This window comes from Coregonus lavaretus, assembly GCF_964263955.1.
Source record: "Coregonus lavaretus genome assembly, chromosome: 6".
In the NCBI taxonomy this organism is placed as follows: domain Eukaryota; kingdom Metazoa; phylum Chordata; class Actinopteri; order Salmoniformes; family Salmonidae; genus Coregonus; species Coregonus lavaretus.
Genome location: NC_139993.1, coordinates 7,451,578 through 7,512,525, shown reverse-complemented (window position 1 = coordinate 7,512,525; position 60,948 = coordinate 7,451,578). Strand labels below are relative to the sequence as shown.

At 42.4% G+C, this 60,948-nt stretch overlaps 2 protein-coding genes across 3 annotated transcripts; both read right to left on the bottom strand.

The window, feature by feature from the left end:
- Positions 1 to 452: 452 nt before the first annotated feature.
- LOC311130596 (voltage-dependent calcium channel gamma-4 subunit-like) lies at positions 453 to 20,521 on the bottom strand (the record flags this gene model as incomplete). The annotated part of the gene is made up of 4 exons (XM_084163378.1): positions 453 to 1,009; positions 1,208 to 1,348; positions 2,648 to 2,731; positions 20,305 to 20,521. 4 exons carry the CDS (start codon positions 20,519 to 20,521, stop codon positions 453 to 455), a joined length of 999 nt encoding a protein of 332 aa, XP_084019504.1.
- Positions 20,522 to 38,661: 18,140 nt separating this feature from the next.
- On the bottom strand, positions 38,662 to 48,711 carry LOC311130876 (voltage-dependent calcium channel gamma-5 subunit-like; the record flags this gene model as incomplete). 2 transcript variants are annotated; one of them, XM_084163682.1, is made up of 5 exons in its annotated part: positions 38,662 to 38,934; positions 39,468 to 39,613; positions 40,204 to 40,344; positions 42,700 to 42,786; positions 48,489 to 48,711. In XM_084163682.1, 5 exons carry the CDS (start codon positions 48,709 to 48,711, stop codon positions 38,662 to 38,664), a joined length of 870 nt encoding a protein of 289 aa, XP_084019808.1. The 2 variants fall into 2 exon arrangements, with proteins under 2 accessions (XP_084019808.1, XP_084019809.1); XM_084163683.1 differs by having other exon boundaries at positions 48,516 to 48,711.
- Between the last annotated feature and the right edge of the window lie 12,237 nt (positions 48,712 to 60,948).

The following is a 60,948-nucleotide window of genomic DNA, read 5'->3' as shown; positions in this document are numbered from 1 at the left end:
TGGAACCCTTTGTTCTAAGAGTGTAATCAGAATATTCAAAGTTGTTGAAAGTGTATAGCACCAGTTGCAATTGCAAAATCAAACCCCTCCAGCGAGTTTCATCACTTAACAACATCAAAACAACAAGATATGACGACCATTAATTGAGGGATATGCAAAACATTATTTTTTTGTATAACAAAAGCATTGCTACTAAAGGTCTGGGTTTCTGTAGTCTTTTTGTAAATTAACTTATAGTAGATTTACCAAAGTTTCTCCTCCACATCCAAACAAAGACAGACTGAAATGTGTTATACGAAAGAAAAGACACACTCCATCATATGAACTATGACCTTTCAACATGGGTATTGTAGTTGCCACAATGATCCTGGATCCTGTGCTGTCCAACTGTTTGCTTTACAGTTTTGTGAAGTCTCCTGTATCCTACCAAGTTTAGAGATGCATTCCAACTCTCATACGGGAGTCGTTCTCCTGTTCACAACCTCCTTCAGATCTTTCTGGAAGCAGTTGTGGACCTGCAGGAAGCTTGTGTCACGCTCTGGACTACAGTACCCAGCTATCCCACTTTTCATAGTGTCCCTACTGAGGGCGTACATGGAGATCCCACCCATGGGCATCCCAAAGCTTGCTCCACTTCCTACGCCTGCTCCCCCTCCTCCTCCCATCTTCACCCCAACGGGTGAGGTCTCTCGGGACGGGTCGGTGGAGCGGGAACTAGAACGGGAGCGTCGCCGCCGGTAACGGTAACTAGGGATACGGGAGTAGGGCGAGCTGGACGAGGTGGTCTTGATGAACTCACGCCTCGCCCGGCACCGCGTCTCCTTGTTCTTCTCGATGTAGATGTTGACAGCGAGAACGCCGACGGACTCGGCCACGATGAAGGACAGAGCTCCGAAGTAGAAAGACCAGCCGTATCCATAGCTGGCCTTATTGTCCTCGTCCTTCTTGTCGCTGGGGTCACCGGCATTACTGGAGATATAGACGATGATGCCGATGATGTTGCTTAGACCTGAGGAGATACATAGAGAAAGAGGTAGAACTGAGAGGTGGACTTGTAGGGCTTTGCCCACATAGTAGCTTAGTGTTTTCAAAAATCTATACAGTATATGTAAACATACATTTGTGGGTAAAGTCAACTCAAAGGCAATGCTAAATATGCAGGGAATCGCCATTGCAATATTGTCAATAGCTGTGTGATGCCACCTACCTGCAGCCACAAACAGGATGCCGGCGCTGAGCAGGATGTTGTTCCTATTGCTGTAGATCCTCCCAGCCCCGGCACACAGTCCTCCCAGCAACAACAAGATGTTGCTCAGGATGGGGAAGAGGCTGGAGGCCCGCACTATACCTGTATAGTACACAGCAGTTAGGATGGTTAGCATGTTTACAATGTTAGCATGACTACAACATTAGTATGTTTAGGATGATTAGCATGTTTACAGCATTAGCACGTTTAGCATCATCACTAACTCACTATCTGTGCATTTTCTGGTGTTAATCCAATATGGATGTACAGAGAAGTGTGCTAGTACCTTTAGCATAATTGTTAATGCACCATTTTGGCTGCTATTGCATTACATGCATGTAGCCAACACATGTAAAGGACTAAAACATTTTAGCATCGTCACTAACACACAGTTTTCAAGTTTATTTTTTAAAAGTTAAATAAAACTATGACACAAGCCCTTTTTTCTTAGTTCTATAAAAATGACAGCATCGTTTTATAAATGTATTTTTGTAAGGGTGTTGCCAATACACAGCAGGCAGAGTGCGAGCAGCGGTTAGCACACCCTCTATCAGTCATACTGGAGACACCCTCTGCTTACTCACACCACTCTTAAAACACAGCTTTCAGTGGTGTAAAGTACTTAAGTAAAAATGCTATAAAGTACTACTTAAGTAGTTTTTTGAGGTATCTGTACTTTACTTTATTATTTATATTTTGGACAATATTTACTTTTACTCCACTACATTCCTAAAGAAAATAATGTACTTTTTACTCCATTGATTTTCCCTGACACCCAAAAGTACTTGTTACAATTTGAATGCTTAGCAGGACAGGGAACTAGTCCAATTCACACACTTATCAAGAGAAAATCCCTGGTAACCCCTACTGCATCTGATCTGGCGGACTCCCTAACTTATGTAAATTATGTCAATGTTGGAGTGTGCCCCTGTCTATCTGTAAAAAAAATAGTTTGCTTAATATAAGGAATTTTAAATTATTTATACATTTACTTTTGATACTTAAGTATATTTAAAACCAAATACTTTTAGACTTTTACTCAAGTAGTATTTTACTGGGTGGCTTTCACTTTTTCTTGAGTCATTTTCTATTTACGTAACTTTACTTTTACTCAAGTATGAAAATTTGGTAATTTTTTCACCACTGATGTCTCTATATCAACCCAGGACTTATGCCATCACAGTCTGTCTCTACATAGCTCCAATTACTCTCATGACATCATGCTATTATGGGCCAGGGCCAAGGGAGTTATGACAGATAAAGCACTACCATTGAGTATCTATGGGCAACCATTAAGTATCTATGGGCAACCTTTGAGTATCTGTGGGCATTGTGTGCTTTACACACGATGACAAAGGATGAAAAGACATCCGGATGTGATGGCGGGAGACAAGCACTTACGTAAGATGTATTCCGAGCTGTCTGTGTCATAGTTGTTATCTTCTGGGAAGTGATTGATCCGAAGACAGCTTCCTTTGTTGATTCCTGTGGAGTCAAAAGAACCACAGAAAGTCTGTTATAAAACAGTGCACACTTCACAGAGAAGGGTCGAGAAGTGGATTCCAGCTCATGCAGGTTAGTGGACATTTGAAACATGGCTAATGATTTTTTATATATACACTACCAGTTAAAACTTTGGACACACCTACTAATTCAAGGGTTTTTCTTTATTAAAAAAAAAAATATTACATTGTAGAATAATAGTGAAGACATCAAAACTATGAAATAACACATATGGAATCATGTAGTAAAAAAAAATATATTTTATATTTGAGATTCTTCAAATAGCCACCATTTGCCTTGATGACAGCTTTGCACACTCTTGGCATTCTCTCAACCAGCTTCACCTGGAATGCTTTTCCAAAAGTCTTGAAGGAGTTCCCACATATGCTGAGCACTTGTTGGCTGCTTTTCCTTCACTCTGCGGTCCGACTTATCCCAAACCATCTCAATTGGGTTGAGGTCAGGGGAGTGTGGAGGCCAGGTCATCTGATGCAGCACTCCATCACTCTCCGTCTTGGTAAAATAGCCCTTACACAGCCTGGAGGTGTGTTGGGTCATTGTCCTGTTGAAAAACAAATGATAGTCCCACTAAGCCCAAACCAGATGGGATGGTGTAGCGCTGTAGAATGCTCTGGTAGCCATGCTGGTTAAGTGTGCCTTGAATTCTAAATAAATCACAGACAGTGTCACCAGCAAAGCACCCCCACACCATAACACCTCCTCCTCCATGCTTTACGATGGGAAAAACACATGCGGAGATCATCCGTTCACCCACACCCCGTCTCACAAAGACACGGCGGTCGGAACCAAAAATCTCCAATTTGGACTCCAGACCAAAGGAGACATTTCCACCGGTCTAATGTCCATTGCTCGTGTTTCTTGGCCCAAGCAGGTCTCTTCTTATTATTGGTGTCATTTAGTAGTGGTTTCTTTGCAGCAATTCGACCATGAAGGCCTGATTCACACAGTCCCCTCTGAACAGTTTATGTTGAGATGTGTCTGTTACTTGAACTCTGTGAAGCATTTATTTGGGCTACAATTTCTGAGGCTTGTAACTCTAATGAACTTATCCTCTGCAGCAGAGGTAACTCTGGGTCTTCAATTCCTGTGGTGGTCCTCATGAGAGCCAGTTTCATCATAGCGCTTGATGGTTTTTGCGACTGCACTTGAAGAAACTTTCAAAGTTCTTGAAGTTTTCCGTATTGACTGACCTTCATGTCTTAAAGTAATGATGTTCTTGCCATAATATGGACTTGGTCTTTTACCAAATAGAGCTATCTTCTGTATACCAACCCTACCTTGTCACAACACAACTGATTGGCTCAAACGCATTAAGAAGGAAAGAAATTCAACAAATTAACTTTTAACAAGGCACACCTGTTCATTGAAATGCATTCCAGGTGACTACCTCATGAAGCTGGTTGAGAGAATGCCAAGAGTGTGCAAAGCTGTCATCAAGGCAAAGGGTGTCTATTTGAAGAATCTCAAATATAAAATACATTTTGATTTGTTTAACAATTCATGATTCCATATGTGTTATTTCATAGTTTTGATGTCTTCACTATTATTCTACAATGTAGAAAATAGTAAAAATAAAGAAAAACCCTGGAATGAGTAGGTGTTTCCAAACTTTTGACTGGTACTGTATGTGTTAACTCCAATAGAGCATAGATTCAGATTGTTTAATAGTCACATGTACAGGGTTGCAGGTGTGATTGCACTGTACAGTGAAAATCTTAGGCTTCGAGCTCCAACATGCAGGGGAGCAGCAGGATAAATAATGTCCATAGGGGGCGTAGCAGGTAAGGTAAGTGAAAGTTGAGAGAACACTATACAGCAGGGGTGTCAAACTCATTTTGGTTCAGGGGCCACATGGAGGAAAATCTATTCCCAAGTGGGCCGGACCGGTAAAATTATGGTATATATAACTTAAAAACAACAACTTCAGATTGTTTTCTTTGTTTTAATACGATCACCATACAACATAAAGCTGGAGGACAGTGTGTCCAAAATAGTACAAGCACAACATCACTATTAATCATAAAACACGTCAAGTTTATTTGAACATTTTAAAGAAAAAGAACACAAACACACAATGCCTCAGTGATTAACAGAACTGTTTCACAGATCACAGAACTATATCAGGGGGTCATTTCTCAGGCAGAAATGTAGATAAAAAGAATGAAATCCTGTTCCCCAAACAAGTGCAAGAACCACAGAGTCAAGAATAGGTTAAATATACAAATAAAATAAAAACAATTAAAAACAATAGCACATCAACATAAAAACATATAAACATAAAGCTGGAGCCTGAGGACAGTGTGTCCAAAAGCACAACATCACTATTAATCATAAAACACCTCAAGTTATTTGAAAGTTCTGAGGACAAAGAACACACAAACACACAATGCCTCAGTGATTCACAGAAGTATATCACAGATCACAGAACTATATCAGGGTGTCTCATGTAGCACTTTAAGTGGGGTTGCATAGTTTATTTGACTCCTGATACCTGGCATCTTTTAGCTTTCACCAGCGCATCAATATCAGGCGTCACATCCTGAGTGGCAGCCAACTTCAGGATGTGATTCAAGTGCTTGTCGTGAGCCTTGAGCGCAGCTTTGTTTTATTTATGCTCATTACAGAGAAAACTTGCTCACAAAGATATGTGGTTCCAAACATGCACAACAGTTTTGCAGCGAGGGCTGTCAAGTTGGGGTAACCTGGCAAGAGATTCTGATTAAATGTTTCCAAGCCAGCTGCGGCAAATTTGCCCTTCAAATCCGAGTCACACTGCAAGTCTATTATTTCAAGTTGGATGCTGACGGGCAGATCAGAGGGATTCACGGTGAATGGCGAGCAAAAAACGTTCAAGTCTTTCTCCAGTTCACCAAAAATCTGAAAGCGTTGCTCAAACTCCCGTAACAGTCCCGTTATTTTATCTTTGAACCGCTTCATGTCTGCCACATGTTGGGTCGCGCACACATTTTTCAGACAGGGGAAGTGAGCTGCATCACCACCGGCAAGTTGCGTCTCCCACAATGACAGCTTCAACTTGAAAGAACGTATGCTGTCATAATACTGCGTGACAACTTTGTTGCGCCCTTGCAGCTGTTAGTTCAAGTTATTCAGGTGCTCTGTAACATCTACCATAAATGCAAGGTCCTGCATTCATTCTGCGGAATGGAATTCTAACACTGGTTTGCCCTTTTCTTCCATGAACTGTTCAATTTCTTCTCGTAAATCAAAGAAACGCCTCAGCACCTCGGCTTAACCATCTTACCTCAGTGTGGTATGGCAGGCCATAGATGTGGTCTTTCTCTCTGAGAAGGCTGTCAAACTGACGGTGATTCAGGCTTCTGGATCGGATGAAAATAACAGTTTGGATGACCACCTTCATGACGTTATCCATCTTTAATGACTTGCAACACAAAGCCTCCTGGTGCAAAATACAGTGAAAAGTCAAAAAATCACGTCCTCCATTTGCAGATTGCACTTTCTCTCTGAACTTTGTCACAACGCCTGCTTTTTTCCCGATCATTGAGGGCGCACCATCTGTAGCCAGGCTGACAGCGCGGGACCAGTCCACTCCGACCCTGTCCAGCGCGCCGACGAGTGCGGTAAAAATATCAGCTGCTGTCGTTGTATCTGTCATCGGCACCAACTCCACGAACTCCTCGGTGACGGTCAGTTGTGCAACATCTGTAATGTCCGTGCTTTCATCAATTGCAACCAAAAACGCAATAAATGACTTTACTTTTTGCTTCAACTGGCTGTCCAAATCCACTGAAATATCGGAAATCGTGTCTGCAACTGTGTTTCTTGTCAGGCTGATATTTACAAAAGCCTGACGCTTTTCAGGGCACACAATCTCCGCTGCCTTCATCATGCATGTTTTTACAAATTCACCCTCACTAAATGGTTTTGAAGCCACTGCGATTTCATTAGCAATGAGGTAGCTAGCTTTCACTGCAGCGTCACTGATGTCTCGGCTGTGAGTAAACACAGACTTGACCTACTTGCTCTGCCCCGGTATAAACAGTTTGCTTGCTTAACAAAATTGCTATTGCGCCATCCAGTGGACGCAATTGGAGCAGCAGTTTATTTTATTGAAAAATTGCAGCGCATTTTTATACTTTACAAAATCATCTCGCGGGCCGGATTAAACCCGTTTGCGGGCCTGATCCGGCCCGCGGGCCGGACGTTTGACACCCCTGCTATACAGCAACACTATACTAATTCAACAATGGTTATACATGAACAATGTCTGCACATTAGAAAAATATATGATGCCTCATGACATGTTACAGTGGAAGTGAAGCTAAAATGGTTCCCAATATTCAATGCACTTATGTGTTGAGCTGTAAAGGCACTCACTAAGTCTTAGAGATTGCATATTTACCGTACATTGGGGTTGCTTAATTGTCATAATTAAAAATGACAATACAAATTGATTGCCAAACAAGAGATGACTATTATAATGCTGATTATTTTGTTGTTACCCCACTGATTTTCATACAAAACAAATGATATAACCTGTGAATTATTCATTTATTTAAAAGGATTGTCAATCTGGAAGGGACATTTTCTATCACTGCTAGGAAATTAGGTATTCTAGTGGTTAGAGTGTACACAGTTAGACAGTCCATTTTCAATATACACATCCCACCACTAGGGGCAGCAGCAGCCAGGCTAGGTCCTTTTAAGTGCCAACAGGGTTAAGAAAGAGTGATTGCTCACAGGCAGGGGTTGGAACCTGCCTGTTCCAACCTGCAAAATAAAGTTCTGAACCGGTTCGACCCCCAAAAAAGTAACGGTTTATATTCTTCCTTTCTGTTCCTTTTTAAACCTCTGAAATGTTTACATTTAGTTCAACATTAAATTACTTTAGCAGTCTTATGGCTTGGGGGTAGAAGCTGTAAAATTAACATTATTAACTGGTTCCCATGCTTTTAAAATAACGGTTCTGTTCCGGCACAGTATAGATCACTTTCGTTCCCGGTTCTGATTCTGTTACTACAAATGTTTTGTTGTTTTCTGGTTTTCTGTTCTGAACCTGTTCCAACCCTTGCTTACAGGTGCAAGTGATTGACAGGCAATGGTGGAGTGAGAGGTAAATTGAGTAGCCTCCCATCCCGGAAGCATTTTCCCGTGTTTGCTTGGACACTTTTCATTTGAAATGCCCATGTGTGAATTTAAGTATGCTCCCTCTAATTCTCTCTCTCTCCCTCTCTCCTTCCCCTCCCTCTCTACCGCACCTGCTGTCTCGACCTCTGAATGCTCGGCTATGAAAAGCCAACTGACATTTACATTTACATTTTACATTTTAAATGTACATTTACTCCTGAGGTACTGACCTGTTGCACCCTCTACAACCACTGTGATTATTATTTGACCCTGCTGGTCATCTATGAACATTTAATCATCTTGAAGAACAATTTGGCCTTAAATGGCCATGTACTCCTATAATCTCCACCCGGCACAGTCAGAAGAGGACAGGCCAACCCTCAGAGCCTGGTTCCTCTCCAGGTTTCTTCCTAGGTTCCTGCCTTTCTAGGGAGGTTTTCCTAGCCACCTTGCTTCTACATCTGCATTGCTTGCTGTTTGGGGTTTTAGGCTGGGTTTCTGTATAGCATTTTGTGACATCTGCTGATGTAAAAAGGGCTTTATAAATACATTTGATTGATTGATTGTTTTTTTTTCATGAACATTGATAACCTGCTTGGGCTGACGGACCAAGCTTACCCTGGACCCTGCCGAGTACACTGTCTGCCATAAGGACAAATGCATTGCTTAACTGACTTCTCACGTGAAATGCACACATTTATATCAGATTATGGACAACTTAGGTAGACCTAGGACCCTAGACGTAGCGAGCTTAGTTTCACCACCATATTTGAAACCAACTGAGGACAGGAACGTCAGTCTGCACACCCACAAAAGAGTTCTGATGTTTTTCAGCCCTAAGGCACCTTCCATTCAAAGAGTTTGACTCTTGGTTAAGAAAATGTTCTCTGCACTTTTAAGAGAATAAAACATGGGGGTGACATGAATATTGAAACGTTTCTCACTTTCCACTGAAATTGCTGCCTCACCCAGAGGTTGGGAACTCAAGTCAAGTATGCGAATGAACAGGGACTTACTTCACGCTCTGACTTAATTCACTCTAAAACAGATATCAATCATTTATGAGAGACGCTAGTAATGTAAACATGTCTTTTAAGTGGTTTATTGGTCTGTGTGTGGTGATTCTATGTCTATGATTGGTATCTCCAAGACACTGCTGATTTTTATTCTTCCCCTCTAATCAGGAACTGATTCAGGACACCGGGTGAGTGGAATCTATGGCCAATCAGTGACTTTAATTGGCTACCCGGACTACTGCATTGACACTTTTTTGCACTGACTCTATGCACACTCACTGGACTCTACCCCCACATTCACACATGCTTACACTGACACTCCAACACACACTACATATGCTCACACAAACAAAACACACTCTCCACATACGCTACTGCTACTCTGTTTATTATCTATCCTGATTGCCTAGTCACTTTTACCCCTACCTACAGTACATGTACATACAGTGGGGGAAAAAAGTATTTAGTCAGCCACCAATTGTGCATGTTCTCCCACTTAAAAAGATGAGAGAGGCCTGTAATTTTCATCATAGGTACACGTCAACTATGACAGAAAAATTGCGGGGAAAAAATCCAGAAAATCACGTTGTAGGATTTTTTATGAATTTATTTGCAAATTATGGTGGAAAATAAGTATTTGGTCACCTACAAACAAGCAAGATTTCTGGCTCTCACAGACCTGTAACTTCTTATTTAAGAGGCTCCTCTGTCCTCCACTCGTTACCTGTATTAATGGCACCTGTTTGAACTTGTTATCAGTATAAAAGACACCTGTCCACAACCTCAAACAGTCACACTCCAAACTCCACTATGGCCAAGACCAAAGAGCTGTCAAAGGACACCAGAAACAAAATTGTAGACCTGCACCAGGCTGGGAAGACTGAATCTGCAATAGGTAAGCAGATTGGTTTGAATAAATCAACTGTGGGAGCAATTATTAGGAAATGGAAGACATACAAGACCACTGATAATCTCCCTCGATCTGGGGCTCCACGCAAGATCTCACCCCGTGGGGTCAAAATGATCACAAGAACGGTGAGCAAAAATCCCAGAACCACACGGGGGGACCTAGTGAATGACCTGCAGAGAGCTGGGACCAAAGTTACAAAGCCTACCATCAGTAACACACTACGCCGCCAGGGAACCAAATCCTGCAGTGCCAGACGTGTCCCCCTGCTTAAGCCAGTACATGTCCAGGCCCGTCTGAAGTTTGCTAGAGTGCATTTGGATGATCCAGAAGAGGATTGGGAGAATGTCATATGGTCAGATGAAACCAAAATATAACTTTTTGGTAAAACCGCAACTCGTCGTGTTTGGAGGACAAAGAATGCTGAGTTGCATCAAAAGAACACCATACCTACTGTGAAGCATGGGGGTGGAAACATCATGCTTTGGGGCTGTTTTTCTGCAAAGGGACCAGGACGACTGATCCGTGTAAAGGAAAAAATGAATGGGGCCATGTATCGTGAGATTTTGAGTGAAAACCTCCTTCCATCAGCAAGGGCATTGAAGATGAAACGTGGCTGGGTCTTTCAGCATGACAATGATCCCAAACACACCGCCCGGGCAACGAAGGAGTGGCTTCGTAAGAAGCATTTCAAGGTCCTGGAGTGGCCTAGCCAGTCTCCAGATCTCAACCCCATAGAACATCTTTGGAGGGAGTTGAAAGTCTGTGTTGCCCAGCGACAGCCCCAAAACATCACTGATCTAGAGGAGATCTGCATGGAGGAATGGGCCAAAATACCAGCAACAGTGTGTGAAAACCTTTTGTTATTGACCAAATACTTATTTTCCACCATCATTTGCAAATAAATTCATAAAAAATCCTACAATGTGACTTTCTGGAAAAATAATTCTCATTTTGTCCGTCATAGTTGACGTGTACCTATGATGAAAATTACAGGCCTCTCATCTTTTTAAGTGGGAGAACTTGCACAATTGGTGGCTGACTAAATACTTTTTTTCCCCACTGTATTACCTCAACTACCTCATAACCAAGCACAATGACTCGATACCAGGACTCCTTGTATATAGCATCATTATTGTTATTTATAGTGTTACTATTTTATATTTTTATTAGCTAATTTTCTTACTTTTTAACTATACGTTGTTGGGAAAGGGTTCGTAAGTAAGCATTTTGCGGTAAAGTCTACACCTGTTGCATTCGGCGCATGTGACAAATACAATTTTATTTTAAACAGTCAAAACTAGTACCATGGAAAAGGGAAACCAGCAGTAGTCTTGGACCTGCAGGCTCTGAGGTGAGTACCCCCAATAGCAGTCTGCAGTCATGCCATAAATGTGAACTTTTAAAGACAATTTCCCTGATGTTCATAGATGTGACATTCACAGTAAACGATGTGGATGTCAGCTCAGGTGTAAATTACATTTAAAAGTCAAGTGCAATGCGTTTGTCGACAATGTGTCTTTGCTTGAATCCCGGCCAAGGGAAAAAAGTATTTGATCCCCTGCTGATTTTGTATGTTTGCCCACTGACAAAGAAATGATCAGTCTATAATTTTAATGGTAGGTTTATTTGAACAGTGAGAGACAGAATAACAACAACAAAATCCAGAAAAATGCATGTAAATTTTTTTATAAATTGATTTGCATTTTAATGAGGGAAATAAGTATTTGACCCCTCTGCAAAGCATGACTTAGTACTTGGTGGCAAAACCCTTGTTGGCAATCACAGAGGTCAGACGTTTCTTGTAGTTGGCCACCAGGTTTGCACACATCTCAGGAGGGATTTTGTCCCACTCCTGTTTACAATGTTGACATCAGCCAACCGCTCGCCCACACGACGCCATCTGCCCAGTACAGTTTAAACCGGAATTCATCCATGAAGAGCACACTTCTCCAGCATGCTAGTGGCCATTCAAGGTGAGCATTTGACCACTAAAGTCGGTTACGACGCCGAACTACAGTCAGGTCAAGACCCTGGTGAGGACGACAAGAACGCAGATGAGCTTCCCTGAGACGGTTTCTGACAGTTTGAGCAGAAATTATTCGGTTGTGCAAACCCACAGTTTCATCAGCTGTCCGGGTGGCTGGTCTCAGACAATCCCGCAGGTGAAGAAGCCGGATGTGGAGGTCCTGGGCTTGTGTGGTTACATGTGGTCTGCGGTTGTGAGGCCGGTTGGACGTACTGCTAAATTCTCTAAAACTACATAGTAGAGAAATGGTAGAGAAATGAACATTCAATTCTCTGGCAAAAGCTCTGGTGGACATTCCTGCAGTCAGCATGCCAATTGCACACTCCCTCAAAACTTGAGACATCTGTGGTGTTGTGTGACAAAACTGCACATTTTATTGGCCTTTTATTGTCCCCAGCACAAGCTGCACATGTGTAATGATCATGCTGTTTAATCAGCTTCTTAATATGCCACACCTCTCAGGTGGATGGATTATCTTGGCAAAGGAGAAATGCTCACTAACAGGGATGTAAACAAATTTGTGCACAGAATTTGAGGGAAAGAAGCTTTTTGTACGTATGGAAAAATGTCTGGGATCTTTTTATTTCAGCTCATGAAACATGGGAACAACACTTTACATGTTGTGTTTATATTTTAGTTCAGTATAGAATAGGCTATGCCTACTGCAGAAAATAACTGATTTGCTCATATCCAAGGCCTACCTGTCATTTGGCAGGAGGAATGTAGTATGTCCAGAATATAAATGCATATTGATCTGCATATCATTGTGGCAGTAAGGGGAAAAAACACACTATATGAAATCACCTTTAGCTTACTCTTCAGATAACTTTACACCATAGGCCATATATTACACACATACTTACTCTACCTCTCTCCCTCTCTCTTTCACTTACTCCCTCTCTCACACACATCCTCTCTCTCTTACACACACAGACTCACATCACTCTCTTGACATGAATTGGAAATGAGTTGTAGCTCAATGTTCTAACAAAACCCTAAGGAGGTATCGCTCGGCCTATAGAAGTCTCTATGTGCATATCAGGTAAGCATACAGATTCATGATTTACCCAGGAGATTTAGAGGGAAATATAATTAGCATGTGTTCTGATGTACGCTGTAGCGTTGGATACAGGGCAGTACTCTGAATCTCTTATGGTCTCACTCACACACACACACACACACACACACACACACACACACACACTGCTCCCAAAGTTAGGCACCAAACTGAATTTAAGGAACACCAGAAAAATATAGATTTTTGATTAAGATATAGCTTAGAATTACAGTACCAGTCAAAAGTTTGGACACACCTACTCATTCAAGGGTTTTTCTTTATTTTTTACTATTTTCTACATTGTAGAATAATAGTGAAGACATCAACTATGAAATAACACATATGGAATCATGTAGTAAACAAAAAAGTGTTCAACAAATCAACATTTATTTTAAATTTGAGATTCTTCAAAGTAGCCACCCTTGATGACAGCTTTGCACACTCTTGGCATTCTCTCAACCAGCTTCATGAGGTAGTCACCTCATGAAGCTGGTTCAATTAACAGGTGTGCCTTGTTAAAAGTTCATTTGTGGAATTTCTTTCCTTCTTAATGCGTTTGAGCCAATCCGTTGTGTTGTGACAAGGTAGGGTTGGTATACAGAAGATAGCCCTACTTGGTAAAAGAGCAAGTCCATATTATGGTAAGAACAGCTCAAATAAGCAAAGAGAAACTACAGTCCATTACTTTCATGGTCCAATTGCTGCAAAGAAACCACTACTAAAGGACACTGATAAGAAAAATAGATTTGCTTGGGCCAAGAAACACAAGCAATGGACATTAGACTGGTGGAAATCTGTCCTTTGGTCTGATGAGTCCAAATTTGAGAGTTTTGGTTCCAACCGCTGTGTCTTTGCAAGTAGCGGTGTGGGTGAACGGATGATCTCCGCATGTGTAGTTCCCACTGTAAAGCATGGAGGAAGAGGTGTTATGATGTGGGGATGCTTTGCTGGTGACACTGTCTGTGATTTATTCAGAATTCAAGGCACACTTAACCAGCATGGCTACCACAGCATTCTGCAGCGATACGCCATCCCATCTGGTTTGTTTTTCAACAGGACAATGACCCAACACACCTCCAGACTGTGTAAGGGCTATTTTACCAAGAAGGAGAGTGATGGAGTGTTGCATCATATGACCTGGCCTCCACAATCCCCCGACCTCAACCCAATTGAGATGGTTTGGGATGAGTCGGACCGCAGAGTGAAGGAAAAGCAGCCAACATGTGCTCAGCATATGTGGGAACTCCTTCAAGACTGTTGGAAAAGCATTCCAGGTGACTACCTCATGAAGCTGGTTGAGAGAATGCCAAGAGTGTACAAAGCTGTCATCAAGGCAAAGGGTGGCTACTTTGAAAAATTTAAAATCTAAAATATATTTTTGTTTTGGTTACTACATTTATCAAAACAACAATTAGCGGCCCATGAGTAGTTTAAAACGGCCCGCGACATGGTTTATGAAATTATATAAAATGTGAGATGTGGTTTTCAGCGACATAAAGGTGCAAGCATAACTGTCACTGTGCTCCGTTTTCCCTCTATGGCACTGAGGCTGCTTGACCAGCCTGGTCTCATAGACTAGACATAACATAGTAAATATAAATCCAAGACACTCAAATTAGTATGACTGGTTGGTCGGGGTGGATGGGTGGGCGTATAATGCGAACGTCTAGCAATCCAAAGGTTGCGAGTTCGAATGTCATTACGGACAACTTAACCATTTTAGCTAATTAGGAACTTTTCAACCACTTACTACTTTTTAGCTACTTTGCAACAATTAGCATGTTAGCTAACCCTTCTCCTAACTCTTTTAGCTAACCCTTCCCCTAACCTTAACCCTTTTAGCTAACCCTTCCCCTAACCCTTAAACCTTTAACCTAATTTCTAAACTGAACCCTAACCCTAACCCCTAACCCATAGCCTAGCTAATGATAGCCACCTAGCTAGAATTCATAACATATCATAGGTTTTGCTAATTCGTAACATATTCTACGTTTTGCTAATTTGTAACATATTGTACGTTTTGCGGATTTGTAACATATCATACGAAATGGGTGATGGACATCCACAAATTAATACATACCATATGAAACGTAACATATCATGCTAAATGGAGTGTCCAGATTTACATACAGAATAATACAAAATGCTCTGAGACCAGGTTGGTGTTATAGCAAAGCCTAGTCAGACTAGCCTGTGCTCTTGGTTCTAACAATGAAAATATACAATGTGTCCACTTTGCTCGCACTGCGAGTCGCTCCAATAATTAAACAAATGTAACAACAGAAGACTCATCATTTACATTTTAAAACTGATGGAGATGTGCAGAAAGAGCTAACGGAGAGAAGCAGGTGAGTAATGGCTAGTAGGGGATGCAGCTGGCTAATCACAGCTATCACACGTGATACTGGATGAAGCACTCATTCTGATATTACATATCATCACCCCCCCCCCCCACACACACACACAACCTTATCAACTATCACCTATCTTTTCAGATCCGTGATCAATGAGATGGTGTCTAAGAATAAAATTACATTTTATTTGTCACATGCGCCGAATACAACATGTGTAGACCGTACCGTGAAATGCTTACTTACAAGCCCTTAACCAACAATGTTTAAGAAAAATAAGAGTTAAGAAAAATATTTACAAAATAAACTAAAGTCAAAAATAAAAGAGCAACAATAAAATAACAATAACGAGGCTATATACAGGGGGTACCGGTACCGAGTCAATGTGCGGGGGCACAAGTTAGTCTAGGTAATTGAGGTAATATGTACATGTAGGTAGGGGTAAAGTGACTATGCATAGATAATAAAGCGTGAATAGCAGCAGCGTAAAAAAAAGGGGGGGTGTCAATGTAAATAGTCCGGGTGGCCATTTGATTAGCTGTTCAGCAGTCTCATGGCTTGGGGGTAAAGCTGTTAAGAAGCCTTTTGGACCTAGACTTGGTGCTCCGGTACCGCTTGCCGTGCGGTAGCAGAGAGAACAGTCTATGACTACGTTTGCTAGAGACTTTGTGAATTTTTAGGGCCTTCCTCTGACGCTGCCTGGTATAGAGGTCCGGATGGCAGGAAGCTTGGCCCCAGTGATGTACTGGGGCCGTACACAATACCCTCTGTAGCGCCTTGCAGTCGGAGGCCGAGCAGTTGCCATACCAGGCGGTAATGCAACCAGTCAGGATGCTCTCGATGGTGCAGCTGTATAACTTTTTGAGGATCTGAGGACCCATGTCAAATCTTTTCAGTCTCCTGAGGGGGAATAGGCGTTGTCATGCCCCCTTCACAACTGTCTTGGTGTGTTTGCACCATGATAGTTTGTTGGTGATTTGGACACCAAGGAACTTGAAGCTCTCAACCTGCTCCACTACAGCCCCGTTGATGAGAATGGGGGCGTGCTCGGCCCTCCTTTTCCTGTAGTCCAAGATAATCTCCTTTGTCTTGATCACGTTGAGGGAGAGGTTGTTGTTCTGGCACCACACTGCCAGGTCTCTGACCTTCTCCTTATAGGCTGTCTCATCGTTGTCGGTGATCAGGCCTACCTACCACCGTTGTGTCGTCTGCAAACTTAATGATGGTGTTGGAGTCGTGCTTGGCCACACAGTCATGGGTGAACAGGAAGGGAAAGGAAGCCATCTTAGACAGTTGGACCACAGCTCATATATATATATATATAGAGAGAGAGAGAGAGATTTTTCTCCCCAGTCTGCAGGTCGACACATTTTACATTTACATTTTCGTCATTTAGCAGACGCTCTTATCCAAAGTGACTTACAAATTGGTGCATTCACCTTATGATAGCCAGTGGGACAACCACTTTACAATATATCAAATTATTATTATTATTATTATTATTTATTTTTTTATTTATTTTTTTGGGGGGCGGTAGAAGGATTACTTTTATCCTATCCCAGGTATTCCTTAAAGAGGTGGGGTTTCAAGTGTCTCCGGAAGGTGGTGAGTGACTCCGCTGTCCTGGCGTCGTGAGGGAGCTTGTTCCACCATTGGGGTGCCAGAGCAGCGAACAGTTTTGACTGGGCTGAGCGGGAACTGTGCTTCCGCAGAGGTAGGGGGGCCAGCAGGCCAGAGGTAGATGAACGCGATGCCCTCGTTTGGGTGTAGGGACTGATCAGAGCCTGAAGATACGGAGGTGCCGTTCCCCTCACAGCTCCGTAGGCAAGCACCATGGTCTTGTAGCAGATGCGGGCTTCAACTGGAAGCCAGTGGAGTGTGCAGAGGAGCGGGGTGACATGAGATAACTTGGGAAGGTTGATTGAACACCAGACGGGCTGCAGCGTTCTGGATGAGTTGTCGGGGTTTAATGGCACAGGCAGGGAGCCCAGCCAACAGCGAGTTGCAGTAATCCAGACGAGAGATGACAAGTGCCTGGATTAGGACCTGTGCCGCTTCCTGTATAAAGTAGGGTCGTACTCTGTGAATGTTGTAGAGCATGAACCTACAGGATCGGGTCACCGCTTTGATGTTAGCGGAGAACGACAGGGTGTTGTCCAGGGTCACGCCAAGGTTCTTTGCACTCTGGGAGGAGGACACAACGGAGTTGTCACCCGTGATGGCGAGATCATGGAGCGGGCAGTCCTTCCCCGGGAGGAAGAGCAGTTCCGTCTTGCCGAGGTTACCAGAGTCATACATCCTACTATTTCTACATTTTATCTTCTTAAAATGTGATCTTAAATATAACAATAACCTTAACCTCACTGCTAACCTTATGCCTAAACTTAAATTAAGACCAGAACTCAATTTTTACAATATAGCCAATTCTGACTTTGTGGCTGTGGTAGCTAGTGGAAACCCAGTCTGTTTGCCTGCGAGACAACAGTGCATCCTTTATTACTCAGCATAGCTTTGCCATGGCAACCTCCTCCTGGTGCCCAAGAAGCACAATTCATGCCTACATCTCAGAGGAGCCCTTTCACATCTTACTAATGTATTCATACAGGGACTGGTGCGCGTGCTCATGCACATGCATATACAAACACACAACACAATGTTTTTAAACCCAAAAATGTGTTTTGCTAGCTATAAACAGTCTCTCACAACCCCCCCTTTGCTTATTACAAACATCATTCAACAGTTACCTCACAGAACAAAACACCCAACAAGACCCATGCATCATCCTCATTATCATCAAGAACTCTTTCTTATTCAGTCTGGCAAGCAACAATAGCTATTCAAAATCAAAAGCCATTCAATAACACAAAGAAAGAACCCATCTGAGAGAGAGATTGACAGTCATTCAACAGGTGTCTATCCACAAAGAAGGAACTAAGACCCCTCCCACTTTGTCGCTCGCTCTCTCTATGAAGTGCGTCATCTCGTCTCCCGACGACATAGAGAGAAACACAGGAGGGAAGCGCTGGTTAAGTGGGAGTTCTTGTTTGATTTTAAGGCGATCTGGGAACAAGACTCATGTCGTTCCGTTCATGTCGTTCCGTGCGCGTCTTAAAAGCCTCCCCTGTGCTCTCCCGCAGCGAAGAACATTTTGTTTAACAAGTCACTAAATAAAGAGCTTTCCATTTGGAACACTTCGTTAAAGAGAGAGGAGAGGAGAGCAGTGTGAGGCCAATTTAGTAACTTATAGTCGGCTACATATATGTTATGTCATGTTAGGGGTTGGAGAAAAGGTATGGAAAAGTACAAAGGGTTGAGAAAGGGAAAGAGGATTTTGGGTAATGTTGCCACTTGACATTGTGTTGCCTAGCTGTGGACATGCATGGAATAGCAATGATTGAGAATTTTATTTTTTTGTCAAACTTGCCTTCTCTCTCTCTCTCTCTCTCTCTCTCTCTCTCTCTCTCTCTCTCTCTCTCTCTCTCTCTCCCTCTGTGTGTGTGTGTTAGTATTCTTCTTTGCCACTGAATAATGTAACTTATCAGTTTGTAGCTTGTAATTCATGCTGTTACTCAAAACATATTGACTGTGGAAGTTGAACTGGTCTTCTCCAGTGGCGTTAATATTCTCTCAAGGGAGTCATCGCTTTCCGCTGCGCTTTGTGAAGACACGTTTCAGCACCACGTACAATGGACGGCACCAAACCAGCAGGCTCGATTTTTAGCAACTTCATGCGCACTTGATTCGACTTTGAAGAAACGCGTTTTATTCAATGCTTCACTTGCTAGCCTACAGAAGAAATAACGCCAAGTAACATTTACCTAACAAATCGCTTTTGTATCATATAGCAAGGTTTGATAATGAAAATGTTAAGTGAAAGTGTCCATCTTTCCCCTGGCCAATTTACTTAAGTGCACTTCAGTTCGCTTGCAGTTCGCTGGAGAATAATTTATTAATCTCAACACAACAGCGGTTAGCTGCTGCATATTTATTAATGTAGTTGATTTTGACTAACGGTGACGCAAGTAATATGGAAGAGCTGGCTAGTGGCTACTTCAACTGAGAAGAGTAAATTACTGGGGTTTGGTGGGGAAAAGTCGAGACCCAACATCGATTACTTATCCATTATGTCATTTAGATGCTATATTGATCTGGATGTGACCAAATCGAAGGGTACCACTTAACAGATTGATCGTATTGATTAAGATGTATCGATAGATACAATGCTCAGCACCTGCCTCAAATGGGTAGACATTATAAATTAAGTTGACTGAATCTTTCATTGCTGTGCAACTCTCTTAGCAAAGCCCAACCCAGCTCTTATGTTGAAACGAGAAAGTAACTTATCTATTCGTTCCATCTCTTGTTGGTGAAAAACATACACGTATAAACTTATTTGCAGATAACTCTATTTCTAAATCTCACTCATGTTTCCATAGCAATTTCTTAGCTGTAGTTGCCAAGCAACAGAATCACATACACTGAACTGGATGGACAAAGAACCCCCGTTTGGAGAAGTGCATCTAAAAAGTCTGAAGTTGAACTCGTAGTTTTGCACTCCTAAAAGAAAGCCATTGATTATAAACGGGTTGAGCAGGCTATGAATTTGTTTTATTGCACACTTCCATACAGCCGTGCATTATGCATGTACAGTATATGGTAACAAGGCCACGTCATATCCGAAGCAAAAATATCAAGTAGGCCTACTACATTGCATTACGCACAGGGAAACATAATGGCATAACGCGCCCACAATCACTGAGTTTACGTGTACGAGTAGCCTACACCTCCAGCTGTGCTTCGCGTTCTATCAAACGCTCTAACAACTTTTCACTCTGTGCATGGACAGTTTATTTCAGTGTAGACAAAAAGGTTTAGTCACCTAAGTGATTCCTCAAACGCCCCCAACACACAAAGTCTTAGCATTATACACTATCCTAACTAAAAACTGGTGCCACAAACTAAACATGTACTACTTTTACGCACTTCAATTATTAATTTATCAGATACTTTCCTGTATTAACCAAATGCAAAAACCTCAAAAGAATACACCAGAAAGCTGACAAAGTACCTTCTATACAACAAATCCGCCACAGCCCGGAGTGCGTCAGGTCGCCTCTAGTTTTCTTGGGTTGCATGTCGTCCGTGGTGACATTGGTGGCGTTACATATGTACGCCCGAGAATAGAGCCAGTAGTCGGTCCCAATAGCTATTGTCATCAGACTGAAAGCAGCAAAAGCGCCCACGATGGTCAGCAGTATTTGACACCCACGGTCACACCACGCCATGACGCCTCATAATAATCCACAACGGGCTACAAACACACTAAAGAGGCGCGTGCTCTATCCATATGGCGAATTGGTGCGGCAGAATATGACTATCATAGTCGTTTTTCTCTAGAACTTTTATGTAAACTTCAACTGGTGTGCTTCTTAATGGTTAAGTTCATTAGATTTAATTCCCCAAAGTTCATATCGCAGAAGTCGTTGATTCCTCCACAGGTAGAATTTTATTAACTTGCACGTTTTCTTGATGTTACCCCCCAAGAATGGAATGGTGTTTTTCGATGAGCGAATTGCTTTGGCTACTCAATTGATTTGCCAAAGAGCGCAACATCTTCTACCAAGACCACACCTTCTATTCAGCTAACCAATGAGCGACTACAATGATGGGTCTCGAGTCGAGGCACAAGAAAGATACAGCATAACAACTAATATCTAATAAGGCAAACCCCCATATCCCATTGAGGGGGAAAAAATGAAAATATACTGAACAGAAATATAAACGCAACAATTTCTAAGATTTTACTGAGTTACAGTTGATATAAGGAAATCAGTCAATTTAAATAAATGAAATAGACCCTAATCTATGAATTTCACATGACTGGGAATATAGATATGCATCTGTTGGTCATAGATACCTTTTATAAAAGGTAGGGGTGTGGATCAGAAAACCATTTAGTATCTGGTGTGACCACCATTTGCCTCACACTTCGCATAAAGTTGATCAATGTTGTCCCACTCCTCTTCAAGGCCTGTGCGAAGTTGCTGGATATTGGCGTGAACAGGAACATGCTGTCGAACACATCAATCCAAGCATCCCAAACATGCTCAATGGGTGACATGTCTGGTGAGTACGCAGGCCATGGAAGAACTGGGACATTTTCAGCTTCCAAGAATTGTGTACAGATCCTTGCGACATGGGGCCGTCCATTATCATGCTGAAACATGAGGTGATGGAGGCGGATGAATGGCCCTACAATGGGCCACAGGATTTCATCACGGTATCTCTGTGCATTCAAATTGCCATCGATAAATATGCAATTGTGTTCGTTGTCCGTTGCTTACGCCTGCCCATACCATAACCCCACCGCCACCATGGGGCACTCTGTTCACAATGTGGACATCAGCAAACCGCTCGCCCACACAACACGTGGTCTGCGGTTGTGAGGCCAGTTGGACATACTGCCAAATTTTCTAAAACGAGAAATGAACATTCAATTCTCTGGTAACAGCTCTGGTAGACATTCCTGCAGTCAGCATGCCAATTGCACGCTCCTTCAAAACTTGAGACATCCGTGGCGTTGTGTGACAAAGCTGCACATTTTGGAGTGGCCTTTTACTGTCCCAAGCACAAGGTGCACCTGTGTAATGATCATGCTGTTTAATCAGCTTCTTGATATGTCACACCTGTCAGGTGGATGGATTATCTTGGCAAAGGAGAAATGCTCACTAACAGCGATGTAAACAAATTTGTGCACAAAATTTGAGAGAAATAAGGTTTTTGTGCGAATGGAAAATGTCTGGGCTCTTTTATTTCAGCTGATGAAACATGGGACCAATACTTTACATGTTGCGAATATATTCTTTTTCAGTGTAGAAATGGTCAGAAAATGACCATAATTTCACACCAAAAATGAGTTGGATTAATTCACAAAAAAAAGAGTGTAGATAATTCACGCCTGAATTAAAGCTTGTCGTCAAACCTCCAACTCCCATTCATTGGAATTGTGGCCTGCAGACTTTAGACCACTTTTGAGAGTTATGACCAACTTAACTGTAATTTCAGGGGGTGAATAGTCCCTTTAAGGTCCGGGCTTTAGCTGGTTCAGCTGGGGTCCATGCAGAGCGTTTCCCTTTCACAGACACACAGAGAGAGTGCCTGCTGGGCTTGGCTAGCTCACTGTCGTTTATGTCCCATCCTTTTGACAGAAAGCCCCCCCCCTCCCCCCCACACACTCTGATTCACTTCCTGTGTGTGTGTGCGAGAGAAATGGGCAACTTGAAGGCGTTGAAGCATATCCTGAACTGCTCCAGTGAATGGGAGTGGAGACATCCTCTATGGGAGACATTACAGTGGGAGACATGTTAGTGCTGTTTAGATAGAAAATGGAAGGTACACAGGGTTGGCTTGTTTTCTCTTTGTAAGTATGTTAGTGGGTTTATCTAAGTATGATTATAGTCAGAGCAGCAGAGAAAGCCTTCTGGTTTGTGTTAGTTCGTCACTTTCCTCTTTAATAGCTATATTTTTATTGGACGAGAGGGAAAGACAAAGACCAGAAAATACACAAATGTAATGTGTGAAACAAAGAAGAGGGAAATTGAGAAACTGATGTTTTTGCCTAGTGTCAATCAAGACACATATCCTTTCATATATGCTACCGTTCAAAAGTTTGGGGTCACATAGAAATGTCCTTGTTTTCGAAAGAAAAGCAATTTTTTTGTCCATTAAAATAACATCAAATTGATCAGAAATACAGTGTAGACATTGTTAATGTTGTAAATGGCTATTGTAGCTGGAAACGGCTGATTTTTTTAATGGAATATCTACATAGGTGGAAAGAGGCCCATTATCAGCAACTATCAGTCCTGTGTTCCAATGGCACGTTGTGTTTGCTAATCCAAGTTTATCATTTTAAAAGGCTAATTGATCATTAGAAAACCCTTTTGCAATTATGTTAGCACAGCTGAAAAATGTTGTGCTGATTAAAGAAGCAATAAAACTGGCCTTCTTGAGACTAGTTGAGTATCTGCAGCATCAGCAATTGTGGGTTCGATTACAGGCTCAAAATGGCCAGAAACAAATAACTTTCTTCTAAAACTCGTCAGTCTATTCTTGTTCTGAGAAATGAAGGTTATTCCATGCGAGAAATTGCCAAGAAACTGAAGATCTTGTACAACGCTGTGTACTACTCCCTTCACAGAACAGCGCAAACTGGCTCTAACCAGAATAGAAAGAGGAGTGGGAGGCCCCGGTGCACAACTGAGCAATAGGGCAAATACATTAGAGTGTCTAGTTTGAGAAACAGATGCCTCACAGGTCCTCAACTGGCAGCTTCATTAAATAGTACCCGCAAAACACTAGTCTCAACGTCAACAGTGAAGAGGCGACTCCGGGATGCTGACCCTCTAGGCAGAGTTGCAAAGAAAAAGCCATATCTTAGACTGGCCAATAAAAAGAAAAGATTAAGATGGGCAAAAGAACACAGACACTGAGGAAGATTGGAAAAAAGTGTTATGGACAGACAAATCAAAGTTTGAGGTGTTCGGATCACAAAGAAGAACATTTGTGAGACGCAGACCAAATGAAAAGATGCTGGAGGAGTGCTTGATGCCATCTGTCAAGCATGGTGGAGGCAATGTGATGGTCTGGGGGTGCTTTGGTGGTGGTAAAGTGGGAGATTTGTACAGGGTAAAAGGGATCTTGAAGAAGGAAGGCTATCACTCCATTTTGCAACGCCATGCCATACCCGGTGCTTGATTGGAGCCAATTTCCTCCTACAACAGGACCCAGAGCACAGCTCCAAACTATGCAATAACTATTTAGGGAAGAAGCAGTCAACTGGTATTCTGTCTATAATGGAGTGGCTAGCACAGTCACCGAATCTCAACCCTATTGAGCTGTTGTGGGAGCAGCTTGACCGTATGGTACGTAAGAAGTGCCCATCAAGCCAAGCCAATCCAACATGTGGGAGGTGCTTCAGGAAGCATGGGGTGAAATCTCTTCAGATTACCTCAACAAATTGACAACTAGAATGCCAAAGGTCTAAAAGGCTGTAATTGCTACAAATGGAGGATTCTTTGACGAAAGCAAAGTTTGAAGGACACAATTATTATTTGAATTAAAAATCATTATTTCCAACCTTGTCAATGACTACATTTCCTATGCATTGGGCTATATTTCCTATTCAAACTCATTTTAAGTATGTTTTCATGGAAAACAAGGACATTTCAAAGTGACCCCAAACTTTTGAATGGTAGTGTATGTGTTGCACATTGCAACAAAAGGTTATTTTTATTACTTCTAGTCTCTGGCATCTTGAACTCAAGCAGACAGCAATATCAGAGATAACCTGCGTAATCCCCCCCCAAGGGGATTATGCTTGTCGGCGATGAGCTTGAACTGAAATGGCATGGTGCCATCTGTCTCAATGGTAGGCCTCCTTGGTATTAGTATGATGTGTGGAATACAAATGTACAAAGTATTCAGACCCCTTGACTTTTTCCACATTTTGTTACATTACAGCCTTATTATAAAATGTATTACATAAAAAATGTCCCTCATGAATCTACACACATACCCCATAATGACAAAGGAAAAACAGGACTCTTTGCTATGAGACTCGAAATTGAGCTTAGGTGCATTCTGTTTCCATTGATCATCCTTGAGATGTTCCTACAACTTGTTTGGAGTCCACCTGTGGTAAATTCAATTGGACATGATTTGGAAAGGCACATACCTGTCTATATAAGGTCCCACAGTTGACAGTGCATGTCAGAGCAAAAACCAAGCCATGAGGTCGAAGGAATTGTCCGTAGAGTTCCGAGACAGGATTGTGTCAAGGCACAGATCTGGGGAAGGATACGAAAACATTTCTGCAGCATTGAAGGTCCCCAAGAACACAGTGGCCTCCATAATTCTTAAATGGAAGAAGTTTGGAACCACCAAGACTCTTCCTAGAGCTGGCCGCCTGGCCAAACTGAGCAATCAGGGGAGAAGGGCCTTAGTCAGGGAGGTGACCAAAAACCCAATGGTCACTCTGACAGAGCTCCAGAGTTCCTCTGTGGAGATGGGAGAAGCTTCCAGAAGGACAACCATCCCTGCATCACTCCACCAATCAGGCCTTTATGGTAGAGTGGCCAGACAGAAGCCACTCCTCAGTAAAAGGCACATGACAGCCTGCTAGGAGTTTGCCAAAAGGCACCTAAAGGACTCTCAGACCATGAGAAACAAGATTCTTTGGTCTGATGAAACCAAGATTGAACTCTTTGGCCTGAATGCCAAGCGTCACGTCTGGAGGAAACCAGGCACTGCTTTTCACCTGGCCAATACCATCCATACGGTGAAGCATGGTGAGGATGTTTTTCAGCGACAGGGACTGGGAGACTAGATGAATGGAGCAAAGCACAGAGAGAACCTTGATGAAAACCTGCTCTAGAGCGCTCAGGACCTCAGACTGGGGCGAAGGTTCACCTTCCAACAGGACAACGACCCTAAGTACACAGCCAAGAAAACACAGGGACAGGTCTCTGAATGTCCTTGAGTGGCCCAGCCAGAGCCCGGACTTGAACCCGATCTAACATCTCTGGAGAGACCTGAAAATAGCTATGCAGCGACACTCTTCATCCAACCTTGCAGAGCTTGAGAGGATCTGCAGAGAAGAATGGGAGAAACTCCCCAAATACAGTTGTGCCAAGCTTATAGCGTCATACCCAAGAAGACTCGAGGCTGTAATTGCTGCCAAAGGTGCTTCAACAAAGTACTGAGATTTCGCTTTTTTATTTGTAATAAATGTGGCAACATTTCTAAAAACCTGTTTTTGCTTTGTCGTTACGGGGTATTGTGTGTAGATTGATAAGGGGGGAAAAACTATTTCATCATTTTTATAATAAGGCTGTAAGTAACTAAATGTGAAAAAAGTCAAGGGGTCTGAGTACTTTCCGAATGCACTGTATCTGTGAGCGTAGCACTTCCAAGAATGCTGTGTGCATGTGGACATCTTAAAGATGGCTTCTTTCAAAGCCAATATGTCCAAAATGATGGCCAGTTATTTCAAATAATGACATTGATTTTGTTGGAGTGACTCATGAGTACCTTTGTATAATTTGTAGAACTTTCTCTGGTAAACCTCATCTAAAAATCGTATTTAGCGCTACATACACGCTTAGAAAAAAAGGTGCTCACTAGAACCTTAAAGGGTTCTTCGGCTGTCCCCATAGGAGAACCCTTTGAATAACCTTTTATGGTTGCAGGTAGAACCATTTTGGTTCCAGGTAGAACGCTTTTGGGTTCCATGTACAGTAGAACCCTTTCTACAGAGGGTTCTACATGGGACCCAAAAGGATTCTACCTGGAACCAAAAAGGGTTTTACATGGAACCAAAAAGGGTTCTCCTATGGGGACAGCCGAAGAACCTTTTTTGGAACCCTTTATTTAAAGAGTGTAGGGAATAGGATGCCATTCGGGTTCAGTATGGTCCTGGGTATGAAGAGGGGTGAGGAATAAACATTGCTTCCCCCTATGATGTCAGAGGAGATAGTGAGTGTCTAGACAGGGTTTGGAGCAGAGAACAGGAGGGGAGGAGAGATAGAAATCATATTAGGCAGAGAAAGAAAGAAAGAAAGGAACAAAGGAAGAGAGAAGGAAGAGAACAAACCAACCCCTCAGGCTGTGGTAAGCTGCTCAGAAACACAGCTCTGGACTCAAACTTCACTAATATAGCCGTGTGTGTGTGTGTGTGTGTGTGTTGTTAATTATGGACACCTCCACCATACAGGAAAAAGTGTCAAGCTGCAACATTTAGGATCTTTTGAAGGGAAACTTCACCACTCTTTAACATCATATTTGTTAAACATGGTGAAGTGTCCCTCGACCATTGACATAAAACCATGCAGGAAAGATTACCCTCGGTGGGGGATTGCCTTTGAAAAAGTCCTGCTAGAGAGAGAATCAGTGATTTGCTATTTCAGCGTTTCCCAAACTCAGTCCTGGGGACCCCAAGGGGTGCACATTTTGGTTTTTGTCCTAGCACTACACAGCGGATTCAAATAATCAACTTTTCATCAAGCTTTGATTATTTGAATCAGCTGTGTTGTTCTAGGACAAAAACCAAAATGTGCACCCCTTGGGGTCCCCAGGACCGAGTTTGGGAAACGCTGTACTATTTAGTCATAGCTTTTTGGAGGTTTGAAGTGGGAGCCTGATTTTCAAAGGACTGAGTCTCCACTCCCCCAAGTTTAATCAGTTTGAATCCTGTAGAGGTACACCAATGATTAAAAGCAAGATGCTCTTTTCAAATATTTCAGGTAGGCACCCAAGCTGTTATACCTTGATACAAATGAGCTTTTTGATAATTGCCCTGGCAACAGACAGGGAAGACGCATGGATGCATGCACACATGCACGGACACACACGAACACAAAAACCAAACATTAATTTAGAGGCCATATGCAAAGGATTATCATTTAGGACTTTAAACAAGTATTCAAGCATTTGGCAGTTTCCCCATTGACTGTTCACAACATTCTATATGCATCAACTTTTTCTCTTCATTCCCTCAGTTGTATTACACACTATAAGACGCAGGACATTAATTGTATTCCAATGTTCTTACAAAGCCCTAAGGACGCATTGCTCGGCCAATAGAAGTCTCGCTGTGCATTTCAGCTAAGCATACACAGGCTCATGATTCACCCAGGCGATTTGGAGAGAGATATAATTTGCCCGTGTTCTGATGTGCGCCATGTTGGAGACAGGGCAGTACTCTGAAACTATTATGGCCTCGGGGTCTCTCTCTCTCTCTCTCTCGTTAATGAAACAGAGGAATAGAAAAACAAAGGAAACAGATTATATTGATAGAACACTATTATATTGTAGCTATGGTTTGCACCATGTAATTCTGTGGCACAAACAGTGTGTGTCTTTGCGGCAAAGGAGTGCTATCGTTTATATAATTAGTGAGTGCTATTTGGTTGATGTTGTAAATTCCTTTGGACCGTTTTGGAATAATGAACTGAGGCAGTCAATCATTTCACAAATCTGTTAATTATTATGTACATTTAAGAATGATGGAGGCCACTGTGTTCTTGGGGACCTTCAATGCTGCAGAATTTCTTTGGTACCCTTCCCCAGATCTTTGCCTCGACACAATCCTGTCTCGGAGCTCTACAGACAATTCCTTCGACCTCATGGATTGGTTTTTGCTCTGACATCCACTGTCAACTGTGGGACCTTTAAATAGACAGCTGTGTGCCTTTCCAAATCACGTCCAATCAATTGAATTTACCACAGGTGGACTTCAATCAAATTGTAGAAACATCTCAAGGATGATCAATGGAAACAGGATGCACCTGAGCTCAATTTCAAGTCTCATAGCAAAGGGTCTGAATACTTATGTGAATAAGGTATTTATTTTATTTTATACATTTGCAAACATTTCAAAAAACCTGTTTTCACTTTGTCATTATGGGGTAATGTGTATTGATTGATGAGGATTTTTATTTATTTAATCCATTTTAGAATAAGGCTGTAATGTAACAATGTGGAAAAATTAAAGGGGTCTGAATACTTTCCGAATGCACTGTATGCTTAGTTGCAGTCAAAACAGCTCATAAAAGTCTGTCAGTGGTATGAATACTTGATTGAACTGTAAAACAGAAACCAGCTACCCTCTGAATGTACACATAGTGCTGTATTGGTATGTACAGTTGAAGTCGGAAGTTTACATACACTTAGGTTGGAGTCATTAAAACTTTTTTTCAACCAAAACTATAGTTTTGGAAAGTCGGTTAGGACATCTACTTTGTGAAGGTAATTTTTCCAACAATTGTTTACAGACAGATTATTTCACTTATAAATCACAATTCCAGTGGGTCAGAAGTTTACATACACTAAGTTGACTGTGCCTTTAAACAGCTTGGAAAATTCCAGAAAATGATGTCATGGCTTTAGAAGCTTGTGATAGGCTAATTGACATCATTTGAGTCAATTGGAGGTGTACCTGTGGATGTATTTCAAGACCTACCTTCAAACTCAGTGCCTCTTTGTGAGACATCATGGGAAGATCAAAATAAATCAGCCAAAAAATGGTAGACCTCCACAAGTCTGGTTCATCCTTGGGAGCAATTTCCAAATGCCTGAAGGTACCACGTTCATCTGTACAAACAATAGTACGCAAGTATAAACACCATGGGACCATGCAGCCGTCATACCGCTCAGGAAGGAGACGCGTTCTGTCTCATAGATATGAGCGTACTTTGGTGCGAAAAGTGCAAATAAATCCCAGAACAACAGCAAAGGACCTTGTGAAGATGCTGGAGGAAACAGGTACAAAAGTATCTATATCCACAGTAAAACGAGTCCTATATCGACATAACCTGAAAGGCCGCTCAGCAAGGAAGAAGGCACTGATCCAAAACCGCCATAAAAAAGCCAGACTACGGTTTGCAACTGCACATGGGGACAAAGATCGTACTTTTTGGAGAAATGTCCTCTGGTCTGATGAAACAAAAATAGAACTGTTTGGCCATAATGACCATCGTTATGTTTGGAGGAAAAAGGGGGGGCTTGCAAGCCGAAGAACACCATCCCAACCGTGAAGCACGGGGGTGGCAGCATTATGCTGTGGGGGTACTTTGCTGCAGGAGGGACTGGTGCACTTCACAAAATAGATGGCATCATGAGGAAGGAAAATTATGTGGATATATTGAAGCAACATCTCAAGACATCAGTCAGGAAGTTAAAGCTTGGTCGCAAATGGGTCTTCCAAATGGACAATGACCCCAAGCATACTTCCAAAGTTGTGGCAAAATGGCTTAAGGACAACAAAGTCAAGGTATTGGAGTGGCCATCAGAAAGCCCTGACCTCACCTCAATCCTATAGAAAATGTGTGGGCAGAACTGAAAAAGCATGTGCGAGCAAGGAGGCCTACAAACCTGACTCAGTTACACCAGCTCTGTCAGGAGGAATGGGCCAAAATTCACCCAATTTATTGTGGGAAGCTTGTGGAAGGCTACCCAAAACGTTTGACCCAAGTTAAACAATTTAAAGGCAATGTTACCAAATACTAATTGAGTGTATGTAAACTTCTAACCCACTGGGAATGTAACGAAAGAAATAAAAGCTGAAATAAATCATTCTCTCTACTATTATTAAGGAAATAAAGAAAATGAAGGCATATTTTTGGTCAATGTCTCTCAGGATCACTTTTTTTAAGTGAATTGAATCACTTTTTGCCAGTAAAATTAAGTATTTCAAATGTTGGTGTACTGCCCTCTTAATGGCAGTCTTTTTGACCATATAATTATGACAGATTCATTTTTACTTCAAATTGCTCACTAACAGGGATGTAAACAAATGTGTGCACCAAATTTTAGAGAAATATGTATTTTTGCGTATGGAACATTTCTGGGATCTTTTATTTTAGCTGATGAAACATGGGACTAACACTTTACATGTTGCGTTTATATTTGTATTCAGTATAGTACTAATGTAGAGTGTACTTTAGAAAAAGATTCACATTACATAAAGGAAAGATTTGTATTTTCATTTCACAGAATATGCTAATTCATTTTAATTTTGCTAAAAAATTGGTCATGCTTTGCAATGATTGTTGATTTTTCCAATAGTTTCTTCTTGGGGTCAAAATTACTCCAGTTGGTAATAGATGTACAGTGGCGAGAAAAAGTATTTAATACACTGCCGATTTTGCAGGTTTTCCTACTTACAAAGCATGTAGAGGTCTGTAATTTTTATCATAGGTACACTTCAACTGTGAGAGACGGAATCTAAAACAAAAATCCAGAAAATTACATTGTATGATTTTTAAGTAATTAATTTGCATTTTATTGCATGACATAAGTATTTGATACATCAGAAAAGCAGAACTTAATATTTGGTACAGAAACCTTTGTTTGCTATTACAGAGATCATACGTTTCCTGTAGGTCTTGACCAGGTTTGCACACAATGCAGCAGGGATTTTGGCCCACTCCTCCATACAGACCTTCTCCAGATCCTTCAGGTTTCGGGGCTGTCGCTGGGCAATACAGACTTTCAGCTCCCTCCAAAGATTTTCTATTGGGTTCAGGTCTGGAGACTGGCTAGGCCACTCCAGGACCTTGAGATGCTTCTTACGGAGCCACTCCTTAGTTGCCCTGGCTGTGTGTTTCGGGTCGTTGTCATGCTGGAAGACCCAGCCACGACCCATCTTCAATGCTCTTACTGAGGGAAGGAGGTTGTTGGCCAAGATCTCGCGATACATGGCCCCATCCATCCTCCCCTCAATACGGTGCAGTCGTCCTGTCCCCTTTGCAGAAAAGCATCCCCAAAGAATGATGTTTCCACCTCCATGTTTCACGGTTGGGATGGTGTTCTTGGGGTTGTACTCATCCTTCTTCTTCCTCCAAACACGGCGAGTGGAGTTTAGACCACATGACCTTCTCCCATTCCTCCTCTGGATCATCCAGATGGTAATTGGCAAACTTCAGACGGGCCTGGACATGCGCTGGCTTGAGCAGGGGGACCTTGCGTGCGCTGCAGGATTTTAATCCATGACGGCGTATTGTGTTACTAATGGTTTTCTTTGAGACTGTGGTCCCTGCTCTCTTCAGGTCATTGACCAGGTCCTGCCGTGTAGTTCTGGGCTGATCCCTCACCTTCCTCATGATCATTGATGCCCCACGAGATGAGATCTTGCATGGAGCCCCAGACCAAGGGTGATTGACCGTCATCTTGAACTTCTTCAATTTTCTAATAATTGCGCCAACAGTTGTTGCCTTCTCACTAAGCTGCTTGCCTATTGTCCTGTAGCCCATCCCAGCCTTGTGCAGGTCTACAATTTTATCCCTGATGTCCTTACACAGCTCTCTGGTCTTGGCCATTGTGGAGAGGTTGGAGTCTGTTTGATTGAGTGTGTGGACAGGTGTCTTTTATACAGGTAATGAGTTCAAACAGGTGCAGTTAATACAGGTAATGAGTGGAGAACAGGAGGGCTTCTTAAAGAAAAACTAACAGGTCTGTGAGAGCCGAAATTCTTACTGGTTGGTAGGTGATCAAATCCTTATGTCATGCAATAAAATGCAAATTAATTACTTAAAAATCATACAATGTGATTTTCTGGATTTTTGTTTTAGATTCCGTCTCTCACAGTTGAAGTGTACCTATGATAACAATTACAGACCTCTACATGCTTTGTAAGTAGGAAAACCTGCAAAATCGGCAGTGTATCAAATACTTGTTCTCCCCACTGTATGTAAAATATGTTGGTTCTTGATGGTTAATCAACCTTACCCTCTTTCATATTGGGCCCACCTAGAAATATTATCCCGTTGCTGGAAGTTCTTACATTCAAGTCTGTAGCTTTAGTTAGCCTGTAACATATTGTCTCAGGGCCTTCACCTACAGTGATATACAGTGGGGTTATGTAAGGCTATTGAGGAAGAGGGCATCCAGGGCCATAGTAATCATAATAGTCCTAGTCTGAGGTCTATCTCAGCATTCCTGATCAACAGCTGGCTTGAGTAGAGTCGAATAATGCATCCCCCCTCTCCTTTCGCCATCCCTTTCTCTCCCTATCTTCCCTGATCCCCCTCACCTTCTCACCCCCTCGCCTTCTCATTCCCTTGGCAGACTGTTCTGAGACCTGTTAGCTCCCTTGGCAGACTGTTCTGAGACCTGTTAGCTCACCTTGGCAGACTGTTCTGAGACCTGTTAGCTCACCTGTGCCTTCTGGTGATGTTGAGGAAGTAAACAGAAAGCTGATCACCATCTATTCCAGATTGGTGGCCACAGTTGCGCTGACAGAGGGCCACGATGTCCCCACGATGAAGCTGACGGGTGTGTATAGGGTCCTGACGTCGCCCTCACATTGATGATTACTGTGTTTTAATAAATGTATGCGTGTACATGCACGTCAGGTACATGCTAAACATGTTTCAACAGAGTTCGAGTTTAGTGTGAGTATCCTCTGACCTTCTGTTAAGTTCTCCTGTCATCCAGAGGCGAGGACTGAGGCGTCACAGATGAAGACTGGGACCCAGCTGAGAGATATATAACTTTTCTGTGTAAAAATATCTCATTGTAATAATGATCACTCAGTCGAATGGTTGATATTTCACCCAAGATAGTTTTTTCCTCCAGTTGATATGTTTTGGACAAATATTTGAATGTCTTTGTTGAGACCGTTTTTTTTGTTTAACATGGTAAGTATAGAATGATCACAAAGTAGATGAAATAATGTTTTTTCAGTGAGACTGAATGGTGCTACTATAGATGCAGCTCTAACTTGTATCTTTCTATAACTAACACTAGATGGCAGTGTAGTACAGAGGCACAGTGCCACAGCTCCCCATCTTCTGCATGTCTGTACTGAAGTCATCATTTGGATCTTGAAAAGGTGGATGATGTTCGCTCTGTTTATCCACACAGGCTTGAATCCCAAAAGGCACTTTATTCCCTATATAGTGCACTACTTTTGACCAGCCCTGGTCAAAAGTAGTGCACTATGTAGGGAATAGGGTGCCATTTGGGACATACACTGAGTTGATGACAGAGGGGTGGTAACACTGCAATCATCTTTAAAAAGGGTGCATCTCAATACTCTCAATGAGGGGTGCATCTCAATATTCATAATAAGGGATGCATCTCAATACTCCTAATAAACCTGGCATCTCAAAAAAATATATAGCATTTCAATAGGATAAATGCTAGTGCAATCCATCCTGTGAAGAAGTGAGCCCTTCGTTACAAGGACAGTGTTTTAGGGCTCCATCCAATCCATTGCGCTGAAGATCCGCTTTATAGCGCGATTGACAATTAATGACAATGTTACCGCGGTCACGGACACTGCATTCACGGTATTCAGGTAAACGCTGCATATGTCGGCTCATTCGGAATTCACAGTTACATTTTAAAGCGGATCTTCCGCAATACTTTGTCGATTTGGAATGAATCCAGACCTTAATTAATGTGTTATTGTTTATTTATTCATTCATTTCTTTCTTTCTTGGATAAAACAAGATGTAGGCATAATCCCTTTTCATTTGAACCATTCATCATTCCATGCAATACTACAACTGAAATAATTGAATGGTGAAACTTGTCAGCCAACCAGAAAAGTAAGTAGAAGCAATTCAGGCATTCTTGAAAGTCAGGATAATCCTTGTACTGCAATTGTTTTTTTATTATAATTGAAAGATATATATTTTGCAAGCAGTAGGCATTAAGAATTAAATATGGAGTGGAGCTTTATAGTTAAATGACATTAGCGCCACGTGTACCTTCAAAATTATTTGTCAATCATCATTTATTTGAAAAACACAAATTCCATCATCATAATTCCCCCCACTAGCGTTAGAAGTTCAGAATGAGAAAGTTAAGGCTATATAGAAATAATTGCAATCAAATTTAAAAATAATTGAACTAAATAATGAGGATTTCTATCATCCTAATTGAGGTGTAAAATACATCTCACATTCCTGTGTTCTAACTTGTAAACAAGTGCATGGGATTTCTCAGCCTGGTCTCAATGACTAGACGTAACATAGTAAATCCGGGACACTCAAATTAGTGTGATATGTTACGTTTGGTATGGTTACATAAGAAAGAAGGTTACTAAGGCAAAAACGAAAGTAGGGTGGTTGGTCAGGGTGGATTGGTGGGCGTATAATTCAAACGTCTAGCAACCGTGTTTGAATCTCATCATGGACAACTTTAGCATTTCAGCTTATTATTAACTTTGCAACTACTTACTACTTTTTAGCTACTTTGCAACTACTTAGCATATTAGCTAACCCTTCCCCTAACCTTAACCCTTTAACCTATTTCCTAACCCTAACCTTAACTCCTAACCTAGCTAACATTTGCGTTAGCCACCTAGCTAACGCTATTCTAACAAATTCCAGCAAATTGGAATTCGTAACATATCACAAATGAATACATACTATACGAAACGTAACATATCATACTAATTGGAGTGTCTCGGATTTACATTGACTATGTTACATCTATCTAAATTAACACTAAGTGGTGTAAAATAACTCCCAGTGTTGGTGTTAATAACCAGAGTTATTGTTTTACACTGTGGCGAGTAAAACAGTCCCATCAAAACCACACCCGTTATTATCATATTTCCCAGCATGCCCGACTGCAGGTTTATTTATTTTTTGGGGATTGTTTTAAACATCTGTGTTTTTGCATGTACATTGATCGATTAATCTTATGCTACACAAAGATAAGTTCCTTTGAACACTTTAAGGGTAAAATGGGGACCACTGCAACAGAGTTACATTTTTAACTCTCCAAAAGTGTTTTTTTAACACCAGTACAGTGGGACTCATATGTTCACTGAAAATAGTGTACATTTTACACTCTCAGAGTTGAATGTACACCATTGATTTAGTTCATGCCTAAGTTCAAGGTCAGAATACGCATAGAGAGAAATGTGCATGAAAAGGAAATTAAGTTCCATTAAAGTATGCATCACTTGGGTCTGAATCAGCTCCATATGTGTTAAAAGGGGTGCATCTCAATACTCTTTAAAAAGGGTACATCTCAAAACTCGTAACGAGGGGTGTATCTCAACCCTCTTAATGAGGGCTGCATCTTAATATTCTTAAAAATGGTGCATCTCAATACTCTTAATCGGGATATATCTCAATAGTCTGAAGGGAATTCTTCATCAATTACTATACTAGTAAAGAACATTGGCCATGCAGTGTACAAAATATACTGTATTACTAGACCAGTGGTTCCCTACCTTTTTTGGTTACTGTAGCACCAACTGAAGTTTGCTCTGCCCGGAGTACCCCTGAAGTACTCCCTCGTGCATTTTACCAGTAGGCCTATGGTCTCACAAATCTTTTCAAGTGCCCCCCCAGGGGTCCTAGTACCCCTGGTTGGGAACCACTATACTAGCGGGAGCCGATGTGTAGCACATCACACAAAATCAACAGATAATCATTACACATATCATTACTTTTTGTGTATTTATTCCTCTATTATTTCTATTTGTTTCTCTCTGCATTGTTGGGAAGGGCCCGTAAGTAAGCATTTCACTGTTAGTCTACAGCTGTTGTTTACCAAGCATGTGACAAATAAAATTTGATTTGAGATAATCAGTCTTGTAGTGTAGTGTAGTGTAGTATGAAGTGGATACATTCATATATTTTAAGAGACAAGAAGTTCAGCCTTGAGGTACTTCATCAAATACAGCAGTTTTTATTTATTTTCAACAGAGATATAATACAGTAGATTGCACATCGAACATCATGAAAATTACTCTTTGTAAAAAAAATATTTCGACATCTCCATTGACTTCTCTGACTTGAATCTTTTCTAAAACATGATGTGTATTACAACAAATTCAAAAGCTCACATTCTCAATATGCGATGCACGAGGCAAAGCAGCTATAATCACATGCATAATAGATATACTGTGTAGATGAATGGTTCTATGGCTTACATTTACATTTTACGTCATTTAGCAGACGCCCTTATCCAGAGCGACTTACATACTTTTTTCATACTAGTCCCCCATGGGAATCGAACCCACAACCCTGGCATTGCAAGCGCCATGCTCTACCAACTGAGCTACACGGGACTACCATGGCTACTAATGAGTAGAACATCCAGATGATTATAACTTACACATATAGTAGTCTATATAAAAGTTATTTCAGTCTATGTACATGTTTATGATTAAATACAGTGTTAACACAAATAGAATGTACAAAATATTTCATATTTGTTTGGCAGTTTTAACGTTTAGATTTTTTCTCAAAATATATAACTTATCCTTCAAACTGAACAAAGCAATGAAGTGGAAACATGTATTTCATGGAGATCCAATGTAGAAATGTTGCCTGTTGAACAACCATAACACTATCAGATGTTTTTAGTTTTTGCCACACTCTTCTCCACTTGCAATCTTAGCTATAGCTAATCTTATATTTATCATGTTGCGCACTGTGGATAGAAACTTCTAGGCTGTCAATGAGACTACCGAACAAGAAAAAATGTTAATAACAATTACTAACATCAGTCGCAACATTGAACATCGACAATAATTGCGTTCTATAAATTGATAATTTACTTTAAATGTACAGAGATGGAACTATTAATGAGGTGTAACTATGGCATAAATGCTGTAGCTTAAATATATAATGTATATGAGACAATGTATTTTCAAGTTACTACATTTTACAGCGTAATATTTTTTTATATTCCTCCATACAGGGTATTTCCTTTATCAATATCAAATTCCCAATGGCAACCTATTCCCTATATAGCAAACTACTTTTGGCCAGGGCCCTGGCCAAAAGTAGTTTGCTATATAGGGAATAGGGTACCATTTGGGATACACACAAGACACCAAGGCCAAACAGCTTGCATCTGACTATGTCACTGTATACTTTGTATGCATATGCAATCTGATAGAAAACTTGTTTTAAATATACATGTTACGTTTCCAGTGATTTACCCCATTGCCAAAGAGCAGTATTCTTGTACAGGTATATGTTCCTGGTGCACTATTAACAGCAAAATCATGATTCGCTTATATCGACTTTGCATTCTTCATCAGCAACATTACATTCAAACTGGCTCTCCATATCTGATGGTCTCAATGACTATCAAACCATGTTTTGAGGCTATACACTATCCGTTCTTTTCTTTCTCCTTTAGCTTCATCATCCCTTTATTCCCTCCTTTTCACTGCATTATGTACATACTGTCATTCTGCAGGGACTCAATTTGGACTCCATGGGTGTAGTAGTAGCTTCCTGGTTTCTTTCCATTCAAATATATACCAACTTTATCTCTGTGTCTTCATTAACAGTACAACAGTGCTGAGCGTGAAAAAATAATCAAATTGATAAAATACTTGTAATAAACATTCTGCTCTCTGGCAGTATGATTGAACCACATAGTCATAATAAATAGAATCAAGATAAAATAATAAAGAGAGAACATTTCACTTTCAATCTCCCCACTTATAGTATCATATTATCTTACAAGTTATACAGTTGACAGAAGTCCTATGAGGGTTACCTGGGAGATATCGGTTTCTCTATTGACCAAGATGGAGAACGTACTGCATGGCGAAGGTGAACTAGGTCTGATTGAGAATCACTACTTCTAATGTACATTGAGTAAAACCAGAGAAGGAAGGTCGGTTTATGGGGGTCGCCATCTCCCAAATGTGTCAAAACTGCACTACAAGAGGACTTCAAAAGAGGCCGTCACACACGTGGAAAAAGATACGCCACCCCTCTCTCACAAAACGCAACCTAGGCGCCTCCCCATCAGCCGCCCAATCGCCCTCCTCCAGACCGACCAACCTAGTCTACCAACTCAGCAACCCAGCCAGACTCTCCCTTCCTGGGGATGTGTGTGCAACCCGCTGCCCAGGCTCCAGGGCTTCACGTTGGCCTCAGCATGGGGAGGAGGACATGTGGTTGTTCTCGGGACACTTGAGGGGCGCTGGGTAGTTGGAATGGAGGGAGTGGTTCATCTGGAGCGAGGCTTCGCTGGAGATGCTGGAGGGGCTGCGACCGCGCTGGGCCCAGGTGTCCGGGTGCAGGAACTGACCAGAGTGGTCAGAGCAGTTGCTGTGGCGCGGCTCGTATAAGCCCGGGTGGGGTCTGTACATCTCCTCGGCCGTGTAGCGCTTCATGAACAGGTAGACGGACATGACACCGGCGGTCTGGAGATACATGACAGATGTAAGGGAGCAGGATAACATACAGTATCCTCTTCAACAAATTATATCACAACTGCAAGGTTGTGCCCTGTGCCTTTCTATGAATGCCTAATGAGGAGCAGTTAATTGCCCAATCAACCTAGATTTCCACTGATCTGTATCAACAGACTTAAGAATGTGGGTATCATTGCGTAAAAGATTTGATCTACATCAACCCCTATTCCTTATGTCAGAGTTTCCCAAACTCTGTCCTCGGGACCCCACGTTTTTTATTTTCTTTCCTAGCTCTATACAGGTGATTCAAATAATCAACTAATCATCAAGCTTTGATGATTTGAATCAGCTGTGTAGTACTAGTGCAAAAACCAAAACGTGCACCCCTTGGGGTCCCCAGGACCGAGTTTGGGAAACGCTGCCCTATGTACTCTACATTGACAGGTGTAAGCAAAATGCATAGGCTCTAGGGGTAGGTTAGGCTATGCGGGTGGATTTGGGATTGGGCCTCCAATGTAATGAAGAAGCAAGGAGGAAGTTACCTCAGTGAGCAGGAAGGAGATGGCAGCGAAGGCGAAGGACCAGCCGTACTGGTAGATGAAGTAGGCCTCATTTGTCTTGGTCCTGTTCAACATCTCATCATTAATACTGGAGATGTACAACACCAGGCCCACCACCAGAGACAGACCTAGCAGAGAGAGAGGAGGGATGGAGAGAGAGAGAGAGAGAGCGAGAGAACGAGAGTGTGTTTAAGAGAAAGAGAGACAGACTGATAGGAAGAATACAGATTCTTCTGTATTTCTGATGGATAAGCAGGATGTTCTAATTCTATGGCGATACATGTACATACTTGTCCAGTATGTTTATGATATGCAACATTACATTAGAAATATAAATAAATAGTATAGCTGTCATGGTGTGCCAGCAGTCATGATCACTGATACAGGACCCCAATTTCCTGTTGCTACGCAACACAAGCTGCATTCTATGTTATTGCCAATAATAATTGTGCATGCGATTCCCTACTAGATGATACAACAAAGAATGTGTCCTGGGGATTTAAAATTAAACCATATTGAACCAGTTTCCTTGACACAGATTAAACCTAGTCCTGGACTAACACACATTGTCCATGGAGATTCTCCATTGAAATAGTTTATTAGTCCAGGACTAGGTTTAATCTGTGTCCAGGAAACTGGCACTTAGACTCAGTAAATAATGTGAAGGATTTCTTGTTTCAACTAAATGCATTCACTGAAGTGATATGAGGTAATTTACCTGAGAGGATGAAGAAGATTCCGGAAATGAAGGCCAGGATGGTGTGATGGGGCCGGATGTGTCCGATGTTACTCAGGACAAAACCGATGAGCAAGAAGAAGAGACTAACCAGGGGAAAGGGAGTGGCTGAACGGATCATCTCTGGAAGAGATACAGAAAGGAAGAGATACAGAAAGGATGATACACTTAGTTTATTCGTTTGTTCGTTAGTTCGTTCATTCATTTATTCAGTCATTCGTGTCAATTCATCTATTGTGATGAGTCTTTGTGTTCTATGAAGAGTTTGAATATACGAGTCAATTAAATTTGTCTTCTAACCACTAAGATAAAGCACAACATTATTTGATTGACTCAGTAAAATAACCATAAAGCAGTGAGGGGCATACAGCAAACACTAGATATGTTTCCTGGTTAAATTGGTTTTGTAAATTTTTCCAACTTCCCACAGTTGATTACTTTTCTCTCTTGATGTCTCTGAAAAACAAGGAGCAATATAGCTACCCCAGTGCCTGGTCTCATTCCATTTGCACACACCAGGGGGTGGTTCCACTGCCTGGGATGTCTCCACAGGCATCTATACTTAAGGAGCTGAAGCTGGGACCCCTACTGTGAGAATGGTTTCTCCCTAGATTCTCCATTAACCATAGCAACATAACTATGCTATGAAGCAGGAGCAGACCATAGGTCAAATTGCATTGTCTGGCCAAAGAGGTAGGTCTATGCTACAGCCTGAGTGTCCTATATGCTTTCCAGCGATTAAATGGATTCAATTACTGGATAGTGCAGGAGCTCCCATTGGATCAATCAAATCTTTAAATATGGGGAAAACGTGATCGTCTAACGTGGGACATTACATCTACAGATACAATTGAATGAGAATAGGGCCAATCAGCAAAATATTTCTGAAGTGAGTCTGGTAGTATATTGATCTGGTCTATGGGTTTTGCAAATAATTGAAATTGTGAGAGAGACTCCTCCACAGGTCTTGTTACTGCTTTCAGAGTTTTGTAAATCTTCACTCTCCCATCTTCTTCACTTTAGGCCTTATAGGAATCGCTCTCTCTCTCTCGCTGTATTTTAGATATACTCCAACTGCATTTTAGACAGCTGGCCCACAGTGTGTATCCATCTGCATTTGGCCTGAGGGGCATCTCTCGCAAAATAAATTGCGCCCTTGCATTTTTTATAACTCCCCCCGTATCCCTTGTTAGAGTAGAATGAGCCATGCCTCAGGGGCAAGTCAGGAATAGCCCAAACATACATCTATATGGGGGGAGATGTGTGGATTCTGTGGATGTGTGTCAGTTGGGACCACTGTAACACTACTCTACCTTTCGTCCATTCAGTCCATCCCAAGCCTGTGCCGTATGGATTTAAAGGATATTTTCTCTTACACATTGATAATACGGCAGGGGTTGGCAACAGGCGGCCCACTGGCCAACATCGGCCCTCGTTTCATTTATTTTGCCCCCCCAAAGTTTTTAGTAACAGAAACGTTTTGGTTTTTGGTCAAAAGAGACTAGAAATCATCAGGAATTCAGCTAAAAATGAGTTTAATTTACTAAATCTGTTCCCAAGTATTCCCACAAAAAAAAGAAGACAGAAATGTGTGATCGTGTCTCAATGTAATGAAGGTATGACATTGTTATTTTCAAATACAATCTCTTTTTGGGCTTAGTTGTGGTCAATTTGCATTTTATAATATTATAATTAACCATCCGCTCCGACAAAAATCGTCCCGCGGCTGAATCTAGTTGCCTAGCTACCCCTGGCAAACGCCATGCTTCAAAGCATACATCATGTATTTCATGAGTACCTTCGGTCTCTCTGGGGGAATGACATATGTGTCTGACATACGTATGTGTATCGCATCATTGTCCATATAATTTACTATTACTCATTATGATAATTGTGAGTAATATAGTCAAAGGAAGGACATACTATTGAAACTCAGGCATTTTGTTTGACATAATCAGAATGGACCCTGGGGGACTGACGTTGAAGCATGTTCTTCCTCTCCTTAAGCATACCCCTCATCTATCACTCAATTCATGTCAAAGTTATTTTTAGATTTTGAGAACAGAAATATCTTGAGGCCTAAAGAGACAGCAGTATGTCTGGCAGCCTACGAGTTAGGCCAGGAGTTTTTCCAGACCATGTGATCTGATCAGGAAAAACTCTGGGCTCTGGTTATGGGATAGTTAATGACTTGCCAGGTCATACAGTCTGGAAAAACTCTTGGCCCTACCTATGTGCCCTACCACAACAGAACGGGTGTGTTTGTGCTAGGGACCAGAGCCCGTATTCATAAAGCATCTCAGCTTGGAATGCTGATCTAAGATCAGATCCGCCTGTCCATGTTATCTTATACATTGTAATCTAAAAAGGTCAAACTGATCCTAAATCAGCACTCCTACTCTGAGACACTTGATGCATGTCCCCAGAACAGAGGAAAATGAGACTGAGATGAGCGTATGACAAGTCTTCTTCACTTACTCAGCACACTAACTGTAGACTCAGACGTCAGCTGCACGTTGGTGGGCATCACATACTCAATGGTGAAACAGCGGCCCTTCTCATCTCCTACAACAAAAGATGGCATATATTGACAATTTTTTAACCATTTATTAACCCTTTATTACACCTTTAACATGTGAATACAAAGCTCATCGCTAGAAAAGGGGGTAAGTAGAGTTAATCAATGGAATTGTGCAGGAATGAAATGGCATGAACATGGATGAATAGGGAATATACATAGTAGAGAACTGTTGCATAGAGTTGTGTTGTTTTAAAGGGTTTAAACAGACATTTACATTTTAGTCATTTAGCAGACGCTCTTATCCAGAGCGACTTACAGTTAGTGAGTGCATACATTATTTTTTAATTTTTCATACTGGCCCCCTGTGGGAATCAAACCCACAACCCTGGCGTTGCAAACGCCATGCTCTACCAACTGAGCTACATCCCTGCCGGCCATTCCCTCCCCTACCCTGGATGACGCTGGGCCAATTGTGCGCCGCCCCATGGGTCTCCCGGCAGAGCCTGGATTCGAACCAGGATCTCTAGTGGCACAGCTAGCACTGCGATGCAGTGCCTTAGACCACTGCGCCACTCGGGAGACTAGGGTTGTTAGATCAGGAAAGAGGAAGATGCAAGCGACCAAAGAAAGGCTGTTACTTTTACTTTGTAAGACACTAAATTGTACAAACATACACCAAGTTCTTCAATGTTTGTTTGTTCCAACATAAAAAGAACCCAGCCATTACATTTTATCACCCTGTCCTGTGGCAAAAGGGTGTGTTTATTTCAATTTCACCCTACCCACAGGTGATTGTGTGTGTGTGCATGTATGCGTGCGGTTGAATCTCTCTCTCTCTCTCTCTCTCTCTCTCTCTCTCTCTCTCTCTCTCTCTCTCTCTCTCTCTCTCTCTCTCTCTATCTCTCTCTCTCTCTCTCTCTCTCTCTCTCTCTCTCTCTCTCTCTCTCTCTCTCTCTCTCTCTCTCTCTCTCTCTCTCTCTCTCTACCCGTCTTAGCAGTAATTAATCCTCTTTTGGGGGACGTTTTGGGCTCTAAAATTAGTTTATTATGATCAAGTTCAATTATTTTAAAGTTCGCTACAAATCAAGATATTTTATTAAATAGTGATCCATTCTGACTACTACATTTGTCGTCACACAGGACCATGTACTGACACAGACCAATCACGGGCCGGCAGGCTACGAGCAGGCTTGCATTCAGCAATATGGCGCGTTTCAAATTCAAATACTTCCGGCTTCATGCGCCATCTGGAGTTTTCCAAAGGAATACGTGGATGATGTCAGCGCTAGCACTATCTACTGGTTTTAATGTCTATGGTCCAAAGTCGATCGGTTGCTTATTTCAGTTTGTTCTAACTCAATATAACAAATCACCTTCATTTTTCTTACTCGCTATGAGGTGCTTTACTAAACTCATATGAGGCATACTCCTGGACTGAAAAGCATGTTCAATGGAAAACCTCCTCGAAAATCTCCTCTAAAGGTGTCTTCCAGTCCAGGAAACTGGCCTTATGTGCATGCCTATCAACCAGTGACCTGTTTGCCATTTCTAACCACTATAGCACTCTAGTTAGAGCACCTTCTTCAGTCTCATGGACATGAGAGAAGCCAGCTTTTATACATCAGTGGATTGACCAGAGTCAATACAAGTACAAATCAAACAGAGACTGGGACCAACAGCTGCATTTAACACTACCACTCAATGGACGCTCTGCAGCATCAATACTGGGCCTAACACAGCCCATTCACTCTCCATGGTGTAATGATGTATCGTAACAGTACTCAGTTAGATAGGCCCAGTGTGTCTGTCACTAACTAACCCAACACAGATAGCCTAGAGTTTCTGGGTCAAACAGACAGCTAGCTGGGTCAGTTTAGCAACAAGGCCATTAAATTGCAGCTAAAACACAAATACTGGTTCATTAGTCCTTCAATGGAAGTTGGTCTTTTGGACCAAAGCAAAACATCTGCTATTTAATCACCACAGAACCATGTCATGTTGACATTGTGTTGCTTGAGGACATGTGGAGGTCAGGATGGACAATGAGGGCAAAAAGTAACTAGGAGTGGAAGTAACTAGGAGTGGAAGTAACTAGGAGTGGAAGTAACTAGGAGTGGAAGTAACTAGGAGTGGAAGTAACTAGGAGTGTGCTTTTACCATCACGTCCCTTTGTGATGCTTTCTGGAAAGTATAATGCTGGTGAAGGGAGAAATTAGCCCGTCCTCCCCATTTCTACCTCCACCAGAATTCACTGGTATAATGGCAATATAGAAACAAATCCTGTTTATTGTCCTCATAAGTATTACAGATTTATATTACTTAGAAAGTGCATGCATTTTAAATACAGTACATGTTAGGTCATTAGTTTGATTCTAATGCACTGGCTACATTTGATTGTGTCAGCCTCAGTATCCAGAGGCTACCTGGGGAGAGAGTACTGTACATCAGAGAGGAAGTGAATACCTGGTTTACTGCTCGGAAACACTTCGAAAGATGGCGTCGCTAAGAGAGAAAAGTGGTGAAAGTTAGTACTTCCAGTTTACACTTCCTGCTTCAAGCTCCCAGCATGCCTCAGTGCGGTGAGGGGGTGGTGTCGGAAGGGGAGGAGCATCCCTGTGATAGGGCACAAGGTAACCATGCGGGGGTGGAGAAAAGCCAGCGTTAGTTCCCCTTTAAACAAGGCTTTTCACAGTCAGAGTAGAAGGAGAAAGTGAACAGGGGTGTTGAGTTAGCTTGGCTAGTAAGGTTACTACTGCTTCTTCAGAAAGTGGGCAAGTTTATGGATCTGGATAAAAACACGTGTTGTATGCTGGAATGACGAGCGGCATGGCCAGCGCTGAGGAACAGTTCAGCAATGGGACACGTGAGGTAGTGACAAAGGAAGAAAAGAATGTAGAAGTGCATGTTTTTTTCTCTGTCAGCGTCGTAGAGTGAGAGAGCAGCCAGGGTGAGTTGAAAGGACAAGTAATGGTGATAACCCAACATGGGTAGACATGGTAGCTCAAGGACAGATTATTGGGACACAGCCGGGAGGGAGTGGAGAGAGAAGAGGATGAACATGACATTTGACTCAAGAGTGGGTCCTGTGACGGTCTAGTGAATCAGCCTGGAGTGCCAGTCTGTTTCTCCTCCTCGCCAACTCCTGTCATCACTTACCAAAACAGAAACAGACTGGCACCGAGGCCAGCTAGAAGCTACCAGTCATCAGACATAGAAACTTCAGAAACTGAAGTAAACACTGGTCAGTGTCCCTGAATGGACACTGACCAGTGTTATGATGATCTGGGGACGCCTAAGGGGCAGCGTCTACCTTGATCCTAGATCTGTGTCTAAGGGTAAGGGTCAACGTCTAGGGCGGCAGGTAGCCTAGCGGTTAGAGTGTTGGGCCAGTAACCGAAAGGTCGCTGGATCTACTACCCGAGCCGACAAGGTAAAAAATCTGACTGTGTCCTTGAGCAAGGCACTTAACCTTAATTTGCTCCAAGGGTGCCGTACTACTACACTCTTAGAAAAAAAGGTGTGATCTAGAACCTTAAAGGGTTCTTTGGCTGTCCCCATAGAATAACCCTTTTTGGTTCCAGGTAGAACCCTTTTTGGTTTCATGTAGAACCCTCTGTAGAAAGGGTTCTACATACAACCCAAAGGGTTCCAAAAGGGTTCTTCGGCTGTCCCAATAAGATAACCCTTTTTGGCTCCAGGTACAGTGGGGGAAAAGTATTTAGTCAGCCACCAATTGTGCAAGTTCTCCCACTTAAAAAGATGAGAGAGGCCTGTAATTTTCATCATAGGGACACGTCAACTATGACAGACAAAATGAGAAGAAAAAAATCCAGAAAATCACATTGTAGGATTTTTAATGAATTTATTTGCAAATTATGGTGGAAAATAAGTATTTGGTCAATGACAAAAGTTTCTCAATACTTTGTTATATACCCTTTGTTGGCAATGACACAGGTCAAACGTTTTCTGTAAGTCTTCACAAGGTTTTTCACACACTGTTGCTGGTATTTTGGCCCATTCCTCCATGCAGATCTCCTCTAGAGCAGTGATGTTTTGGGGCTGTCGCTGGGCAACACGGACTTTCAACTCCCTCCAAAGATTTTCTATGGGGTTGAGATCTGGAGACTGGCTAGGCCACTCCAGGACCTTGAAATGCTTCTTACGAAGCCACTCTTTCGTTGCCCGGGCGGTGTGTTTGGGATCATTGTCATGCTGAAAGACCCAGCCACGTTTCATCTTCAATGCCCTTGCTGATGGAAGGAGGTTTTCACTCAAAATCTCACGATACATGGCCCCATTCATTCTTTCCTTTACACGGATCAGTCGTCCTGGTCCCTTTGCAGAAAAACAGCCCCAAAAGCATGATGTTTCCACCCCCCATGCTTCACAGTAGGTATGGTGTTCTTTGGATGCAACTCAGCATTCTTTGTCCTCCAAACACGACGAGTTGAGTTTTTACCAAAAAGTTCTATTTTGGTTTCATCTGACCATATGACATTCTCCCAATCCTCTTCTGGATCATCCAAATGCACTCTAGCAAACTTCAGACGGGCCTGGACATGTACTGACTTAAGCAGGGGGACACGTCTGGCACTGCAGGATTTGAGTCCCTGGCGGCGTAGTGTGTTACTGATGGTAGGCTTTGTTACTTTGGTCCCAGCTCTCTGCAGGTCATTCACTAGGTCCCCCCGTGTGGTTCTGGGATTTTTGCTCACCGTTCTTGTGATCATTTTGACCCCACGGGGTGAGATCTTGCGTGGAGCCCCAGATCGAGGGAGATTATCAGTGGTCTTGTATGTCTTCCATTTCCTAATAATTGCTCCCACAGTTGATTTCTTCAAACCAAGCTGCTTACCTATTGCAGATTCAGTCTTCCCAGCCTGGTGCAGGTCTACAATTGTGTTTCTGGTGTCCTTTGACAGCTCTTTGGTCTTGGCCATAGTGGAGTTTGGAGTGTGACTGTTTGAGGTTGTGGACAGGTGTCTTTTATACTGATAACAAGTTCAAACAGGTGCCATTAATACAGGTAACGAGTGGAGGACAGAGGAGCCTCTTAAAGAAGAAGTTACAGGTCTGTGAGAGACAGAAATCTTGCTTGTTTGTAAGTGACCAAATACTTATGATGAAAATTACAGGCCTCTCTCATCTTTTTAAGTGGGAGAACTTGCACAATTGGTGGCTGACTAAATACTTTCCCCCCCCACTGTAGAACCCTTTTGGGTTGTATGTTCCAAAAGGGTTCTACCTGGAACAAAAAAGGATTCTACCTGGAACCAAAAAGGGTTCTCCACGGGGACAGCCAAAAACCCTTTTGGAACCCCTTTTTTTGAAGAGTGTATGGCTGACCCCGTAATATAATATAATAATAATAATAATATGCCATTTAGCAGACGCTTTTATCCAAAGCGACTTACAGTCATGCGTGCATACATAATTTTTTTTGTGCATGGGTGGTCCCGGGGATTGAACCCACTACCTTGGCGTTACAAGCGCCGTGCTCTACCAGCTGAGCTACAGAGGACCGTAAAACCACACATTTCACTGTACCTATTTGGTGTTTGTGACAAAGCATATATTTATATATATCTATATATATATATATATATATATTGACCTTGATCTTACATTTGTGCTTAAGGGGCAACATCTACTCACCAAATAAGAATCAGACCCTCCACAGCCCTGACTGCAGGGACATGTCTAAGCTGAACTGATCCTAGATCTGTACTTAAGGGGCAACGTCTACCCGTGACCAGCCTAACCAGAAACTTACCAGCTGTGAAGCAGACCCTCCAGAGGCCCGAGTGCAGGGACATGCGTAACTCAGTGCTTTGGTTGAGGGGCAGGATGACGCCCTCCTCCAGATAGAGCCAGTAGTCTGTACTGACAGCGATGCCCAGCAGGCCCAGGGCGAACACTGCGAACACACTGCTCAGCACTGTCAACACCTTCCTGCCACACAGGGTCATACCACATCCACAACTGCAGGGGGTGCCGCCGGCAGAAAGAGGAGCTGCAGGGAGACAGAGGATGGAGTTAGTGGAGAGTTAATAGAAAAAGTCGGTGTCACAGTAGTCAATGATAAGGCCATGTCTATGTCCTAATGGTCAATTGTAAGGCCATGGCTAAGACCCAATGGTCAAGCCTGTATCCCAGTTGTCAATTGCCAGACAAACGTATAGGTCGTTTAAGCCATGAGCATTATCTGGGAGGAAGTGTAGAAAATGTCCCAGTAATCCTCCTAGCTCTCCTTTCCATCCTGACCACTAATTGGTGTATAGTAGTTCAGTGTACTTTTATATTAGCGTATTACTATGTCAGTTGTTTTGCTGTATTTTAGAAAAAGTAAGGAAATATATGGGACAAAATAGCCTAGTTATTCAAATAACCATACAGTATGTTGTGCTTCATGAACATTGGGCTGATTTGGAAAAAGCTGAACTTTGAACTGCAGTTGTCGGTCTGGCTTCCCTCGCCTTGCCTCAGGCCATAACCACATGCCACTAATAGTGCTGGGGAGGCCTGTGAATGGCTCCAACACCTTACATTACTCCTCATATTCCAAAATGAATCCGATCTGATTAACACAACATGATCCAGTCAAGACCGATCTGATTAACACAACATGATCCAGTCAAAACCGATCTGATTAACACAGCATGATCCAGTCAAGACCGATCTGATTAACACAACATGATCCAGTCAAGCAAAAGTCTAGCAGTCTTACACTATGGTGGTGTGACATCTGCGACAGTATAGCGATGTTGATGCTCATCAGCCATAAGCAGCACTGATCACTTGGTTGCAGTAGCTTTTGCCCACGCTAGCCGGAAGCCTGGTTTCTTGGCATGCATGGGGATATGTGTTGAAAAGGCAGTCATTTTACATAATGAGTTCTCTGTTTACTGTCACTGGCTGTTTTCGAGTAGGAGTCTGTGTTTGAAAGGAATAACAATCTAATCAGGCTTTGTTTTTTCTCTCTCTGCATCGACATGTGTGGCTTCACATGGCCTCACGACCCCTCGTATCACGATATCGATAAAATATGGGTGCGAATGTATAAGATGAGACTAATGTATCTCATTGAAAGGGCTTTTGCATGTTCATCGTTTCAAAGGACTGAGTCAGAGCCATTGGTGCGACAGTCGTAATGACTTGGTCATGTAAATATCTTATCTGACCTCTGTGACTGTGGATGCAACACTGTCATCTCTCCCACTACGGTTGACTCACTATGGTACAGCTATGCGTGTAATGACACTGGTCTATTCTATCATTACCAATTAACCACTTTATAATTTGGACAATAAGAAAATAATTTACATTGAGTTAGAAGTGGATGAAGGCAAAAGGTCCATAGGCCTTCTCTTCAAACCCAAAGTACATTTGGGCCATGTAGCTCACTCAGAGGGGGAAAATTACCATTGGTCAGCTATCAGGAAGGAAAGCAGATGAGGAGGTGATAAAGTGATTGGTACACAGCCATAGACTCACCAGTCAATCAAACAGGACTTTTTAGCACAAAGGTCCAGCATGTGTAAGCAATGAGGGGAAAGCAATTGAGGCCCATTATCAGGTAGCCAATCAGTTCCTATTCAGTACAGCTCCGATCCACACGTCCACTTAGACACTAATACCAGCCTTTCAACACCAGTGGCTTTGCTAGCATGTGAAGCGCTAGCTTGCGTGTGACGCACAAGGCCATTCATTGACAGCCTACTGTGTTTTATCATAGGGCGGTTAACGTTCGATGCTAGTATCCCGTTGCTCTCGTTACTCGTTACGCCCACACACAAGGCATCATTACCAAACCCCTAAAAATATAAAATCTATCAAGGCAGTTTGAGCTTCAAAGTATAGAAGGCCTACTTACTGGTGTAGAAAAAATGACAGTTCTCTAAATGACAGAATTTCAAATGATAGATGACTATAAATGACAAAACGCTCTGCCTAAATAATAGGACACTGAATGAAAGAACACTGAATGACGGAATACTGAATCACAACACTGACAGAACACCAAATGACAGAATACTAAGTGACCAAATTATATAAAACGAAATGCCAGAATAAATGACAGAAATGCCAGAATACGAAATGACAGCCTGACTGTTGATCACTCGTTATGAGCTCAAGATAGTTTTAAAATGTACAGACGTCATTAGTCCTTGTGCGATCAGTCAGAAATAGTCTGTCCACATTAAAGTGGCTGGGGAATAGGGTCAAAGCGTGTGATCCTCCATTCCAACTCTATGGGACTGTATTTGGACGGTGACGTTTGCAGGCTTTCCGGGCTGGCTGTCACAGATGGAGAGAGAAGGGCCCAAGACATATGGAATGAACCAGAGACAAGTGGAGGCAGGGAGAACTTTGCCATGCCTGGCTTTGCTACATAGTCACTGTCTGATGCTGGAAGATAAGGATAACTTTTAGGATTTGAACCAATATGGACTTGCAATTTAGAAGAAATAGAGTAGAAATGTTTGAAAGCTTTCAGTTGGGCCAAAACATATTTGTGTTATTCTTTACAGATTTGAACTGGTTCTATGAAAAGTGTCCAAACAGCTACTTCCACAGGAAGTTATTTGCAAAGATATTCTATGTTGTATATTCAGGAAATATTATACCAGGAGAAAGCAACCAGTGCAGGGTGTTGTTGTTGACCTTTGACCTTTGGGTCATATACAAGAAAAATACTTGGACTTATCTATTCTACAGTGAAAATACCAGGCAGTTAGACTATGCAACTGCATTCCCACTTTTAGCTAGTTGAACTCTAAGTGTCATGGTGAAATAGTTGTTGTTAGTGCATAACAATATCCTCCACCTCAACATGAAAATGAGAAAGAAAACGAAAATATAAAAGATTAATCTTCTCTTTGACAACTTATTTTCAATTCCCTCAGATTTCATTATCCTACTGGCACCAACCTTTTGAGGAGCCATTTGCTCTGCTCTCTGCCTAAGGCAGTGCATGGTCTGTTTCTCCTACCCAAAGGATAGCAAGATGAAGTGCTTATCATTGGTAGCTAGTGGTTTTTTGATTTTGGAATCATCCGTTTTTTTTAACAAGTTCCCTAGATTCGTATGGATCCACTTATAAGTGTCACAACATCTTAGACAAAAGACAAAATCCAAACAGGGAGTCTATTTTCGAATATATCATTGTTGGAGAGTGTCATTGTGTCGAATCCTTGCCACTTGAAGCACAGTCTTGGCAAAGGCTTAAGACCTGTTGCCATGGTACAGTGGGGAGTACAAGGAGCTATGATGATGTCCAACTTGCCAGTTCAATGTGTGATAAAATGAGTAATTGGTTTCCAAGAAACGTATCGACAAATGCACACAACACACACATGCTTGCATCTGCACACACATATGCTGTACACACACACGTTTCTCAGATTAGATCAAAGGATACCCACAGCCAATAACCACAGTCTGCCATTGAAATTCTCCATCTCCAACATGTACATTCACATGCACACACAAAGAGATCAACAGGCCCCATTCAATCTACTATGAATACTAATTCAGTACACACATTGTTCCAGCCCGTATGGGATTATGAATGGAGATTGATCCGAGAAAGAGTGTCTATTGACCAATGTTTCTCATTAGATGTTCAACGTTTCCAGGGCCTAAGTGGGGAGATCCAAAAAGCCCCATAGTCCCTCTTTGCAGTTTACAAACTACCTTTGAAGAAGATGGACACATCCATTCTATGACTGGAATCCAATAGAAATCCAATATGCGGATGAACACCCAACAGCAACAATCTAGTGAACCATACTTTCTGTTTTGTGTCTCCCGAGTGGCGCAGTGGTCTGTGCCACTAGAGATCCTGGTTCGAATCCAGGCTCTGTCGTAGCCGGCCGCGACTAAAATGACTGTTTCTTATTAAAACAAGTCCCAGTCCTGTTTCATTTAACCTTTCTCCGGTTGGTGCCTTATGAACATGAGCCAGGTCTGATCTGTGGTGTGTTTCCCACCACTCACCACTAGAGGGCGGAGTTACTTTTAAAAGTGACTAAAAGCCAATTTATGTTTGATCCAAAAATGTGGTCGGAGGCTTCGTATGGAGGGTGTGACGCAATTGCGGAGCCTCCGGAGGCATGCAGAGGCCAAATCAAGCTCCGTACCGCATCGCTGTGCGCCCCTCATATTGTGTAACAATGCGGAGCTACACGTAGCTATTCGGAGTCCTCCGCATTGTTACAAAATTTGAGGTCCGCATTGACATTATTGGTTGACGGTAAGTGGGGGCGGGAGGTTCTGTATAAACACAAACTCACTTCCTTGACAACAGCTCTGCGAAGCGCAAAAAGCATGCTTGCTCTGACTTCTGCGGAGGCCGCATCGCAGTAAATGCTGTACGGTCACAGCAGACGTCGGATTGACCATGCTGCGCCTTTTAGGCAGATGCGCACATGTATCTAACTGTCTCCAGTGGAATGGAACCCACTGCATCATCACTAATGAAACTAGGTCAGTCAGTACTCTGTCTGTCCATTCAATTAGCACGCACCCAGCCTCATCAGCCTCCATTCAACCCAAAAACCAACTCCGTTTTTCAACACAACGGTCGGAAAGTCAATGATGGAAACAAACAACCTGCAATGAAACAGAACTCTGTTCCCAGAACTCTCATAGCCTCATGAAAAAAGGGTTCATGGTGGTCACTGGTCAGGATTACATATGGAATTGATATGTTTAGTCTTAGGCTAAGGCATTATCCATTGGTTGCTTGGAGGAACCGTCCTTGTTATGATCTATGGGCTAGTGTAATTTGGGATTTGTAGAGAGTTCTCTCGATTTAGACCTCATCGACTCTGTGTTTGTAGATGTTGCTAATAGGCTATACCAGCTCATTTCAATACCAAGCATTCGAAACATGTAACATGCAACAGCTCATGCAAATTCAACAGTATAAACAGCCAATTAGGCTTCTATTACCCAACCAACTTGGCCCCTACCACTGAACGTGATTTTCACACTAGGACCTGGTTATAATCCAACACAATAATGGCTGGAGTTACTCAAACATTTGTCAGTAGTAGAACAGAAATGCATGTTAACTAAAATGTTTTTGTTTTTGGACATTATTTCTCTGTCACTGTCAAGGATTCGTCTGGACATTCTTTCGGGAAAGCCACTGACCCAGTTTCCATGACGGCCGGGGGTCGCTACGCACCGTCTCCAGAGTAACGCGGCCTGTGTGTTCCACTGATGCGAGCGGGCGGTCAGTGGGGTGGACAGCATCAGAGGACTATAGGGCCCTGGGGACAGCGGCTGGACATGGGGGACATGACATGGAGCCATAACACAGCTATGGAGGAAGCTAGCAGTTAGCTAGCCACTATAATCACCCTCCATAGCCCCTGTATATAGCACTAGCATACAGTAGCATAGGCGCTACAGGGCTGTGCTAACGCAGTCATACTCATACGTCAAACTCAGTCTCCCTGACCTACAAAACACTCTGAGACTCCTGGTACTCTTTGCCAGCACCTTGCTAACAAGAGAATCTACTGTACGTCTATTATTAGTAACGCTGTATTTCTGGCTATAAAAACATGTCTAAAAACATCCCAAAACACGTCACTTAGCCCGGAAATAAATACCAGGCAAATGGATTACATAAAGATCATGTTATTTCACCTCTGTGCTCCCAAAACAACATTCCAATGGCCCTCCATCTAAATATTTAAATTTCCACAAAAAAAAGGAGGGCTTAATTTTCAACACAAACTCAACCCAACAATTAAACCTCTGGAGACTCTGCAGAGGGCATCTTACCAGCCTAGAGTCTTTAGGGTTCAGAGGCAACAACGGACTGCCTCTGACTGAGTGCCTGGGGACAGTTAATGTCAGAACATGTTAATAGGCTTGAGCAGTGCTCGCTTCTCTCCAAGCCTTTTATGCTGTTCCAAAGGCATCTCCCTGACAGATCTCAGCCAGTGTTTCTTGGCTGTGCTCGCCTCTTCGGTCACACTTTATTTGGATAGTCTGGATTTTCCATCTGTAAATGCTCTACAGATGGTCATACTATCAAAAAACGATCTGTTGATAAGCAACTGCTTGCGAAGGTTACAGTTAGCGTTAAGTTTAGAATAAGGGTTAAGGTTTGGGTTACGGTAAGGGTTAAGTTTAGTGTAAGGATAAGATTTAAGGTTAGGGTTAGAGCTAGGGTTAGAGTTAGTAGATAGTTAATTGAAATGTTACTGATAGTCTGTAAATAGTCTGTGGAGCATCTACAAATGGACTATCCAAATAAAGTGTTATCGCCTCTTCAAACTGTCAATCAACTGATCAATTTCACTTTATATATCCTTATGTATAGCTTATGCAAGATGGCGTAAGGCTTAGGCTATGGTTGAGTTACATTTCTAATATTATAAATGTGCATTGGGTAAAATAAATTGATATTAGCAATATGTCAAACATAAAAGAAGAGGAACTGTGGTGATCATTTTATCAAATAAAATCTTTCAGATGACACTCCACTGTTGATTATGTCAGAAATCTATATTGGATCTATTCAAATGTAAGCTGAGGTTCCCACATGAAGGAAGACTGAATAGGCTAATGAGCCAGTCGGAAGAAACAGAGCTTACATGTAAGAGTCACGAGTCAGTGTGTTGTCATGACAGTGCCATAGCAGAGAGGAGACAGACAGACGGGCATAGGCAGGCAGACTGACCGGCTGCTACAGTGTAATAGTGTAAAGCGGACAGACAGGAGGACAGACTGTACAAGCAGAGGCAGGCTCTGTGATATGGGACCTACACCAGACAAAGAGAAAGAGGGGTATGAACTCCCTGTCAAGCAGATGCCGACGCAGTGTTAGCTCCGCAGTGTCGGCTGAGAATTAGCCTGTGGTAGCTGCCAGACTATATTCCATGGTGACTCTTTAGAAGAGGAAATATTTTATATCGCCCTTGCTGACAAATTCTTAGATTGTATGATATGATTAGGGCCAATGTGAGTAACATGCATATGGATTTCATGTTCGCCCCTTATGACAGATAGAAGAATTAGTAATTGAGTATTACACATGCATTAGTAGAAAACTTAATTTAGCATGAGCACTCAATTCAGTTGCATGTGCTTATAGGAACTAACATATTATTCTTAATGTAAATTCTATTCTAAAGTGCTATCCATCCAAATCAAATCAAATTGTATTTGTCACATGCACCGCATACAACAGGTACACCTTACCGTGAAATGCTTACTTACAAGCCCTTAACCAACAATGCAGTTCAAGAAATAAAAATATTTAATAAAAATATTTACTAAATAAACGAAAGTAAAAAATTGAAAGTAACACAATACAATTACATAACAATAACGAGGCTATATACAGGGGGTACCGGTACCGAGTCAATGTGCGGGGGTACAGGTTAGTCGAGGTAGTTTGTACATGTAGGTTGGGGTAAAGTGACTATGCATAGATAATAAACAGCGAGTAGCAGCAGTGTAAAAATTTAAATAGTCCGGGTGGCCAGTTGATTAATTGTTCAGCAGTCTTATAGCTTGGGGGTAGAAGCTGTTAAGGAGCCTTTTGAACCTAGACTTGGCGCTCCGGTACCGCTTGCCATGCGGTAGCAGAGAGAACAGTCTATGACTTGGGTGACTGGAGTCTTTGACAATTTTTTGGGCCTTCCTCTGACACCGCCTAGTATATAAACTCAGCAAAAAAAGAAACGTCCTCTCACTGTCAACTGCATTTATTTTCAGCAAACTTACATGTGTAAATATTTGTATGAACTTAACAAGATTCAACAACTGAGACATAAACTGAACAAGTTCCACAGACATGTGACTAACATAAATTGAATAATGTGTCCCTGAACAAAAGGGGGGTCAAAATCAAAAGTAACAGTCAGTAAGTGGTGTGGCCACCAGCTGCATTAAGTACTGCAGTGCATCTCTTCCTCATTGACTGCACCAGATTTGCCATTTCTTGCTGTGAGATGTTACCCCACTTCCACCAAGGCACCTGCATGTTCCCGGACATTTCTGGGGGGAATGGCCCTAGCCCTCACCCTCTGATCCAACAGGTCCCAGATGTGCTCAATGGGATTGAGATCCGGGCTCTTCGCTGGCCATGGCAGAACACTGACATTCCTGTCTTACAGGAAATCACGCACAGAACGAGCAGTATGGCTGGTGGCATTGTCATGCTGGAGGGTCATGTCAGGATGAGCCTGCAGGAAGGTACCACATGAGGGAGGAGGATGTCTTCCCTGTAACGCACAGCGTTGAGATTGCCTGCAATGACAACAAGCTCAGTCCGATGATGCTGTGAAACACCGCCCCAGACCATGACGGACCCTCCACCTCCAAATCGATCCTGCTCCAGAGTACAGGCCTCGGTGTAACGCTCATTCCTTTGTCGATAAACGCGAATCCGACCATCACCCCTGGGGAGACAAAACCGCGACTTGTCAGTGAAGAGCACTTTTTGCCAGTCCTGTCTGGTCCAGCGACGGTGGGTTTGTGCCCATAGGCAACGTTGTTGCCGGTGAGGACCTGCCTTACAACAGGCCTACAAGCTCTCAGTCCAGCCTCTCTCTGCCTATTGCGGACAGTCTGAACACTGATGGAGGGATTGTGCATTCCTGGTGTAACTCGGGCAGTTGTTGTTGCCATCCTGTACCTGTCCCACAGGTGTGATGTTCGGATGTACCGATCTTGTGCAGGTGTTGTTACACGTGGTCTGCCACTGCGAGGACGATCAGCTGTCCATCCTGTCTCACTGTAGCGCTGTCTTAGGCATCTCACAGTACAGACATTGCAATTTATTGCCCTGGCCACATCTGCAGTCCTCATGCCTCCTTGCAGCATGCCTAAGGCTCGTTCACACAGATGAGCAGGGACCCTGGGCATCTTTCTTTTTGTGCTTTTCAGAGTCAGTAGAAAGGCCTCTTTAGTGTCCTAAGTTTTCATAACTGTGACATTAATTGCCTACCGTCTGTAAGCTGTTAGTGTCTTAATGACCGTTCCACAGGTGCATGTTCATTAATTGAACAAGCATGGGAAACAGTGTTTAAACCCTTCACAATGAAGATCTGTGAAGTTATTTGGATTTTTACAAATGATCTTTGAAAGACAGGGTCTTGAAAAAGGGACGTTTCTTTTTTTGCTGAGTTTAGGTCCTGGATGGCAGGAAGCTTGGCCCCAGTGATGTATTGGGCCGTACGCACTACCCTCTGTAGCGCCTTACAGTCGGATGCCGAGCAGTTGCCATACCAGGCGGTGATTCAACCGGTCAGGATGCTCTTGATGGTGCAGCTGTTGAACATTTTGAGGATCTGGGGACCTATGCCAAATCTTTTCAGTCTCCTGAGGGGGAAAAGGTGTTGTTGTGCCCTCTTCACAACTGTCTTTGTGTGTTTGGACCATGATAGTTTGTTGGTGATGTGGACACCAAGGAACTTGAAACTCTCGACACACTCCACTACAGCCCCGTCGATGTTAATGGGGGCCTGTTCGGCCCTCCTTTTCCTGTAGTCCACGATCATCTCCTTTGTCTTGCTCACATTGAGGGAGAGGTTGTTGTCCTGGCACCACACTGCCAGGTTACCTTCGCATTCTTGGGCACAGGGACCATGGTGGTCTGCTTGAAACATGTGGGTATTACAGACACGGTCAGGGAGAGGTTGAAAATGTCAGTGAAGACACTTGCCAGTTGGTCCGCGCATGGTCTGAGTACATGCCCTGGTAATCCGTCTGGCTCCGCGGCCTTGTGAATGTTGACCTGTTTAAAGGTCTTGCTCACATCGGCTATTGAGTGCGTGATCACACAGTCATCCGGAACAGCTGGTGCTCTCATGCATGCTTCAGTGTTGCTTGCCTCGAAGCGAGCATACAAGGCATTTAGCCCGTCTGGTCCAGAAGCTCTTTTCGGTCATAAGAGACGGTAGCAGCAACTTTATGTAAAAATAAGTTACAAACAATGCAAAAAAACTAACAAAATAGCACAGTTGGTTAGGAGCCCGTAAAACGGCAGCCATCCCCTCCGGGCCATTATGGTACTCATTTAAGTGAAGTGCCTCCACAGTTAAGACTAAGTGTCTCTCCAGTTAAGAAGGGCCTCTACAGTTAAGATGAAGTGTCCCTACACTTAAGAAGGGCCTCTACAGTTAAGATGAAATGTCCCTATACTTAAGGGCCTCTACAGTTAAGATGAAAAATGTCTTAGTCATTACCAGCCCCTCCAAAACATTTAAATACAGGATGTTATTATTAAATATGTACAGTGAGGGAAAAAAGTATTTGATCCCCTGCTGATTTTGTACGTTTGCCCACTGACAAAGACATGATAAGTCTATAATTTTAATGGTAGGTTTATTTGAACAGTGAGAGACAGAATAACAACAAAAAAATCCAGAAAAACGCATGTCAAAAATTTTATAAATTGATTTGCATTTTAATGAGGGAAATAAGTATTTGACCCCTCTGCAAAACATGACTTAGTACTTGGTGGCAAAACCCTTGTTGGCAATCACAGAGTTCAGATGTTTCTTGTAGTTGGTCACCAGGTTTGCACACATCTCAGGAGGGATTTTGTCCCACTCCTCTTTGCAGATCTTCATCAAGTCATTAAGGTTTCGAGGCTGACGTTTGGCAACTCAAACCTTCAGCTCCCTCCACAGATTTTCTATGGGATTAAGGTCTGGAGACTGGCTAGGCCACTCCAGGACCTTAATGTGCTTCTTCTTCTTGAGCCACTCATTTGTTGCCTTGGCCATGTTTTTGGGTCATTGTCATGCTGGAATACCCAACCACTACCCATTTTCAATGCCCTGGCTGAGGGAAGGAGGTTCTCATCCAAGATTTGACGGTACATGGCCCCGTCCATCGTCCCTTTGATGCGGTGAAGTTGTCCTGTCCCCTTAGCAGAAAAAATACCCCCAAAGCATAATGTTTCCACCTCCATGTTTGACAGTGGGATTTTGGTGTTCTTGGGGTCATAGGCAGCATTCCTCCTCCTCCAAACACGGCGAGTTGAGTTGATGCCAAAGAGCTCCATTTTGGTCTCATCTGACCACAAAACTTTCACCCAGTTCTCCTCTGAATCATTCAGATGTTCATTGGCAAACTTCAGATGGGCCTGTATATGTGCTTTGTTGAGCAGGGGGACCTTGCGGGCGCTGCAGGATTTCAGTCCTTCACGGCGTAGTGTGTTACCAATTGTTTTCTTGGTGACTATGGTCCCAGCTGCCTTGAGATCATTGACAAGATCCTCCCGTGTAGTTCTGGGCTGATTCCTCACCATTCTCATGATCATTGCAACTCCATGAGGTGAGACCTTGCATGGAGCCCCAGGCCGAGGGAGATTGACAGTTCTTTTGTGTTTCTTCCATTTGCGAATAATCGCACCAACTGTTGTCACCTTCTCACTAAGCTGCTTGGCGATGGTCTTGTAGCCCATTCCAGCCTTGTGTAGGTCTACAATCTTGTCCCTGACATCCTTGGAGAGTTTGGAATCTGATTGATTGATTGCTTCTGTGGACAGGTGTCTTTTATACAGGTAACACACTCCCTTTAAGAGTGTGCTCCTAATCTCAGCTCGTTACCTGTATAAAAGACACCTGGGAGCCAGAAAACTTTCTGATTGAGAGGGGGTCAAATACTTATTTCCCTCATTAAAATGCAAATGAATTGATAACATTTTTGATATGCGTTTTTCTGGATTTTTTTGTTGTTATTCTGTCTCTCACTGTTCAAATAAACCTACCATTAAAATTATAGACTGATCATTTCTTTGTCAGTGGGCAAACGTACAAAATCAGCAGGGGATAAAATACTGTTTTCCCTCACTGTATGAGCTATGAGGTGCTGCACTTTGGAAGATTGTCAGACAAAGGGAGCCGAGAACTCAACAGCTACTTCAGCAGGTTGGCAGGAGGAAGGTAGGCAGGGTTTGATGGCTGCATGCGTCACATATACTTTAGGCCTATAGAAATGCTTTGGTTAAAAGTGTCCGCTAACTATTACTTCTAGGCTATATTATAGTCTGTTGAGCTGTGGGAAATTGGCCGGCATTGCATTCTTTCCAAACGTAGATTTAAATATTTACAACAAGTCACTGTACATTTTCCTCAAGATGGAGAGGTATGTTTGAAGGGAACATATCCTTATAATATTATTCCCCCTATAAAACACTTGACTGTTACTTTAACAGTAAAATCTCC